Genomic DNA, 72,089 nt, shown 5'->3' on the forward strand with positions numbered 1-72,089 from the left:
TAACTTTCTATGATTTGAACCTCTCCTGTGAGTCCAGATTTAATTTCCGATACTTCACTTCAGGTTTACTGTATCCCGTGGACCTTCTTATTGACGATGAAACTCAGAAATTGAATTGAATTTAATACAAAAGGCACAACGACGACTTAAGTACAAGAGGACTGACACTCTAACTTTCTATGATTTGAACCTCTCCTGTGAGTCCAGTTTTAGATTCCGAAGCTTCACTACTGGTTTACTGTATCCCTTGGACCTTCTTATTGACGATGAAACACAGAAATTGAATCTAATTTAATACAAAAGGCACAATGACGACTTAAGTACAAGAGGACTGACACTCTAACTTTCTATGATTTGAACCTCTCCTGTGAGTCCAGTTTTAGATTCCGATGCTTCACGTCAGGTTTACTGTATCCCTTGGACCTTCTTATTGACGATGAAACGCAGAAATTGCAGCCAAATTCAATACAAAATTCACAATGCCGACTTAAGCACAAGAGGACTGACACTCTAACTTTCAATGATTTGAACCTCTCCTGTGAGTCCAGTTTTAGATTCCGATGCTTGACTTCAGGTTTACTGTTTTCGTTGGACCTTCTTATTGACAATGAAACACTGACATTGCATCCGAATTTAATACAAAAGGCACAATGCCGACTTAAGTACCTGAGGATTGACACTCTAACTTTCTATGAATTGAACCTCTCCTGTGAGTCCAGTTTTAGATTCCGATGCTTCACTTCAGGTTTACTGTATCGCTTGGACCTTCTTATTGACGATGAAACACAGAAATTGCATCCGAATTTAATACAAAAGGCACAATGCCGACTTAAGTACAAGAGGACTGACACCCTAACTTTCTATGGTTTGAACCTCTCCTGTGAGTCCAGTTTTAGATTCCGATACTTCACTTCAGGTTTACTGTCTCCCTTGGACCTTCTTATTGTCGATGAAACACAGAAATTGCATCCGAATTTAATAGAAAAGGCACAATACCGACTTAGGTACAAGCGGACTGACACTCTAACTTTCTATGATTTGAACCTCTCCAGTGAGTCCAGTTTTAGATTCCGATGCTTCACTTCAGGTTTACTGTATACCTTCGACCTTCTAATCGACGATGAATCACAGAAATCGGTTCCGAATTTAATACAAAATGCACAATGCCGACTTAAGTACAAGAGGACTGACACTGTAACTTTCTATGATTTGAACCTCTCCTGTGAGTCCTGTTTTAGATTCCGATGCTTCACTTCTGGTTTACTGTATCCCTTGGACCTTCTTATTGTCGATGAAACACAGAAATTGCATCCGAATTTAATTAAAAAGGCTCAATGCCGACTTAAGTACAAGTGGACTGACACTCTAACTTTCTATGCTTTGAACCTCTCCTGTTAGTCCAGTTTTAGATTTCGATGCTCCACGTCATGTTTACTGTATCCCTTGGACCCTCTTATTGACGATGAAACACAGAAATTGCATCCGAATTTAGTACAAAATGCACAATGCCGACTTAAGTACAAGAGGACTGACACTCTAAGGTTCTATGATTTGAACCTCTCCTGTGAGTCCAGTTTTAGATTCCGATGCCTCACTTCAGGTTTACTGTATCCCTTGGAGCTTCTTATTGACGATGAAACACAGAAATTGCATCCTAATTTAATACAAAAGGCACATTTCCGACTTACGTACAATAGGACTGACTCTCCAACTTCCTATGATTTGAAAATCTCCTGTGAGTCCAGTTTTAGATTCCGATGCTTCACTTCAGGTTTACTGTATCCCTTGGACCTTCTTATTGACGATGAAACACTGAAATTGCATCCGAATTAAATACAAGAGGCCCAATGCCGACTTAAGTACAAGAGGACTGACACTCTAACTTTCTATGATTTGAACCTCTCCTGTGAGTCCAGTTTTAGATTCCGATGCTTCACTACTGGTTTACTGTATCCCTTGGACCTTCTTATTGACGATGAAACACAGAAATTGCATCCGAATTTAATACAAAAGGCACAATGCCGACTTAAGTACAAGAGGACTGACACCCTAACTTTCTATGGTTTGAACCTCTCCTGTGAGTCCAGTTTTAGATTCCGAAACTGCACTTCAGGTTTACTGTCTCCCTTGGACCTTCCTATTGACGATGAAACACAGAAATTGCATCCGAAATTAATCGAAAAGGCACAATGCCGACTTAAGTACAAGAGCACTGACACTCTAAGTTTCTATAATTTTAACCTCTCCTGTGAGTCCAGTTTTAGATTCCGATGCTTCACTTCAGGTTTACTGTATCCCTTGGAGCTTCTTATTAACGATGAATCAAAGAAATTGCATCCTAATTTTATACAAAAGGCACATTACCGACCTAAGTACCAGGGGACTGACACTCCAACATTCTATGATTTGAAAATCTCCTGTGAGTCCAGTTTTAGATTCCGATGCTTCACTTCAGTTTTACTGTATCCCTTGGACCTTCTTATTGACGATGAAACACAGAAATTGCATCGAATTTAATTCAAAAGGCACAATGCCGACTAACGTACAAGAGGACTGACACTTTCTATGATTTGAAATTCTCCTGTGAGTCCAGTTTTAGATTCCGATGCTTCACTTCAGATTTACTGTATCCCTTTGACCTTCTTATTGACGATGAAACACAGAGATTGAATCCGAATTTAATACAAAAGGCACAATGCCGACTTCAGTAAAAGAGGACTGACATTCTAAATTTCTATGATTTGTGAATCTCCAGTGAGTCCAGTTTTACCTTCCGATGCTTCACTTCAGGTTTACTGTATCCCTTGGACCTTCTTATTGACGATGAAACACAGAAATTGCATCCAAATTTAATACAAAAGGCCCAATGCCGACTTAAGTACAAGAGGACTGACACTCAAATTTTCTATGATTATAACCTCTCCTGTGAGTCCAGATTTAGATTCCCATGCTTCACTACAGGTTTACTGTATCCCTTGGACCTTCTTATTAACGATGAAGCACAGAAATTGCATCCGAATTTAATACAAAGGGCACAATGCCGACTTAAGTACAAGAGGTCTGACACTCTAACTTTCTATGATTTGAACCTCTCCTGTGAGTCCAGTTTTAGATTCCGATGCTTCACTTCAGGTTTACTGTATCCCTTGGACCGTCTTATTGACGATGAAACAAAGAAATTGCATCCGAATTTAATAAAATTGGCACAATGCTGACTTAAGTACAAGAGGACTGACACTGTAACTTTCTATGATTTGAACCTGTCCTGTGAGTCCAGTTTTAGATTCCGATGCTTCACTTCAGGTTTACTGTTTCCCTTGGACCTTCTTATTGACAATGAAACACAGACATTGCATTCGAATTTAATACAAAAGGCACCATGCCGACTTAAGTACAAGAGGATTGACACTCTAACTTTCTATGTTTTGAACCTCTCCTGTGAGTCCAGTTTTAGATTCCCATGCTTCACTTCAGGTTTACTGTCTCCCTTGGACCTTCTTATTGACGATGAAACACAGAAATTGCATCCGAATTTAACAGAAAAGGCACAATGCCGACTTAAGTACAAGAGGACTGACACTCTAACTTTCTATGATTTGAACATCTCCTGTTAGTCCAGTTTTAGATTCCGATGCTCCACGTCAGGTTTCCTGTATCCCTTGGACCCTCTTATTGACGATGAAACACAGATATTGCATCCGAATTTAATACAATAGGCACAATGCCGACTTCAGTACAAGAGGACTGACATTCTAAATTTCTATGATCTGTGAATCTCCAGTGAGTCCAGTTTTAGCTTCCGATACTTCATTTCAGGTTTACTGTCTCCCTTGGACCTTCTTATTGACGATGATACACAGAAATTGCAACCGAATTTAATAGAAAAGGCACAATGCCGACTTAAGTACAAGAGGACTGACACTCTAAGTTTCTATGATTTTAACAACTCCTGTGAGTCCAGTTTTAGTTTCCGATGCCTCACTTCAGGTTCACTGTATGCCTTGGAGCTTCTTATTGACGATGAAACACAGAAATTGCATCCTAATGTAATACAAAAGGCACATTGCCGACTTAAGTACAAGAGGACTGACACTCCAACTTTCTATGATTTGAAAATCTCCCGTGAGTCCAGTTTTAGATTCCGATGCTTCACTTCAGGTTTACTGTATCGCTTGGACCTTCTTATTGACGATGAAACACAGAAATTGCATCCGAATTTAATACATAAGGCACAATGCCGACTTAAGTACAAGAATACTGACACTCTAACTCTCTATGATTTGAACCTCTCCTGTGAGTCCAGTTTAAGATTCCGATGCTTCACTTCAGGTTTACTGTTTCCCTTGGACCTTCTTATTGACGCTGAAACACAAAATTTGCATCCGAATGAAATACAAAAGGCACAATGCCGACTTAAGTACAAGAGGATTGACACTCTAACTTTCTATGATTTGAACCTCTCATGTGAGTCCAGTTTTAGATTCCGATGCTTTTCTTCAGGTTTACTGTATCCCTTGGACCTTCTTATTGACGATGAAACACAGAAATAGCATCCGAATTCAATACAAAAGGCACAATGCCAAATTAAGTACAAGAGGACTGACACACTAACTTTCTATGATTTGAACCTCTCCTGTGAGTCCAGTTTTAGATTCCGATGCTTCACTTCAGGTTTACTGTATCCCTTATACCTTCTTAATGACGATGAAACACAGACATTGCATCCGAATTTAATACAAAAGACAGAATGCCGACTTCAGTACAAGAGGACTGACACTCTAACTTTCTATGATTTGAACCTCTCCTGTTAGTCCAGTTTTAGATTCCGATGCTCCACTTCAGGTTTACTGTATCCCTTAGACCCTCTTATTGACGTTGAAACACAGAAATTGCATCCGAATTTAATACAAAAGGCACAATGCCGACTTAAGTACAAGAGGACTGACAGTCTAAGTTTCTATGATTTTAACCTCTCCTGTGAGTCCAGTTTTAGATTCCGATGCTTCACTTCAGGTTTGCTGTATCCCTTTGACCTTCTTATATACGATGAAACACAGAGATGGAATCCGAATTTAATACAAAAGGCACAATGCCGACTTCAGTACATGAGGACTGACACTCCAAATTTCTATGATTTGTAAATCTCCTGTGAGTCCAGTTTTTGCTTCCGATGCTTCACTTCAGGTTTACTGTATCCCTAGGACTTTCTTATTGACGATGAAACACAGAAATTGCATCCGAATTTAATACAAAAGGCCCAATGCCGACTTAAGTACAAGAGGACTGTCACTCTAACTTTCTATGCTTTGAACCTCTCCTGTGAGTCCAGATTTAGATTCCGATGCTTCACTATAGGTTTACTGTATCCCTTGGACCTTCTTATTAACGATGAAGCACAGAAATTGCATCCGAATTTAATACAAAGGGCACAATGCCGACTTAAGTACAGGAGGACTGACACTCTAACTTTCTATGATTTTAACCTCTCCTGTGAGTCCAGTTTTAGATTCCGATGCTTCACTTCAGGTTTACTGTATCCCTTGGACCGTCGTATTGACGACGAAACCCAGAAATTGCATCCGAATTTAATAAAGTTGGCACAATGCCAACTTAAGTACAAGAGGACTGACACTCTAACTTTCTATGATTTGAACCTCTCCTGTGAGTCCAGATTTAATTTCCGATACTTCACTTCAGGTTTACTGTATCCCGTGGACCTTCTTATTGACGATGAAACACAGAAATTGAATTGAATTTAATACAAAAGGCACAACGACGACTTAAGTACAAGAGGACTGACACTCTTACTTTCTATGATTTGAACCTCTCCTGTGAGTCCAGTTTTAGATTCCGAAGCTTCACTACTGGTTTACTGTATCCCTTGGACCTTCTTATTGACGATGAAACACAGAAATTGAATCTAATTTAATACAAAAGGCACAATGACGACTTAAGTACAAGAGGACTGACACTCTAACTTTCTATGATTTGAACCTCTCCTGTAGTCCAGTTTTAGATTCCGATGCTTCACGTCAGGTTTACTGTATCCCTTGGACCTTCTTATTGACGATGAAACGCAGAAATTGCACCCAAATTCAATACAAAAGGCACAATGCCGTCTTAAGCACAAGAGGACTGACACTCTAACTTTCAATGATTTGAACCTCTCCTGTGAGTCCAGTTTTAGATTCCGATGCTTGACTTCAGGTTTACTGTTTTCGTTGGACCTTCTTATTGACAATGAAACACTGACATTGCATCCGAATTTAATACAAAAGGCACAATGCCGACTTAAGTACCTGAGGATTGACACTCTAACTTTCTATGAATTGAACCTCTCCTGTGAGTCCAGTTTTAGATTCCGATGCTTCACTTCAGGTTTACTGTATCGCTTGGACCTTCTTATTGACGATGAAACTCAGAAATTGCATCCGAATTTAATACAAAAGGCACAATGCCGACTTAAGTCCAAGAGGACTGACACCCTAACTTTCTATGGTTTGAACCTCTCCTGTGAGTCCAGTTTTAGATTCCGATACTTCACTTCAGGTTTACTGTCTCCCTTGGACCTTCTTATTGTCTATGAAACACAGAAATTGCATCCGAATTTAATAGAAAAGGCACAATACCGACTTAAGTACAAGCGGACTGACACTCTAACTTTCTATGATTTGAACCTCTCCAGTGAGTCCAGTTTTAGATTCCGATGCTTCACTTCAGGTTTACTGTATACCTTCGACCTTCTAATCGACGATGAATCACAGAAATCGGTTCCGAATTTAATACAAAAGGCACAATGCCGACTTAAGTACAAGAGGACTGACACTGTAACTTTCTATGATTTGAACCTCTCCTGTGAGTCCTGTTTTAGATTCCGATGCTTCACTTCTGGTTTACTGTATCCCTTGGACCTTCTTATTGTCGATGAAACACAGAAATTGCATCCGAATTTAATTAAAAACTCTCAATGCCGACTTAAGTACAAGTGGACTGACACTCTAACTTTCTATGCTTTGAACCTCTCCTGTTAGTCCAGTTTTGGATTCCGATGCTCCACGTCAGGTTTACTGTATCCCTTGGACCCTCTTGTTGACGATGAAACTCAGAAATTGCATCCGAATTTAGTACAAAAGGCACAATGCCGACTTAAGTACAAGAGGACTGACACTGTAACTTTCTATGATTTGAAACTCTCCTGTGAGTCCTGTTTTAGATTCCGATGCTTCACTTCAGGTTTACTGTATCCCTTGGACCTTCTTATTGACGATGAAACACTGAAATTGCATCCGAATTTAATACAAGAGGCCCAATGCCGACTTAAGTACAAGAGGACTGACACTCTAACTTTCTATGATTTGAACCTCTCCTGTGAGTCCAGTTTTAGATTCCGATGCTTCACTACTGGTTTACTGTATCCCTTGGACCTTCTTATTGACGATGAAACACAGAAATTGCATCCGAATTTAATACAAAAGGCACAATGCCGACTTAAGTACAAGAGGACTGACACCCTAACTATCTATGGTTTGAACCTCTCCTGTGAGTCCAGTTTTAGATTCCGAAACTGCACTTCAGGTTTACTGTCTCCCTTGGACCTTCCTATTGACGATGAAACACAGAAATTGCATCCGAATTTAATCGAAAAGGCACAATGCCGACTTAAGTACAAGAGCACTGACACTCTAAGTTTCTATAATTTTAACCTCTCCTGTGAGTCCAGTTTTAGATTCCGATGCTTCACTTCAGGTTTACTGTATCCCTTGGAGCTTCTTATTAACGATGAATCAAAGAAATTGCATCCTAATTTTATACAAAAGGCACATTACCGACCTAAGTACCAGGGGACTGACACTCCAACATTCTATGATTTGAAAATCTCCTGTGAGTCCACTTTTAGATTCCGATGCTTCACTTCAGTTTTACTGTATCCCTTGGACCTTCTTATTGACGATGAAACACAGAAATTGCATCGAATTTAATTCAAAAGGCACAATGCCGACTAACGTACAAGAGGACTGACAATTTCTATGATTTGAACCTCTCCTGTGAGTCCAGTATTAGATTCCGATGCTTCACTTCAGATTTACTGTATCCCTTTGACCTTCTTATTGACGATGAAACACAGAGATTGAATCCGAATTTAATACAAAAGGCACAATGCCGACTTCAGTAAAAGAGGACTGACATTCTAAATTTCTATGATTTGTGAATCTCCAGTGAGTCCAGTTTTACCTTCCGATGCTTCACTTCAGGTTTACTGTATCCCTTGGACCTTCTTATTGACGATGAAACACAGAAATTGCATCCAAATTTAATACAAAAGGCCCAATGCCGACTTAAGTACAAGAGGACTGACACTCAAATTTTCTATGATTATAACCTCTCCTGTGAGTCCAGATTTAGATTCCCATGCTTCACTACAGGTTTACTGTATCCCTTGGACCTTCTTATTAACGATGAAGCACAGAAATTGCATCCGAATTTAATACAAAGGGCACAATGCCGACTTAAGTACAAGAGGTCTGACACTCTAACTTTCTATGATTTGAACCTCTCCTGTGAGTCCAGTTTTAGATTCCGATGCTTCACTTCAGGTTTACTGTCTCCCTTGGACCTTCTTATTGACGATGAAACACAGAAATTGCATCCGAATTTAACAGAAAAGGCACAATGCCGACTTAAGTACAAGAGGACTGACACTCTAACTTTCTATGATTTGAACATCTCCTGTTAGTCCAGTTTTAGATTCCGATGCTCCACGTCAGGTTTCCTGTATCCCTTGGACCCTCTTATTGACGATGAAACACAGATATTGCATCCGAATTTAATACAATAGGCACAATGCCGACTTCAGTACAAGAGGACTGACATTCTAAATTTCTATGATCTGTGAATCTCCAGTGAGTCCAGTTTTAGCTTCCGATACTTCACTTCAGGTTTACTGTCTCCCTTGGACCTTCTTATTGACGATGATACACAGAAATTGCAACCGAATTTAATAGAAAAGGCACAATGCCGACTTAAGTACAAGAGGACTGACACTCTAAGTTTCTATGATTTTAACAACTCCTGTGAGTCCAGTTTTAGTTTCCGATGCCTCACTTCAGGTTCACTGTATCCCTTGGAGCTTCTTATTGACGATGAAACACAGAAATTGCATCCTAATGTAATACAAAAGGCACATTGCCGACTTAAGTACAAGAGGACTGACACTCCAACTTTCTATGATTTGAAAATCTCCTGTGAGTCCAGTTTTAGATTCCGATGCTTCACTTCAGGTTTACTGTATCGCTTGGACCTTCTTATTGACGATGAAACACAGAAATTGCATCCGAATTTAATACATAAGGCACAATGCCGACTTAAGTACAAGAATACTGACACTCTAACTCTCTATGATTTGAACCTCTCCTGTGAGTCCAGTTTAAGATTCCGATGCTTCACTTCAGGTTTACTGTTTCCCTTGGACCTTCTTATTGACGCTGAAACACAAAATTTGCATCCGAATGAAATACAAAAGGCACAATGCCGACTTAAGTACAAGAGGATTGACACTCTAACTTTCTATGATTTGAACCTCTCCTGTGAGTCCAGTTTTAGATTCCGATGCTTTTCTTCAGGTTTACTGTATCCCTTGGACCTTCTTATTGACGATGAAACACAGAAATAGCATCCGAATTCAATACAAAAGGCACAATGCCAAATTAAGTACAAGAGGACTGACACACTAACTTTCTATGATTTGAACCTCTCCTGTGAGTCCAGTTTTAGATTCCGATGCTTCACTTCAGGTTTACTGTATCCCTTATACCTTCTTAATGACGATGAAACACAGACATTGCATCCGAATTTAATACAAAAGACAGAATGCCGACTTCAGTACAAGAGGACTGACACTCCAACTTTCTATGATTTGAACATCTCCTGTGAGTTCAGTTTTAGATTCCGATGCTTCACTTCAGGTTTACTGTATCCCTTGGACCATCTTAATGACGATGAAACACAGAAATTGCATCTGAATTTAATACAAAATGCCCAATGCCGACTTAAGTACAAGAGGAACGACACTCCAACTTTCTATGATTTGAACCTCTCCTGTAAGTCCAGTTTTAGATTCCGATGCTGCACTTCAGGTTTACTGTTTACCTTGGACCTTCTTATTGACGATGGAACACAGAAATTACATCCGAATTTAATACAAAAGGCACAATGCCGACTTAGGTACAAGAGGACTGACACTCTAACTTTCTATGATTTGAACCTCTCCTGTGAGTCCAGTTTTAGATTCCGATACTTCACTTCAGGTTTACTGTCTCCCTTGGACCTTCTTATTGTCGATGAAACACAGAAATTGCATCCGAATTTAATAGAAAAGGCACAATACCGACTTAAGTACAAGCGGACTGACACTCTAACTTTCTATGATTTGAACCTCTCCAGTGAGTCCAGTTTTAGATTCCGATGCTTCACTTCAGGTTTACTGTATACCTTCGACCTTCTAATCGACGATGAATCACAGAAATCGGTTCCGAATTTAATACAAAAGGCACAATGCCGACTTAAGTACAAGAGGACTGACACTGTAACTTTCTATGATTTGAACCTCTCCTGTGAGTCCTGTTTTAGATTCCGATGCTTCACTTCTGGTTTACTGTATCCCTTGGACCTTCTTATTGTCGATGAAACACAGAAATTGCATCCGAATTTAATTAAAAAGGCTCAATGCCGACTTAAGTACAAGTGGACTGACACTCTAACTTTCTATGATTTGAACCTCTCCTGTGAGTCCAGTTTTAGATTCCGATGCCTCACTTCAGGTTTACTGTATCCCTTGGAGCTTCTTATTAACGATGAATCAAAGAAATTGCATCCTAATTTTATACAAAAGGCACATTACCGACCTAAGTACCAGGGGACTGACACTCCAACATTCTATGATTTGAAAATCTCCTGTGAGTCCACTTTTAGATTCCGATGCTTCACTTCAGTTTTACTGTATCCCTTGGACCTTCTTATTGACGATGAAACACAGAAATTGCATCGAATTTAATTCAAAAGGCACAATGCCGACTAACGTACAAGAGGACTGACAATTTCTATGATTTGAACCTCTCCTGTGAGTCCAGTATTAGATTCCGATGCTTCACTTCAGATTTACTGTATCCCTTTGACCTTCTTATTGACGATGAAACACAGAGATTGAATCCGAATTTAATACAAAAGGCACAATGCCGACTTCAGTAAAAGAGGACTGACATTCTAAATTTCTATGATTTGTGAATCTCCAGTGAGTCCAGTTTCACCTTCCGATGCTTCACTTCAGGTTTACTGTATCCCTTGGACCTTCTTATTGACGATGAAACACAGAAATTGCATCCAAATTTAATACAAAAGGCCCAATGCCGACTTAAGTACAAGAGGACTGACACTCAAATTTTCTATGATTATAACCTCTCCTGTGAGTCCAGATTTAGATTCCCATGCTTCACTACAGGTTTACTGTATCCCTTGGACCTTCTTATTAACGATGAAGCACAGAAATTGCATCCGAATTTAATACAAAGGGCACAATGCCGACTTAAGTACAAGAGGTCTGACACTCTAACTTTCTATGATTTGAACCTCTCCTGTGAGTCCAGTTTTAGATTCCGATGCTTCACTTCAGGTTTACTGTCTCCCTTGGACCTTCTTATTGACGATGAAACACAGAAATTGCATCCGAATTTAACAGAAAAGGCACAATGCCGACTTAAGTACAAGAGGACTGACACTCTAACTTTCTATGATTTGAACATCTCCTGTTAGTCCAGTTTTAGATTCCGATGCTCCACGTCAGGTTTCCTGTATCCCTTGGACCCTCTTATTGACGATGAAACACAGATATTGCATCCGAATTTAATACAATAGGCACAATGCCGACTTCAGTACAAGAGGACTGACATTCTAAATTTCTATGATCTGTGAATCTCCAGTGAGTCCAGTTTTAGCTTCCGATACTTCACTTCAGGTTTACTGTCTCCCTTGGACCTTCTTATTGACGATGATACACAGAAATTGCAACCGAATTTAATAGAAAAGGCACAATGCCGACTTAAGTACAAGAGGACTGACACTCTAAGTGTCTATGATTTTAACAACTCCTGTGAGTCCAGTTTTAGTTTCCGATGCCTCACTTCAGGTTCACTGTATCCCTTGGAGCTTCTTATTGACGATGAAACACAGAAATTGCATCCTAATGTAATACAAAAGGCACATTGCCGACTTAAGTACAAGAGGACTGACACTCCAACTTTCTATGATTTGAAAATCTCCTGTGAGTCCAGTTTTAGATTCCGATGCTTCACTTCAGGTTTACTGTATCGCTTGGACCTTCTTATTGACGATGAAACACAGAAATTGCATCCGAATTTAATACATAAGGCACAATGCCGACTTAAGTACAAGAATACTGACACTCTAACTCTCTATGATTTGAACCTCTCCTGTGAGTCCAGTTTAAGATTCCGATGCTTCACTTCAGGTTTACTGTTTCCCTTGGACCTTCTTATTGACGCTGAAACACAAAATTTGCATCCGAATGAAATACAAAAGGCACAATGCCGACTTAAGTACAAGAGGATTGACACTCTAACTTTCTATGATTTGAACCTCTCCTGTGAGTCCAGTTTTAGATTCCGATGCTTTTCTTCAGGTTTACTGTATCCCTTGGACCTTCTTATTGACGATGAAACACAGAAATAGCATCCGAATTCAATACAAAAGGCACAATGCCAAATTAAGTACAAGAGGACTGACACACTAACTTTCTATGATTTGAACCTCTCCTGTGAGTCCAGTTTTAGATTCCTATGCTTCACTTCAGGTTTACTGTATCCCTTATACCTTCTTAATGACGATGAAACACAGACATTGCATCCGAATTTAATACAAAAGACAGAATGCCGACTTCAGTACAAGAGGACTGACACTCCAACTTTCTATGATTTGAAAATCTCCTGTGAGTTCAGTTTTAGATTCCGATGCTTCACTTCAGGTTTACTGTATCCCTTGGACCATCTTAATGACGATGAAACACAGAAATTGCATCTGAATTTAATACAAAATGCCCAATGCCGACTTAAGTACAAGAGGAACGACACTCCAACTTTCTATGATTTGAACCTCTCCTGTAAGTCCAGTTTTAGATTCCGATGCTGCACTTCAGGTTTACTGTTTACCTTGGACCTTCTTATTGACGATGGAACACAGAAATTACATCCGAATTTAATACAAAAGGCACAATGCCGACTTAGGTACAAGAGGACTGACACTCTAACTTTCTATGATTTGAACCTCTCCTGTGAGTCCAGTTTTAGATTCCGATACTTCACTTCAGGTTTACTGTCTCCCTTGGACCTTCTTATTGTCGATGAAACACAGAAATTGCATCCGAATTTAATAGAAAAGGCACAATACCGACTTAAGTACAAGCGGACTGACACTCTAACTTTCTATGATTTGAACCTCTCCAGTGAGTCCAGTTTTAGATTCCGATGCTTCACTTCAGGTTTACTGTATACCTTCGACCTTCTAATCGACGATGAATCACAGAAATCGGTTCCGAATTTAATACAAAAGGCACAATGCCGACTTAAGTACAAGAGGACTGACACTGTAACTTTCTATGATTTGAACCTCTCCTGTGAGTCCTGTTTTAGATTCCGATGCTTCACTTCTGGTTTACTGTATCCCTTGGACCTTCTTATTGTCGATGAAACACAGAAATTGCATCCGAATTTAATTAAAAAGGCTCAATGCCGACTTAAGTACAAGTGGACTGACACTCTAACTTTCTATGCTTTGAACCTCTCCTGTTAGTCCAGTTTTAGATTCCGATGCTCCACGTCATGTTTACTGTATCCCTTGGACCCTCTTATTGACGATGAAACACAGAAATTGCATCCGAATTTAGTACAAAATGCACAATGCCGACTTAAGTACAAGAGGACTGACACTCTAAGGTTCTATGATTTGAACCTCTCCTGTGAGTCCAGTTTTAGATTCCGATGCCTCACTTCAGGTTTACTGTATCCCTTGGAGCTTCTTATTGACGATGAAACACAGAAATTGCATCCTAATTTAATACAAAAGGCACATTTCCGACTTACGTACAATAGGACTGACTCTCCAACTTCCTATGATTTGAAAATCTCCTGTGAGTCCAGTTTTAGATTCCGATGCTTCACTTCAGGTTTACTGTATCCCTTGGACCTTCTTATTGACGATGAAACACTGAAATTGCATCCGAATTTAATACAAGAGGCCCAATGCCGACTTAAGTACAAGAGGACTGACACTCTAACTTTCTATGATTTGAACCTCTCCTGTGAGTCCAGTTTTAGATTCCGATGCTTCACTACTGGTTTACTGTATCCCTTGGACCTTCTTATTGACGATGAAACACAGAAATTGCATCCGAATTTAATACAAAAGGCACAATGCCGACTTAAGTACAAGAGGACTGACACCCTAACTTTCTATGGTTTGAACCTCTCCTGTGAGTCCAGTTTTAGATTCCGAAACTGCACTTCAGGTTTACTGTCTCCCTTGGACCTTCCTATTGACGATGAAACACAGAAATTGCATCCGAATTTAATCGAAAAGGCACAATGCCGACTTAAGTACAAGAGCACTGACACTCTAAGTTTCTATAATTTTAACCTCTCCTGTGAGTCCAGTTTTAGATTCCGATGCTTCACTTCAGGTTTACTGTATCCCTTGGAGCTTCTTATTAACGATGAATCAAAGAAATTGCATCCTAATTTTATACGAAAGGCACATTACCGACCTAAGTACCAGGGGACTGACACTCCAACATTCTATGATTTGAAAATCTCCTGTGAGTCCAGTTTTAGATTCCGATGCTTCACTTCAGTTTTACTGAATCCTTTGGACCTTCTTATTGACGATGAAACACAGAAATTGCATCGAATTTAATTCAAAAGGCACAATGCCGACTAACGTACAAGAGGACTGACACTTTCTATGATTTGAACCTCTCCTGTGAGTCCAGTTTTAGATTCCGATGCTTCACTTCAGATTTACTGTATCCCTTTGACCTTCTTATTGACGACGAAACACAGAGATTGAATCCGAATTTAATACAAAAGGCACAATGCCGACTTCAGTAAAAGAGGACTGACATTCTAAATTTCTATGATTTGTGAATCTCCAGTGAGTCCAGTTTTACCTTCCGATGCTTCACTTCAGGTTTACTGTATCCCTTGGACCTTCTTATTGACGATGAAACACAGAAATTGCATCCAAATGTAATACAAAAGGCCCAATGCCGACTTAAGTACAAGAGGACTGACACTCAAATTTTCTATGATTATAACCTCTCCTGTGAGTCCAGATTTAGATTCCCATGCTTCACTACAGGTTTACTGTATCCCTTGGACCTTCTTATTAACGATGAAGCACAGAAATTGCATCCGAATTTAATACAAAGGGCACAATGCCGACTTAAGTACAAGAGGTCTGACACTCTAACTTTCTATGATTTGAACCTCTCCTGTGAGTCCAGTTTTAGATTCCGATGCTTCACTTCAGGTTTACTGTATCCCTTGGACCGTCTTATTGACGATGAAACAAAGAAATTGCATCCGAATTTAATAAAATTGGCACAATGCTGACTTAAGTACAAGAGGACTGACACTGTAACTTTCTATGATTTGAACCTGTCCTGTGAGTCCAGTTTTAGATTCCGATGCTTCACTTCAGGTTTACTGTTTCCCTTGGACCTTCTTATTGACAATGAAACACAGACATTGCATTCGAATTTAATACAAAAGGCACCATGCCGACTTAAGTACAAGAGGATTGACACTCTAACTTTCTATGATTTGAACCTCTCCTGTGAGTCCAGTTTTAGATTCCCATGCTTCACTTCAGGTTTACTGTCTCCCTTGGACCTTCTTATTGACGATGATACACAGAAATTGCAACCGAATTTAATACAATAGGCACAATGCCGACTTCAGTACAAGAGGACTGACATTCTAAATTTCTATGATCTGTGAATCTCCAGTGAGTCCAGTTTTAGCTTCCGATACTTCACTTCAGGTTTACTGTCTCCCTTGGACCTTCTTATTGACGATGATACACAGAAATTGCAACCGAATTTAATAGAAAAGGCACAATGCCGACTGAAGTACAAGAGGACTGACACTCTAAGTTTCTATGATTTTAACAACTCCTGTGAGTCCAGTTTTAGTTTACGATGCCTCACTTCAGGTTCACTGTATCCCTTGGAGCTTCTTATTGACGATGAAACACAGAAATTGCATCCTAATGTAATACAAAAGGCACATTGCCGACTTAAGTACAAGAGGACTGACACTCCAACTTTCTATGATTTGAAAATCTCCTGTGAGTCCAGTTTTAGATTCCGATGCTTCACTTCAGGTTTACTGTATCGCTTGGACCTTCTTATTGACGATGAAACACAGAAATTGCATCCGAATTTAATACATAAGGCACAATGCCGACTTAAGTACAAGAATACTGACACTCTAACTCTCTATGATTTGAACCTCTCCTGTGAGTCCAGTTTAAGATTCCGATGCTTCACTTCAGGTTTACTGCTTCCCTTGGACCTTCTTATTGACGCTGAAACACAAAATTTGCATCCGAATGAAATACAAAAGGCACAATGCCGACTTAAGTACAAGAGGATTGACACTCTAACTTTCTATGATTTGAACCTCTCCTGTGAGTCCAGTTTTAGATTCCGATGCTTTTCTTCAGGTTTACTGTATCCCTTGGACCTTCTTATTGACGATGAAACACAGAAATAGCATCCGAATTCAATACGAAAGGCACAATGCCAAAATAAGTACAAGAGGACTGACACACTAACTTTCTATGATTTGAACCTCTCCTGTGAGTCCAGTTTTAGATTCCGATGCTTCACTTCAGGTTTACTGTATCCCTTATACCTTCTTAATGACGATGAAACACAGACATTGCATCCGAATTTAATACAAAAGACAGAATGCCGACTTCAGTACAAGAGGACTGACACTCCAACTTTCTATGATTTGAAAATCTCCTGTGAGTTCAGTTTTAGATTCCGATGCTTCACTTCAGGTATACTGTATCCCTTGGACCATCTTAATGACGATGAAACACAGAAATTGCATCTGAATTTAATACAAAATGCCCAATGCCGACTTAAGTACAAGAGGAACGACACTCTAACTTTCTATGATTTGAACCTCTCCTGTAAGTCCAGTTTTAGATTCCGATGCTGCACTTCAGGTTTACTGTTTACCTTGGAACTTCTTATTGACGATGGAACACAGAAATTACATCCGAATTTAATACAAAAGGCACAATGCCGACTTAGGTACAAGAGGACTGACACTCTAACTTTCTATGATTTGAACCTCTCCTGTGAGTCCAGTTTTAGATTCCGATGCTTCACTTCTGGTTTACTGTATCCCTTGGACCTTCTTTTTGTCGATGAAACACAGAAATTGCATCCGAATTTAATTAAAAAGTCACAATGCCGACTTAAGTACAAGTGGACTGACACTCTAACTTTCTATGCTTTGAACCTCTCCTGTTAGTCCAGTTTTAGATTCCGATGCTCCTCGTCATGTTTACTGTATCCCTTGGACCCTCTTATTGACGATGAAACACAGAAATTGCATCCGAATTTAGTACAAAATGCACAATGCCGACTTAAGTACAAGAGGACTGACACTCTAAGGTTCTATCATTTGAACCTCTCCTGTGAGTCCAGTTTTAGATTCCGATGCCTCACTTCAGGTTTACTGTATCCCTTGGAGCTTCTTATTGACGATGAAACACAGAAATTGCATCCTAATTTAATACAAAAGGCACATTTCCGACTTACGTACAATAGGACTGACTCTCCAACTTCCTATGATTTGAAAATCTCCTGTGAGTCCAGTTTTAGATTCCGATGCTTCACTTCAGAATTACTGTATCCCTTGGACCTTCTTATTGACGATGAAACACAGAAATTGCATCCGAATTTAATACAAGAGGCCCAATGCCGACTTAAGTACAAGAGGACTGACACTCTAAATTTCTATGATTTGAACCTCTCCTGTGAGTCCAGTTTTAGATTCCGATGCTTCAGTACTGGTTTACTGTATCCCTTGGAGCTTCTTATTGACGATGAAACACAGAAATTGCATCCGAATTTAATACAAAAGGCACAATGCCGACTTAAGTACAAGAGGACTGACACCCTAACTTTCTATGGTTTGAACCTCTCCTGTGAGTCCAGTTTTAGATTCCGAAACTGCACTTCAGGTTTACTGTCTCCCTTGGACCTTCCTATTGACGATGAAACACAGAAATTGCATCCGAATTTAATTGAAAAGGCACAATGCCGACTTAAGTACAAGAGGACTGACACTCTAAGTTTCTATAATTTTAACCTCTCCTGTGAGTCTAGATTCCGATGCTTCACTTCAGGTTTACTGTATCCCTTGGAGCTTCTTATTGACGATGAATCAAAGAAATTGCATCCTAATTTAATACAAAAGGCACATTACCGACTTAAGTACCAGGGGACTGACACTCCAACATTCTATGATTTGAAAATCTCCTGTGAGTCCAGTTTTAGATTCCGATGCTTCACTTCAGGTTTACTTAATCCCTTGGACCTTCTTATTGACGATGAAACACAGAAATTGCATCGAATTTAATTCAAAAGGCACAATGCCGACTAACGTACAAGAGGACTGACACTTTCTATGATTTGAACCTCTCCTGTGAGTCCAGTTTTAGATTCCGATGCTTCACTTCAGATTTACTGTATCCCTTTGACCTTCTTATTGACGATGAAACACAGAGATTGAATCCGAATTTAATACAAAAGGCACAATGCCGACTTCAGTACAAGAGGACTGACATTCTAAATTTCTATGATTTGTGAATCTCCAGTGAGTCCAGTTTTAGCTTCCGATGCTTCACTTCAGGTTTACTGTATCCCTTGGACCTTCTTATTGACGATGAAACACAGAAATTGCATCCAAATTTAATACAAAAGGCCCAATGCCGACTTAAGTACAAGAGGACTGACACTCTAATTTTCTATGATTATAACCTCTCCTGTGAGTCCAGATTTGGATTCCCATGCTTCACTACAGGTTTACTGTATCCCTTGGACCTTCTTATTAACGATGAAGCACAGAAATTGCATCCGAATTTAATACAAAGGGCACAATGCCGACTTAAGTACAAGAGGACTGACACTCTAACTTTCTATGATTTGAACCTCTCCTGTGAGTCCAGTTTATATTCCGATGCTTCACTTCAGGTTTACTGTATCCCTTGGACCGTCTTATTGACGATGAAACAAAGAAATTGCATCCGAATTTAATAAAATTGGCACAATGCTGACTTAAGTACAAGAGGATTGACACTCTAACTTTCTATGATTTGAACCTCTCCTGTGAGTCCAGTTTTAGATTCCCATGCTTCCCTTCAAATTTACTGTATCCCTTGGACCTTCTTAATGACGATGAAACACAGAAATTGCATCTGAATTTAATACAAAATGCCCAATGCCGACTTAAGTACAAGAGGAATGACACTCTAACTTTCTATGATTTGAACCTCTCCTGTAAGTCCAGTTTTAGATTCCGATGCTGCACTTCAGGTTTACTGTTTACCTTGGACCTTCTTATTGACGATGGAACACAGAAATTACATCCGAATTTAATACAAAAGGCACAATGCCGACTTAAGAACAAGAGGACTGACACTCTAACTTTCTATGATTTGAACCTCTCCTGTGAGTCCAGTTTTAGATTCCGATGCTTCACTTCAGGTTTACTGTATCCCTTGGACCTTCTTATTGACGATGAAACACAGAAATTGCATCCGAATTTAATACAAAGGCACAATGCCGACTTAAGTACAAGAGGATTGACACTCTAATTTTCTATGATTTTAACCTCTCCTGTGAGTCCAGTTTTATATTCCGATGCTTCACTTCATGTTTACTGTATCCCTTGGACCTTCATATTGACGATGAAACACAGAAATTGCATCCGAATATAATACAAATGGCACAATGACGACTTAAGTGCAAGAGGACAGACACTTTAAATTTCTATGATTTGAACATCTCCTGTGAGTCCAGTTTTAGATTCCGAAGCTTCACTACTGGATTACTGTATCCCATGGACCTTCTTATTGACGATGTAACACAGAAATTGCATCCGAATTTAGTACAAAAGGCACAATGCCGTCTTCAGTACAAGAGGACTGACATCCTAACTATCTATGCTTTGGACCTCTCCTGTGAGTCCAGTTTTAGATTCCGATGCTTCACTTCAGGTTTACTGTATCCCTTGGACCTTCTTATTGACGATGAAACACAGAAATTGCATCCGAATTTAATTGAAAAGGCACAATGCCGACTTAAGTACAAGAAGACTGACACTCAAACTTTCTATGATTTGAATATCTCCTGTGAGTCCAGTTTTGGATTCCGATGCTTCACTTCAGGTTTACTGTATCCCTTGGACCTTCTTATTGACGATGATACAGAGAAATAGCATTCGAATTTAATACATAAGGCACAATGCCGACTTAAGTACAAAAGGACTGACACTGTAACTTTCTATGATTTGAACCCCTCCTGTGAGTCCTGTTTTAGATTCCGATGCTTCACTTCAGGTTTAATGTATCCCTTGGACCTTCTTATTGTCGATAAAACACAGAAACTGCATCCTAATTTAACACAAAAGGCACAATGTTGACTTAAGTACAAGTGGACTGACACTCTAACTTTCTATGACTCGAACCTCTGCTGTTAGTCCAGTTTTACATTCCGATGCTCCACTTCAGGTTTACTGTATTCCTTGGACCCTCTTATTGACGATGAAACACAGAAATTGCATCCGAATTTAATACAAAAGGCACAATGCCGACTTAAGTACAAGAGGACTGACACTCTAAGTTTCTATGATTTTAACCTCTCCTGTGAGTCCAGTATCAGATTCCGATGCCTCACTTCAGGTTTACTGTATCCCTTGGAGCTTCTTATTGACGATGAAACACAGAAATTGCATCCGAATTTAATACAAAAGGCACAATGCCGACTTAAGTACAAGAGGACTGACACTCCAACTTTCTATGATTTGAAATTCTCCTGTGAGTCCAGTATCAGATTCCGATGCCTCACTTCAGGTTTACTGTATCCCTTGGACTTTCTTATTAACGATGGAGCACAGAAATTGCATCCGAATTTAATACAAAGGGCACAATGCCGACTTAAGTTCAAGAGGACTGATACTCTAACTTTCTATGATTTGAACCTCTCCTGCGAGTCCAGTTTTAGATTCCGATGCTTCACTTCAGGTTTACTGTATCCCTTGTATCTTATTATTGACGATAAAACACAGAAATTGCATCCGAATTTAATACAAAAGGCCGAATGACGACTTAAGTACAAGAGGACTGATACTCATTCTATGATTTGAACCTCTCCTGTGAGTCCAGTTTTAGATTCTGATGCTTCACTTCAGGTTTACTGTATCCCTTGGACCTTCGTATTGACGATGAAACACAGAAATTGCATCCGAATTTAATACAAAAGAAACAATGCCGACTTTAGTACAAGAGGACTGCACTCTAACTTTCTATCCTTTGAACTTCTCCTGTGAGTCCAGTTATAGATTCCGATGCTTCACTTCAGTTTTACTGTATCCCTTGGATCTTCGTATTGACTATGAAACACAGAAATTGCATCCGAATTTAATACATAAGGCACAATGTCGACTTAAGTACAAGAGGACTGACACTCCAACTTTCTATGATTTGAAAATCTCCTGTGAGTTCAGTTTTAGATTCCGATGCTTCACTTCAGGTTTACTGTATCCCTTGGACCTTCTTATTGACGATGAAACACAGAAATTGCATCTGAATTTAATACAAAAGGCACAATGCCGACTTAAGTACAAGAGGATTGACACTCTAACTTTCTATGATTTGAACCTCTCCTGTGAGTCCAGTTTTAGATTCCGATGCTTTTCTTCAGGTTTACTGTATCCCTTGGACCTTCTTATTGACGATGAAACACAGAAATTGCATCCGAATTCAATACAAAAGGCCCAATGCCAAATTAAGTACAAGAGGCCTGACACTCTAACTTTCTATGATTTGAACCTCTCCTGCGAGTCCAGTTTTAGATTCCGATGCTTCACTTCAGGTTTACTGTATCCCTTATACCTTCTTAATGACGATGAAACACAGACATTGCATCCGAATTTAATGCAAAAGGCACAATGCCGACTTCAGTACAAGAGGACTGACATTCCAAGTTTCTATGATTTGAATATCTCCTGTGAGTTCATTTTTAGATTCCGATTCTTCACTTCAGGTTTACTGTATCCCTTGGACCTTCTTAATGACGATGAAACACAGAAATTGCATCTGAATTTAATACAAAATGCCCAATGCCGACTTAAGTACAAGAGGAATGACACTCTAACTTTCTATGATTTGAACCTCTCCTGTAAGTCCAGTTTTAGATTCCGATGCTGCACTTCAGGTTTACTGTATCCCTTGGACCTTCTTAATGACGATGAAACACAGAAATTGCATCTGAATTTTATACAAAATGCCCAATGCCGACTTAAGTACAAGAGGAATGACACTCTAACTTTCTATGATTTGAACCTCTCCTGTAAGTCCAGTTTTAGATTCCGATGCTGCACTTCAGGTTTACTGTTTACCTTGGACCTTCTTATTGACGATGGAACACAGAAATTACATCCGAATTTAATACAAAAGGCACAGAGCCGACTTAAGTACAAGAGGACTGACACTCTAACTTTCTATGATTTGAACCTCTCCTGTGAGTCCAGTTTTAGATTCCGATGCTTCACTTCAGGTTTACTGTATCCCTTGGACCTTCTTATTGACGATGAAACACAGAAATTGCATCCGAATTTAATACAAAGGCACAATGCCGACTTAAGTACAAGAGGATTGACACTCTAATTTTCTATGATTTTAACCTCTCCTGTGAGTCCAGTTTTATATTCCGATGCTTCACTTCATGTTTACTGTATCCCTTGGACCTTCATATTGACGATGAAACACAGAAATTGCATCCGAATATAATACAAATGGCACAATGACGACTTAAGTGCAAGAGGACAGACACTTTAAATTTCTATGATTTGAACATCTCCTGTGAGTCCAGTTTTAGATTCCGAAGCTTCACTACTGGTTTACTGTATCCCATGGACTTCTTATTGACGATGTAACACAGAAATTGCATCCGAATTTAGTACAAAAGGCACAATGCCGACTTCAGTACAAGAGGACTGACATTCTAACTTTCTATGCTTTGGACCTCTCCTGTGAGTCCAGTTTTAGATTCCGATACTTCACTTCACGTTTACTGTCTCCCTTGGACCTTCTTATTGACGATGAAACACAGAAATTGCATCCGAATTTAATTGAAAAGGCACAATGCCGACTTAAGTACAAGAAGACTGACACTCAAACTTTCTATGATTTGAATATCTCCTGTGAGTCCAGTTTTGGATTCCGATGCTTCACTTCAGGTTTACTGTATCCCTTGGACCTTCTTATTGACGATGATACAGAGAAATTGCATTCGAATTTAATACATAAGGCACAATGCCGACCTAAGTACAAGAGGACTGACACTGTAACTTTCTATGATTTGAACCCCTCCTGTGAGTCCTGTTTTAGATTCCGATGCTTCACTTCAGGTTTAATGTATCCCTTGGACCTTCTTATTGTCGATAAAACACAGAAACTGCATCCTAATTTAACACAAAAGGCACAATGTCGACTTAAGTACAAGTGGACTGACACTCTAACTTTCTATGACTTGAACCTCTGCTGTTAGTCCAGTTTTACATTCCGATGCTCCACTTCAGGTTAACTGTATTCCTTGGACCCTCTTATTGACGATGAAACACAGAAATTGCATCGGAATTTAATACAAAAGGCACAATGCCGACTTAAGTACAAGAGGACTGACACTCTAAGTTTCTATGATTTTAACCTCTCCTGTGAGTCCAGTATCAGATTCCGATGCCTCACTTCAGGTTTACTGTATCCCTTGGAGCTTCTTATTGACGATGAAACACAGAAATTGCATCGACTTTAATACAAAAGGCACAATGCCGACATAAGTACAAGAGGACTGACACTCCAACTTTCTATGATTTGAAATTCTCCTGTGAGTTAAGTTTCAGGTTCCGATGCTTCACTTCAGGTTTACTGTATCCCTTGGACCTTCTTATTGACGATGAAACACAGAAATTGCATCTGAATTTAATACAAAAGCCCAATGCCGACTTAAGTACAAGAGGACTGACACTCTAACTTTCTGTGATTTGAACCTCTCCTGTGAGTCCAGTTTTAGATTCCGATGCTTCACTACAGGTTTATTGTATCCCTTGGACTTTCTTATTAACGATGAAGCACAGAAATTGCATCCGAATTTAATACAAAGGGCACAATGCCGACTTAAGTACAAGAGGACTGATACTCTAACTTTCTATGATTTGAACCACTCCTGCGAGTCCAGTTTTAGATTCCGATGCTTCACTTCAGGTTTACTGTATCCCTTGGACCTTATTATTGACGATAAAACACAGAAATTGCATCCGAATTTAATACAAAAGGCCGAATGACGACGTAAGTACAAGAGGACTGATACTCTTTCTATGATTTGAACCTCTCCTGTGAGTCCAGTTTTAGATTCTGATGCTTCACTTCAGGTTTACTGTATCCCTTGGACCTTCGTATTGACGATGAAACACAGAAATTGCATCCGAATTTAATACAAAAGAAACAATGCCGACTTTAGTACAAGAGGACTGCACTCTAACTTTCTATCTTTTGAACTTCTCCTGTGAGTTCAGTTTTAGATTCCGATGCTTCACTTCAGGTTTACTGTATCCCTTGGACCTTCTTATTGACGATGAAACACAGAAATTGCATCCGAATTCAATACAAAAGGCACAATGCCATATTAAGTACAAGAGGACTGACACTCTAACTTTCTATGATTTGAACCTCTCCTGTGAGTCCAGTTTTAGATTCCGATGCTTCACTTCAGGTTTACTGTATCCCTTATACCTTCTTAATGACGATGAAACACAGACATTGCATCCGAATTTAATACAAAAGGCACAATGCCGACTTCAGTACAAGAGGACTGACATTCCAACTTTCTATGATTTGAAAATCTCCTGTGAGTTCAGTTTTAGATTCCGATGCTTCACTTCAGGTTTACTGTATCCCTTGGACCTTCTTAATGACGATGAAACACAGAAATTGCATCTGAATTTAATACAAAATGCCCAATGCCGACTTAAGTACAAGAGGAATGACACTCTAACTTTCAATGATTTGAACCTCTCCTGTGAGTCCAGTATCAGATTCCGATGCCTCACTTCAGGTTTACTGTATCCCTTGGAGCTTCTTATTGACGATGAAACACAGAAATTGCATCCGAATTTAATACAAAAGGCACAATGCCGACTTAAGTACAAGAGGACTGACACTCCAACTTTCTATGATTTGAAATTCTCCTGTGAGTTAAGTTTTAGGTTCCGATGCTTCACTTCAGGTTTACTGTATCCCTTGGACCTTCTTATTGACGATGAAACACAGAAATTGCATCTGAATTTAATACAAAAGGCCCAATGCCGACTTAAGTACAAGAGGACTGACACTCTAACTTTCTGTGACTTGAACCTCTCCTGTGAGTCCAGTTTTAGATTCCGATGCTTCACTACAGGTTTACTGTATCCCTTGGACTTTCTTATTAACGATGGAGCACAGAAATTGCATCCGAATTTAATACAAAGGGCACAATGCCGACTTAAGTACAAGAGGACTGATACTCTAACTTTCTATGATTTGAACCTCTCCTGCGAGTCCAGTTTTAGATTCCGATGCTTCACTTCAGGTTTACTGTATCCCTTGTATCTTATTATTGACGATAAAACACAGAAATTGCATCCGAATTTAATACAAAAGGCCGAATGACGACTTAAGTACAAGAGGACTGATACTCTTTCTATGATTTGAACCTCTCCTGTGAGTCCAGTTTTAGATTCTGATGCTTCACTTCAGGTTTACTGTATCCCTTGGACCTTCGTATTGACGATGAAACACAGAAATTGCATCCGAATTTAATACAAAAGAAACAATGCCGACTTTAGTACAAGAGGACTGCACTCTAACTTTCTATCCTTTGAACTTCTCCTGTGAGTCCAGTTATAGATTCCGATGCTTCACTTCAGTTTCACTGTATCCCTTGGATCTTCTTATTGACTATGAAACACAGAAATTGCATCCGAATTTAATACATAAGGCACAATGTCGACTTAAGTACAAGAGGACTGACACTCCAACTTTCTATGATTTGAAAATCTCCTGTGAGTTCAGTTTTAGATTCCGATGCTTCACTTCAGGTTTACTGTATCCCTTGGACCTTCTTATTGACGATGAAACACAGAAATTGCATCTGAATTTAATACAAAAGGCACAATGCCGACTTAAGTACAAGAGGATTGACACTCTAACTTTCTATGATTTGAACCTCTCCTGTGAGTCCAGTTTTAGATTCCGAAGCTTTTCTTCAGGTTTACTGTATCCCTTGGACCTTCTTATTGACGATGAAACACAGAAATTGCATCCGAATTCAATACAAAAGGCCCAATGCCAAATTAAGTACAAGAGGCCTGACACTCTAACTTTCTATGATTTGAACCTCTCCTGCGAGTCCAGTTTTAGATTCCGATGCTTCACTTCAGGTTTACTGTATCCCTTATACCTTCTTAATGACGATGAAACACAGACATTGCATCCGAATTTAATGCAAAAGGCACAATGCCGACTTCAGTACAAGAGGAATGACACTCTAACTTTCAATGATTTGAACCTCTCCTGTGAGTCCAGTATCAGATTCCGATGCCTCACTTCAGGTTTACTGTATCCCTTGGAGCTTCTTATTGACGATGAAACACAGAAATTGCATCCGAATTTAATACAAAAGGCACAATGCCGACTTAAGTACAAGAGGACTGACACTCCAACTTTCTATGATTTGAAATTCTCCTGTGAGTTAAGTTTTAGGTTCCGATGCTTCACTTCAGGTTTACTGTATCCCTTGGACCTTCTTATTGACGATGAAACACAGAAATTGCATCTGAATTTAATACAAAAGGCCCAATGCCGACTTAAGTACAAGAGGACTGACACTCTAACTTTCTGTGACTTGAACCTCTCCTGTGAGTCCAGTTTTAGATTCCGATGCTTCACTACAGGTTTACTGTATCCCTTGGACTTTCTTATTAACGATGGAGCACAGAAATTGCATCCGAATTTAATACAAAGGGCACAATGCCGACTTAAGTACAAGAGGACTGATACTCTAACTTTCTATGATTTGAACCTCTCCTGCGAGTCCAGTTTTAGATTCCGATGCTTCACTTCAGGTTTACTGTATCCCTTGTATCTTATTATTGACGATAAAACACAGAAATTGCATCCGAATTTAATACAAAAGGCCGAATGACGACTTAAGTACAAGAGGACTGATACTCTTTCTATGATTTGAACCTCTCCTGTGAGTCCAGTTTTAGATTCTGATGCTTCACTTCAGGTTTACTGTATCCCTTGGACCTTCGTATTGACGATGAAACACAGAAATTGCATCCGAATTTAATACAAAAGAAACAATGCCGACTTTAGTACAAGAGGACTGCACTCTAACTTTCTATCCTTTGAACTTCTCCTGTGAGTCCAGTTATAGATTCCGATGCTTCACTTCAGTTTCACTGTATCCCTTGGATCTTCTTATTGACTATGAAACACAGAAATTGCATCCGAATTTAATACATAAGGCACAATGTCGACTTAAGTACAAGAGGACTGACACTCCAACTTTCTATGATTTGAAAATCTCCTGTGAGTTCAGTTTTAGATTCCGATGCTTCACTTCAGGTTTACTGTATCCCTTGGACCTTCTTATTGACGATGAAACACAGAAATTGCATCCGAATTCAATACAAAAGGCACAATGCCATATTAAGTACAAGAGGACTGACACTCTAACTTTCTATGATTTGAACCTCTCCTGTGAGTCCAGTTTTAGATTCCGATGCTTCACTTCAGGTTTACTGTATCCCTTATACCTTCTTAATGACGATGAAACACAGACATTGCATCCGAATTTAATACAAAAGGCACAATGCCGACTTCAGTACAAGAGGACTGACATTCCAACTTTCTATGATTTGAAAATCTCCTGTGAGTTCAGTTTTAGATTCCGATGCTTCACTTCAGGTTTACTGTATCCCTTGGACCTTCTTAATGACGATGAAACACAGAAATTGCATCTGAATTTAATACAAAATGCCCAATGCCGACTTAAGTACAAGAGGAATGACACTCTAACTTTCAATGATTTGAACCTCTCCTGTGAGTCCAGTATCAGATTCCGATGCCTCACTTCAGGTTTACTGTATCCCTTGGAGCTTCTTATTGACGATGAAACACAGAAATTGCATCCGAATTTAATACAAAAGGCACAATGCCGACTTAAGTACAAGAGGACTGACACTCCAACTTTCTATGATTTGAAATTCTCCTGTGAGTTAAGTTTTAGGTTCCGATGCTTCACTTCAGGTTTACTGTATCCCTTGGACCTTCTTATTGACGATGAAACACAGAAATTGCATCTGAATTTAATACAAAAGGCCCAATGCCGACTTAAGTACAAGAGGACTGACACTCTAACTTTCTGTGACTTGAACCTCTCCTGTGAGTCCAGTTTTAGATTCCGATGCTTCACTACAGGTTTACTGTATCCCTTGGACTTTCTTATTAACGATGGAGCACAGAAATTGCATCCGAATTTAATACAAAGGGCACAATGCCGACTTAAGTACAAGAGGACTGATACTCTAACTTTCTATGATTTGAACCTCTCCTGCGAGTCCAGTTTTAGATTCCGATGCTTCACTTCAGGTTTACTGTATCCCTTGTATCTTATTATTGACGATAAAACACAGAAATTGCATCCGAATTTAATACAAAAGGCCGAATGACGACTTAAGTACAAGAGGACTGATACTCTTTCTATGATTTGAACCTCTCCTGTGAGTCCAGTTTTAGATTCTGATGCTTCACTTCAGGTTTACTGTATCCCTTGGACCTTCGTATTGACGATGAAACACAGAAATTGCATCCGAATTTAATACAAAAGAAACAATGCCGACTTTAGTACAAGAGGACTGCACTCTAACTTTCTATCCTTTGAACTTCTCCTGTGAGTCCAGTTATAGATTCCGATGCTTCACTTCAGTTTCACTGTATCCCTTGGATCTTCTTATTGACTGTGAAACACAGAAATTGCATCCGAATTTAATACATAAGGCACAATGTCGACTTAAGTACAAGAGGACTGACACTCCAACTTTCTATGATTTGAAAATCTCCTGTGAGTTCAGTTTTAGATTCCGATGCTTCACTTCAGGTTTACTGTATCCCTTGGACCTTCTTATTGACGATGAAACACAGAAATTGCATCTGAATTTAATACAAAAGGCACAATGCCGACTTAAGTACAAGAGGATTGACACTCTAACTTTCTATGATTTGAACCTCTCCTGTGAGTCCAGTTTTAGATTCCGAAGCTTTTCTTCAGGTTTACTGTATCCCTTGGACCTTCTTATTGACGATGAAACACAGAAATTGCATCCGAATTCAATACAAAAGGCCCAATGCCAAATTAAGTACAAGAGGCCTGACACTCTAACTTTCTATGATTTGAACCTCTCCTGCGAGTCCAGTTTTAGATTCCGATGCTTCACTTCAGGTTTACTGTATCCCTTATACCTTCTTAATGACGATGAAACACAGACATTGCATCCGAATTTAATGCAAAAGGCACAATGCCGACTTCAGTACAAGAGGACTGACATTCCAAGTTTCTATGATTTGAAAATCTCCTGTGAGTTCATTTTTAGATTCCGATTCTTCACTTCAGGTTTACTGTATCCCTTGGACCTTCTTAATGACGATGAAACACAGAAATTGCATCTGAATTTAATACAAAATGCCCAATGCCGACTTAAGTACAAGAGGAATGACACTCTAACTTTCTATGATTTGAACCTCTCCTGTAAGTCCAGTTTTAGATTCCGATGCTGCACTTCAGGTTTACTGTATCCCTTGGACCTTCTTAATGACGATGAAACACAGAAATTGCATCTGAATTTTATACAAAATGCCCAATGCCGACTTAAGTACAAGAGGAATGACACTCTAACTTTCTATGATTTGAACCTCTCCTGTAAGTCCAGTTTTAGATTCCGATGCTGCACTTCAGGTTTACTGTTTACCTTGGACCTTCTTATTGACAATGGAACACAGAAAATACATCCGAATTTAATACAAAAGGCACAGTGCCGACTTAAGTACAAGAGGACTGACACTCTAACTTTCTATGATTTGAACCTCTCCTGTGAGTCCAGTTTTAGATTCCGATGCTTCACTTCAGGTTTACTGTATCCCTTGGACCTTCTTATTGACGATGAAACACAGAAATTGCATCCGAATTTAATACAAAGGCACAATGCCGACTTAAGTACAAAAGGATTTACACTCTAATTTTCTATGATTTTAACCTCTCCTGTGAGTCCAGTTTTATATTCCGATGCTTCACTTCATGTTTACTGTATCCCTTGGACCTTCATATTGACGATGAAACACAGAAATTGCATCCGAATATAATACAAATGGCACAATGACGACTTAAGTGCAAGAGGACAGACACTTTAAATTTCTATGATTTGAACATCTCCTGTGAGTCCAGTTTTAGATTCCGAAGCTTCACTACTGGTTTACTGTATCCCATGGACTTCTTATTGACGATGTAACACAGAAATTGCATCCGAATTTAGTACAAAAGGCACAATGCCGACTTCAGTACAAGAGGACTGACATCCTAACTTTCTATGCTTTGGACCTCTCCTGTGAGTCCAGTTTTAGATTCCGATACTTCACTTCACGTTTACTGTCTCCCTTGGACCTTCTTATTGACGATGAAACACAGAAATTGCATCCGAATTTAATTGAAAAGGCACAATGCCGACTTAAGTACAAGAAGACTGACACTCAAACTTTCTATGATTTGAATATCTCCTGTGAGTCCAGTTTTGGATTCCGATGCTTCACTTCAGGTTTACTGTATCCCTTGGACCTTCTTATTGACGATGATACAGAGAAATTGCATTCGAATTTAATACATAAGGCACAATGCCGACCTAAGTACAAGAGGACTGACACTGTAACTTTCTATGATTTGAACCCCTCCTGTGAGTCCTGTTTTAGATTCCGATGCTTCACTTCAGGTTTAATGTATCCCTTGGACCTTCTTATTGTCGATAAAACACAGAAACTGCATCCTAATTTAACACAAAAGGCACAATGTCGACTTAAGTACAAGTGGACTGACACTCTAACTTTCTATGACTTGAACCTCTGCTGTTAGTCCAGTTTTACATTCCGATGCTCCACTTCAGGTTAACTGTATTCCTTGGGCCCTCTTATTGACGATGAAACACAGAAATTGCATCCGAATTTAATACAAAAGGCACAATGCCGACTTAAGTACAAGAGGACTGACACTCTAAGTTTCTATGATTTTAACCTCTCCTGTGAGTCCAGTATCAGATTCCGATGCCTCACTTCAGGTTTACTGTATCCCTTGGAGCTTCTTATTGACGATGAAACACAGAAATTGCATCGACTTTAATACAAAAGGCACAATGCCGACATAAGTACAAGAGGACTGACACTCCAACTTTCTATGATTTGAAATTCTCCTGTGAGTTAAGTTTCAGGTTCCGATGCTTCACTTCAGGTTTACTGTATCCCTTGGACCTTCTTATTGACGATGAAACACAGAAATTGCATCTGAATTTAATACAAAAGCCCAATGCCGACTTAAGTACAAGAGGACTGACACTCTAACTTTCTGTGATTTGAACCTCTCCTGTGAGTCCAGTTTTAGATTCCGATGCTTCACTACAGGTTTATTGTATCCCTTGGACTTTCTTATTAACGATGAAGCACAGAAATTGCATCCGAATTTAATACAAAGGACACAATGCCGACTTAAGTACAAGAGGACTGATACTCTAACTTTCTATGATTTGAACCTCTCCTGCGAGTCCAGTTTTAGATTCCGATGCTTCACTTCAGGTTTACTGTATCCCTTGGACCTTATTATTGACGATAAAACACAGAAATTGCATCCGAATTTAATACAAAAGGCCGAATGACGACGTAAGTACAAGAGGACTGATACTCTTTCTATGATTTGAACCTCTCCTGTGAGTCCAGTTTTAGATTCTGATGCTTCACTTCAGGTTTACTGTATCCCTTGGACCTTCATATTGACGATGAAACACAGAAATTGCATCCGAATATAATACAAATGGCACAATGACGACTTAAGTGCAAGAGGACAGACACTTTAAATTTCTATGATTTGAACATCTCCTGTGAGTCCAGTTTTAGATTCCGAAGCTTCACTACTGGTTTACTGTATCCCATGGACTTCTTATTGACGATGTAACACAGAAATTGCATCCGAATTTAGTACAAAAGGCACAATGCCGACTTCAGTACAAGAGGACTGACATCCTAACTTTCTATGCTTTGGACCTCTCCTGTGAGTCCAGTTTTAGATTCCGATACTTCACTTCACGTTTACTGTCTCCCTTGGACCTTCTTATTGACGATGAAACACAGAAATTGCATCCGAATTTAATTGAAAAGGCACAATGCCGACTTAAGTACAAGAAGACTGACACTCAAACTTTCTATGATTTGAATATCTCCTGTGAGTCCAGTTTTGGATTCCGATGCTTCACTTCAGGTTTACTGTATCCCTTGGACCTTCTTATTGACGATGATACAGAGAAATTGCATTCGAATTTAATACATAAGGCACAATGCCGACCTAAGTACAAGAGGACTGACACTGTAACTTTCTATGATTTGAACCCCTCCTGTGAGTCCTGTTTTAGATTCCGATGCTTCACTTCAGGTTTAATGTATCCCTTGGACCTTCTTATTGTCGATAAAACACAGAAACTGCATCCTAATTTAACACAAAAGGCACAATGTCGACTTAAGTACAAGTGGACTGACACTCTAACTTTCTATGACTTGAACCTCTGCTGTTAGTCCAGTTTTACATTCCGATGCTCCACTTCAGGTTAACTGTATTCCTTGGGCCCTCTTATTGACGATGAAACACAGAAATTGCATCCGAATTTAATACAAAAGGCACAATGCCGACTTAAGTACAAGAGGACTGACACTCTAAGTTTCTATGATTTTAACCTCTCCTGTGAGTCCAGTATCAGATTCCGATGCCTCACTTCAGGTTTACTGTATCCCTTGGAGCTTCTTATTGACGATGAAACACAGAAATTGCATCGACTTTAATACAAAAGGCACAATGCCGACATAAGTACAAGAGGACTGACACTCCAACTTTCTATGATTTGAAATTCTCCTGTGAGTTAAGTTTCAGGTTCCGATGCTTCACTTCAGGTTTACTGTATCCCTTGGACCTTCTTATTGACGATGAAACACAGAAATTGCATCTGAATTTAATACAAAAGCCCAATGCCGACTTAAGTACAAGAGGACTGACACTCTAACTTTCTGTGATTTGAACCTCTCCTGTGAGTCCAGTTTTAGATTCCGATGCTTCACTACAGGTTTATTGTATCCCTTGGACTTTCTTATTAACGATGAAGCACAGAAATTGCATCCGAATTTAATACAAAGGACACAATGCCGACTTAAGTACAAGAGGACTGATACTCTAACTTTCTATGATTTGAACCTCTCCTGCGAGTCCAGTTTTAGATTCCGATGCTTCACTTCAGGTTTACTGTATCCCTTGGACCTTATTATTGACGATAAAACACAGAAATTGCATCCGAATTTAATACAAAAGGCCGAATGACGACGTAAGTACAAGAGGACTGATACTCTTTCTATGATTTGAACCTCTCCTGTGAGTCCAGTTTTAGATTCTGATGCTTCACTTCAGGTTTACTGTATCCCTTGGACCTTCGTATTGACGATGAAACACAGAAATTGCATCCGAATTTAATACAAAAGAAACAATGCCGACTTTAGTACAAGAGGACTGCACTCTAACTTTCTATCTTTTGAACTTCTCCTGTGAGTTCAGTTTTAGATTCCGATGCTTCACTTCAGGTTTACTGTATCCCTTGGACCTTCTTATTGACGATGAAACACAGAAATTGCATCCGAATTCAATACAAAAGGCACAATGCCATATTAAGTACAAGAGGACTGACACTCTAACTTTCTATGATTTGAACCTCTCCTGTGAGTCCAGTTTTAGATTCCGATGCTTCACTTCAGGTTTACTGTATCCCTTATACCTTCTTAATGACGATGAAACACAGACATTGCATCCGAATTTAATACAAAAGGCACAATGCCGACTTCAGTACAAGAGGACTGACATTCCAACTTTCTATGATTTGAAAATCTCCTGTGAGTTCAGTTTTAGATTCCGATGCTTCACTTCAGGTTTACTGTATCCCTTGGACCTTCTTAATGACGATGAAACACAGAAATTGCATCTGAATTTAATACAAAATGCCCAATGCCGACTTAAGTACAAGAGGAATGACACTCTAACTTTCAATGATTTGAACCTCTCCTGTAAGTCCAGTTTTAGATTCCGATGCTGCACGTCAGGTTTACTGTTTACCTTGGACCTTCTTATTGACGATGGAACACAGAAATTACATCCGAATTTAATACAAAAGGCACAATGCCGACTTAAGTTCAAGAGGACTGACACTCTAACTTTCTATGATTTGAACCTCTCCTGTGAGTCCAGTTTTAGATTCCGATGCTTCACTACAGGTTTACTGTATCCCTTGGACCTTCTTATTGACGATGAAACACAGAAATTGCATCCGTATTTAATACAAACGCACAATGCCGACTTAAGTACAAGAGGATTGACACTCTAATTTTCTATGATTTTAACCTCTCCTATGAGTCCAGTTTTATATTCCGATGCTTCACTTCATGTTTACTGTATCCCTTGGACCTTATTATTGACGATAAAACACAGAAATTGCATCCGAATTTAATACAAAAGGCCGAATGACGACGTAAGTACAAGAGGACTGATACTCTTTCTATGATTTGAACCTCTCCTGTGAGTCCAGTTTTAGATTCTGATGCTTCACTTCAGGTTTACTGTATCCCTTGGACCTTCGTATTGACGATGAAACACAGAAATTGCATCCGAATTTAATACAAAAGAAACAATGCCGACTTTAGTACAAGAGGACTGCACTCTAACTTTCTATCTTTTGAACTTCTCCTGTGAGTTCAGTTTTAGATTCCGATGCTTCACTTCAGGTTTACTGTATCCCTTGGACCTTCTTATTGACGATGAAACACAGAAATTGCATCCGAATTCAATACAAAAGGCACAATGCCATATTAAGTACAAGAGGACTGACACTCTAACTTTCTATGATTTGAACCTCTCCTGTGAGTCCAGTCTTAGATTCCGATACTTCACTTCAGGTTTACTGTCTCCCTTGGACCTTCTTATTGACGATGAAACACAGAAATTGCATCCGAATTTATGTGAAAAGGCACAATGCCGACTTAAGTACAAGAAGACTGACACTCAAACTTTCTATGATTTGAATATCTCCTGTGAGTCCAGTTTTGGATTCCGATGCTTCACTTCAGGTTTACTGTATCCCTTGGACCTTCTTATTGACGATGATACAGAGAAATTGCATTCGAATTTAATACATAAGGCACAATGCCGACTTAAGTACAAGAGGACTGACACTGTAACTTTCTATGATTTGAACCCCTCCTGTGAGTCCTGTTTTAGATTCCGATGCTTCACTTCAAGTTTAATGTACCCCTTGGACCTTCTTATTGTCGATAAAACACAGAAACTGCATCCTAATTTAACACAAAAGGCACAATGCCGACTTAAGTACAAGTGGAATGACACTCTAACTTTCTATGACTTGAACCTCTCCTGTTAGTCCAGTTTTAGATTCCGATGCTTCACTTCAGGTTTACTGTATCCCTTATACCTTCTAATTGACGATGAAACACAGACATTGCATCCGAATTTAATACAAAAGGCACAATGCCGACTTCAGTACAAGAGGACTGACACTCCAACTTTCTATGATTTGAAAATCTCCTGTGAGTTCAGTTTTAGATTCCGATGCTTCACTTCAGGTTTACTGTATCCCTTGGACCTTCTTATTGACGATGAAACACAGAAATTGCATCTGAATTTAATACATAAAACACAATGCCGACTTAAGTACAAGAGGACTGACACTCCAACTTTCTATGATTTGAAAATCTCCTGTGAGTTCAGTTTTAGATTCCGAGGCTTCACTTCAGGTTTACTGTATCCCTTGGACCTTCTTATTGACGATGAAACACAGAAATTGCATCTGAATTTAATACAAAAGGCACAATGCCGACTTAAGTACAAGAGGATTGACACTCTAACTTTCTATGATTTGAACCTCTCCTGCGAGTCTAGTTTTAGATTCCGATGCTTCACTTCAGGTTTACTGTATCCCTTGGACCTTCGTATTGACGATGAAACACAGAAATTGCATCCGAATTTAATACAAAAGAAACAATGCCGACTTTAGTACAAGAGGACTTCACTCTAACTTTCTATCTTTTGAACTTCTCCTGGGAGTCCAGTTATAGATTCCGATGCTTCACTTCAGTTTTACTGTATCCCTTGGATCTTCTTATTGACTATGAAACACAGAAATTGCATCCGAATTTAATACATAAGGCACAATGCCGACTTAAGTACAAGAGGACTGACACTCCAACTTTCTATGATTTGAAAATCTCCTGTGAGTTCAGTTTTAGATTCCGATGCTTCACTTCAGGTTTACTGTATCCCTTGGACCTTCTTATTGACGATGAAACACAGAAATTGCATCCGAATTCAATACAAAAGGCACAATGCCAAATTAAGTACAAGAGGACTGACACTCTAACTTTCTATGATTTGAACCTCTCCTGTGAGTCCAGTTTTAGATTCCGATGCTTCACTTCAGGTTTACTGTATCCCTTATACCTTCTTAATGACGATGAAACACAGACATTGCATCCGAATTTAATACAAAAGGCACAATGCCGACTTCAGTACAAGAGGACTGACACTCCAACTTTCTATGATTTGAAAATCTCCTTTGAGTTCAGTTTTAGATTCCGATGCTTCACTTCAATTTTACTGTATCTTTTGGACCTTCTTATTGACGATGAAACACAGAAATTGCATCGAATTTAATTCAAAAGGCACAGTGCCGACTTACGTACATGAGGACTGACACTCTAACTTTCTATGCTTTGAACCTCTCCTGTGAGTCCAGTTTTAGATTCCGATGCTTCACTACAGGTTTACTGTATCCCTTGGACCTTCCTATTAACGATGAAGCACAGAAATGGCATCCCACTTTAAAACAAAGGGCAAAATGCCGACTTCAGTACAAGAGGACTGACGCTCTAACTTTCTATGATTTGAACCTCTCCTGTGAGTCCAGCTTTAGATTCCGATGCCTCACTTCAGGTTTACTGTATCCCTTGGACCGTCTTATTGACGATGAAACCCAGAAATTGCATCCGAATTTAATTAAAATGGTACAATGCCGACTTAAGTACAAGAGGACTGACACTCTAACTTTCTATGATTTGAACCTCTCCTGTGAGTCCAGTTTTAGATTCCGATGCTTTGCTCCATGTTTACTGTATCCCTTAGACCTTCATATTGACGATGAAACACAGAAATTGCATCCGAATTTAATACGAATGGCACAATGACGACTTAAGTGCAAAAGGAAAGACACTATAAAGTTCTATGATTTGAAGATCTCCTGTGAGTCCAGTTTTAGATTCTGATGCTTCACTTCCGGTTTACCGTATCCCTTGGACCTGCTTGTTGACGATGAAACACAGACATTGCATCGAATTTAATTCAAAAGGCACAAAGCCGACTTACGTACATGAGGACTAAAACTCTAACTTTCTATGATTTGAACCTCACCTGTGAGTCTTGTTTTAGATTCCGATGCTTCAATTCAGGTTTACTGTATTCCTTTGACCTTCTTATTGACGATGAAACACAGAAGTTGCATCCGAATTTAATACAAAAGGCACAATGCCGACGTAAGTACAAGAGGACTGACACTCCAAATTTCTATGATTTGTAAATCTCCTGTGAGTCCAGTTTTAGATTCTGAAGCTTCACTTCAGGTTTACTGTATCCCTTTGACCTTCTTATTGACGATGAAACACAGAAATTGCATCCGAATTTATACAAAAGGCACAATGCCGACGTAAGTAGAAGAGGAATGACACTCTAACTTTCTATGATTTGAACCTCTCCTGTAAGTCCAGTTTTAGATTCCGATGCTGCACTTCAGGTTTACTGTATCCCTTGGACCTTCTTAATGACGATGAAACACAGAAATTGCATCTGAATTTAATACAAAATGCCCAATGCCGACTTAAGTACAAGAGGAATGACACTCTAACTTTCTATGATTTGAACCTCTCCTGTAAGTCCAGTTTTAGATTCCGATGCTGCACTTCAGGTTTACTGTTTACCTTGGACCTTCTTATTGACGATGGAACACAGAAATTACATCCGAATTTAATACAAAAGGCACAATGCCGACTTAAGTTCAAGAGGACTGACACTCTAACTTTCTATGATTTGAACCTCTCCTGTGAGTCCAGTTTTAGATTCCGATGCTTCACTTCAGGTTTACTGTATCCCTTGGACCTTCTTATTGACGATGAAACACAGAAATTGCATCCGAATTTAATACAAAGGCACAATGCCGACTTAAGTACAAGAGGATTGACACTCTAATTTTCTATGATTTTAACCTCTCCTATGAGTCCAGTTTTATATTCCGATGCTTCACTTCATGTTTACTGTATCCCTTGGACCTTCATATTGACGATGAAACACAGAAATTGCATCCGAATATAATACAAAGGGCACAATGACGACTTAAGTACAAGAGGACTGACACTCTAACTTTCTATGATTTGAACATCTTCTGTGAGTCCAGTTTTAGATTCCGATGCTTCGCTTCAGGTTTACTGTAACCCTTGGACCTTCTTATTCACGATGAAACACAGAAATTGCATCGAATTGAATACAAAAGGCACAATGCCGACTTAAGTACAAGAGGACTGACACTCTAACTTTCTATGATTTGAACCTCTCCTGTGTGTCCCGTTTTAAATTCCGATGCTTCACTTCAGGTTTTCTGTATCCCTTGGACCTTCTTATTGACGATGAAACACAGAAATTGCATCTGAATTTAATACAAAAGGCACATTGCCGAACTAAGTACAAGAGGACTGACACTCTAAATTTCTATAATTTGAACCTCTCCTGTGAGTCCAGTTTTAGATTCCGATGCTTCACTTCAGGTTTACTGTATCCCTTGGACCGTCTTATTGACGTTGAAACCCAGAAATTGCATCTGAATTTAAAGAAAATGCCACAATGCTTACTTAAGTACAAGAGGGCTGACACTCTAACTTTCTATGACTTGAACCTCTTCTGTGAGTCCAGTTTTAGATTCCGATGCTTCGCTTCAGGTTTACTGTAACCCTTGGACCTTCTTATTCACGATGAAAGACAGAAATTGCATCGAATTTAATACAAAAGGCACAATGCCGACTTAAGTACAAGAGGACTGACACTCTAACTTTCTATGATTTGAACCTCTCCTGTGAGTCCCGTTTTAAATTCCGATGCTTCACTTCAGGTCTACTGTGTAGCTTGGACGTTCTTATTGACGATGAAACACAGATATAGCATCCGAATTTAATACAAAAGGCACAATGCCGTCTTAAGTACAAGAGGACTGACACTCTAAATTTCAAGGATTTGAACCTCTCCTGTGAGTCCAGTTTTAGATTCCGATGCTTCACTTCAGGGTTACTGTATCCCTTGGACCTTCTTATTGACGATGAAACACAGAAATTGCATCCGAATTTAATACAAAAGGCACATAGTCGACTTAAGTACAAGAGGACTGACATTATAACTTTCTATGATTTGAACCTCTCCTGTGAGTCCAGTTTTAGATTCCGATGCTTCACATTAGGTTTACTGTATCCCTTGGACCTTCTTATTGACGATGAAACACAGAAATTGTATCGAATTTAATACAAAAGGCACAATGCCGACTTAAGTACAAGAGGACTGACACTCTAATTTTCTATGATTTGAACCTCTCCTGTGAGTCCAGTTTTAGATTCCGATACTTCACTTCAGGTTTACTGTATCCCCTGGACTTTCTTATTGACGATGAAACACAGATATTGCATCCGAATATAGTACAAAAGGAACAATGCCGACTTAAGTACAAGAGGACTGACACACTAACTTTCTATGATTTGAACCTCTACTGTGAGTCCAGTTTTAGATTCCGATGCTTCACTTCAGGTTTAGTGTATCCCTTGGACTTTCTTATTGACGATGAAACACAGAAATTGCATCGAATTTAATACAAAAGGCACAATGAAGACTTAAGTACAAGGGAACTCACACTCAAACTTTCTATGATTTGAACCTCTCCTGTGACTCCAGTTTTAGATTCCGATGCTTCACTTCAGGTTTAATGTATCCCTTGTACCTTCTTATTGACGATGAAACACAGAAATTGCATCGAATTTAATTCAAAAGGCACAATGCCGACTTACGTACAAGACTACTGACACTCTAACTTTCTATGATTTGAACCTCTCCTGTGAGTCCAGTTTTCGATTCCAATGCTTCACTTCAGGTTTACTGTATCCCTTGGGCCGTCTTATTGACGATGAAACCCAGAAATAGCATCCGAATTTAATGAAAATGGAACAATGCCGACTAAAGTACAAGAGGACTGACACTCTAACTTTCTATGAATTTTACCTCTCCTGTGAGTCCAGTTTTAGATTCCGATGCTTCACTTGAGGTTTACTGTATCCCTTGGGCCTTCTTATTGACGATAAATCACAGAAATTGCATCGAATTTAATACAAAAGGCACAATGAAGACTTAAGTACAAGGGAACTCACACTCAAACTTTCTATGATTTGAACCTCTCCTGTGAGTCCAGCTTTAGATTCCGATGCTTCACTTCAGGTTTACTGTATCACTTGGCCCTTCTTATTATCGATGAAACATATAAATTGCATCGGAATTTAATACAAAAGGCACAATGCTGACTTAAATGCAAGAGGACTGACACTCTAACTTTCTATGATTTGAACCTCTCCTGTGAGTCCAGTGTTAAATTCCGATGCTTCACTTCAGGTCTACTGTATAACTTGGACCTTCTTTCTGACGATGAAACACAGAAATTGCATCCAAATTTAATACAAAAGGCACAATGCCGACTTAAGTACAAGAGGACTGACACTCTAACTTTCTATGATATAAACCTCTCCTGGGAGTCCAGTTTTAGATTCCGATGCTTCACTTCTGGTTTACTGTATCCCTTGGACCTTCTTATTGACGATGAAACACAGAAATTGCAACGAATATAATACAAAAGGCACAATGAAGACTTAAGTACGAGAGGACTCACACTCAAATTTTCTTTGATTAGAACCTCTCCTGTGAGTCCAGCTTTAGATTCCGATGCTTCACTTCAGGTTTACTGTATCCCTTGGACCTTCTTATTAACGATGAGACACAGAAATTGCGTCGGAATTTAATACAAAAGGCACAATGCCGACTTAAGTACAAGAGGACTGACACTCTAACTTTCTATGATTTGAACCTCTCCTGTGAGTCCAGTTTTACATTCCGATGCTTCACTTCAGGTTTACTGTATTCCCTGGACCTTCTTATTGACGATGAAACACAGATATTGCATCCGAATATAGTTCAAAAGGAACAATGCCGACTTAAGTACAAGAGGACTGACACACAAACTTTCTATGATTTGAACCTCTCCTGTGAGTCCACTTTTAGATTCCGATGCTTCTCTTCAGGTTTACTGTATCCCTTGGACCTCCTTATTGACGATGAAACACAGAAATTGTATCGAATTTAATTCACAAGGCACAATGCAGACTTAAGTGCAAGAGGACTGACACTCCAAATTTCTATGATTTGTAAATCTCCTATGAGTCCAGTTTTAGATTCGGAAGCTTCACTTCAGGTTTACTGTATCCCTTGGATCTTCTTATTGACGATGAAACACAGAAATAGCATCCAAATTTAATGCAAAAGGCCCAATGCCGACTTAAGTACAAGAGGACTGACACTCTTTCTATGCTTTAAACCTCTCCTGTGAGTCCAGTTTTAGATTCCGATTCTTCACTTCAGGTTTCCTGTATACCTTTGACCTTCTTATTGACGATGAAACACAGAAATTGCATCCGAATTTAATACAAACGGCACAATGCCGACTTACGTACAAGAGGACTGACACTCTAACTTTCTGTGATTTGAACCTCTCCGATGAGTCCAGTTTTACATTCCGATGCTTCACTTCAGGTTTACTGTTAACTTGGACCTCCTTATTGACGAAGAAACACGGAAATTGCATCGAATTTAATTCAAAAGGCACAATGCCGACTTACGTACAAGAGGACTGACACTCTAACTTTCTGTGATTTGAACCTCTCCTGTGAGTCCAGTTTTAGATTCCGATGCTTCACTTCAGGTTTACTGTGTCCCTTTGACCTTCTTATTGACGATGAAACACAGAAATTGCATCCGACTTTAATACAAAGGGCAAAATGCCGACTTAAGTACAAGAGGACTGACATTCTAGCTTTCTATGATTTGCACCTCTCCTGTGAGTCCAGTTTTAGATTCCGATGCTTCACTTCAGGTTTACTGTATCCCTTGAACCGTGTTATTGACGATGAAACCCAGAAATTGCTTCCGAATTTAATAAAAATGGCACAATGCCGACTTAAGTACAAGAGGTCTGACACTCTAACTTTCTGTGATTTGAACCTCTCCTGTGAGTCCATTTTTAGATTCCGATGCTTCACTTCAGGTGTACTGTATCCCTTGGATCTTCTTATTGACGATGAAACACAGAAATTGCATCGAATTAAATACAAAAGGCACAGTGAAGACTTAAGTACAAGAGGACTGACACACTTCTATGATTTGAACCTCTCCTGTGAGTCCAGTTTAAGATTCCGATGCTTCACTTCAGGTTTACTGTATACCTTGGACCTTCTTATTAACGATGAAACACAGAAATTGCATCGGAATTTAATAAAAAAGGCGCAATGCCGACTTAAGTACAAGAGGACTGACACTCCAACTTTCTATGATTTGAACCTCTCCTGTGAGTCCAGTTTTAGATACCGATACTTCACATCAGGTTTACTGTATGCGTTGGTCCTTCCTATTGGCGGTGAAGCACAGAAATTGCATCGTATTTAATACAAAAGGCAAGATGCCGATTGAAGTACAAGAGGACTGACACACTAACTTCCTATGATTTGAACCTCTCTTGTGAGTCCAGTTTTAGATTCCGATGCTTCACTTCAGGTCTACTGTGTAGCTTGGACCTTCTTATTGACGATGAAACACAGATATAGCATCCGAATTAATTACAAAAGGCACAATGCCGACTTAAGTACAAGAGGACTGACACTCTAAATTTCAAGGATTTGAACCTCTCCTGTGAGTCCAGTTTTAGATTCCGATGCTTCACTTCAGGGTTACTGTATCAGTTGGACCTTCTTATTGACGATGAAACACAGAAATTGTATCGAATTTAATACAAAAGGCACAATGCCGACTTAAGTACAAGAGGACTGACACTCTAACTTTCTATGATTTGAACCTCTGCTGTGAGTCCAGTTTTAGATTCCGATGCTTCACTTCCGGTCTACTGTGTAGCTTGGTCCGTCTTATTGACGATGAAACACAGAAATTGCATCCGAATTTAATTCAAAAGGCACAATGCCGCCTTAAGTACAAGAGGACTGACACTCTTATTTTCTATGATTTGAACCTCTCCTGTGAGTCCGGTTTTAGATTCCGATGCTTCACTTCAGGTTTACTGTATCCCCTGGACTTTCTTATTGACGATGAAACACAGATATTGCATCCGAATATAGTACAAAAAGAACAATGCCGACTTAAGTACAAGAGGACTGACACTCTAACTTTCTATGATTTGAACCTCTCCTGTGAGTCCAGTTTTAGATTCCGATGCTTTACTTCAGGTTTACAGCATCCCTTGGACTTTCTTATTGACGATGAAACACAGAAATTGCATCGAATTTAATTCAAAAGGCACAATGCCGACTTACGTACAAGAGGACTGACACTTTAACCTTCTATGATTTGAACCTCTCCTGTGAGTCCAGTTTTATATTCCGATGCTTCACTTCAGGTTTACTGAATCCCTTGGATCGTCTTATTGACGATGAAACCCAGAAATTGCATCCGAATTTAATGAAAATGGCACAATGCCGACTTAAGTACAAGAGGACTGACACTCTAACTTTCTACGATTTGCACCGCTCCTGTGAGTCCAGTTTTAGATTCCGATGCTTCACTTCAGGTTTACTGTATCCCCTGGGCTTTCTTATTGACGATGAAACACAGATATTGCATCCGAATATAGTACAAAAAAAAAATGCCGACTTAAGTACAAGAGGACTGACACTCTAACTTTCTATGATTTGAACCTCTCCTGTGAGTCCAGTTTTAGATTCCGATGCTTCACTTCAGGTTTAGTGTATCCCTTGGACCTTCCTATTCACGATGAAACACAGAAATTGCATCGAATTTAATTCAAAAAGCACAATGCCGACTTACGTACAAGAGGACTGACACTCTAACTTTCTATGATTTGAACAACTCCTGTGAGTCCAGTTTTGGATTCCGATGCTTCACTTCAGGTTTACTGCATTCCTTGGGCCGTCTTATTGACGATGAAACCCAGAAATAGCATCCGAATGTAATGAAAATGGATCAATGCCGACTAAAGTACAAGAGGACTGACACTCTAACTTTCTATGATTTTTACCTCTCCTGAGAGTCCAGTTTTAGATTCCGATGCTTCACTTGAGGTTTACTGTATCCCTTGGACCTTCTTATTGACGATGAAACACAGAAATTGCATCGAATTTAATACAAAAGGCACAATGAAGACATAAGTACAAGGGAACTCACACTCAAACTTTCTATGATTTGAACCTCTCCTGTGAGTAAAGCTTTAGATTCCGATGCTTCACTTCAGGTTTACTGTATCACTTGGCCCTTCTTATAAACGATGAAACATATAAATTGCATCGGAATTTAATACAAAAGGCACAATGCTGACTTAAGTGCAAGAGGACTGACATTTTAACTTTCTATGATTTAACCACTCCTGTGAATCCAATTTTAGATTCCGATGCTTCACATCAGGTTTACTGTATACCTTGGACCTTCTTATTGACGATGAAACACAGAAACTGCATCCGAATTTAATACAAAAGGCACATTGCCGACTTAAGTACAAGAGGACTGACACTCTAACTTTCTATGATTTGAACCACTCCTGTGAGTCCAGTGTTAAATTCCGATGCTTCACTTCAGGTCTACTGTATAACTTGGACCTTCTTTCTGACGATGAAACACAGATATTGCATCCGAATTTAATACAAAAGGCACAGTGCCGACTTAAGTACAAGAGGACTGACACTCTAACTTTCTATGATATGAACCTCTCCTGGGAGTCCAGTTTTAGATTCCGATGCTTCTCTTCAGGTTTACTGTATCCCTTGGACCTTCTTATTGACGATGAAACACAGAAATTGCATCGAATTTAATACAAAAGGCACAATGAAGACTTAAGTACGAGAGGACTCACACTCAAAATTTCTTTGATTTGAACCTCTCCTGTGAGTCCAGCTTTAGATTCCGATGCTTCACTTCAGGTTTACTGTATCCCTTGGACCTTCTTATTAACGATGAAACACAGAAATTGCATCGGAATTTAATACAAAAGGCACAATGCCGACTTAAGTACAAGAGGACTGACACTCTAACTTTCTATGATTTGAACCTCTCCTGTGAGTCCAGTTTTACATTCCGATGCTTCACTTCAGGTTTACTGTATCCCTTGGACCTTCTTATTGACGATGAAACACAGATATTGCATCCGAATATAGTTCAAAAGGAACAATGCCGACTTAAGTACAAGAGGACTAACACACAAACTTTCTATGATTTGAACCTCTCCTGTGAGTCCAGTTTTAGATTCCGATGCTTCACTTCAGGTTTACAGTATCCCTTGGACCTCCTTATTGACGATGAAACACAGAAATTGTATCGAATTTAATTCAAAAGGCACAATGCAGACTTAAGTGCAAAAGGACTGACATTCCAATTTTCTATGATTTGTAAATCTCCTATGAGTCCAGTTTTAGATTCCGAAGCTTCACTTCAGGTTTACTGTATCCCTTGGATCTTCTTATTGACGATGAAACACAGAAATAGCATCCGAATTTAATGCAAAATGCCCAATGCCGACTTAAGTACAAGAGGACTGACACTGTTTCTATGCTTTAAACCTCTCCTGTGAGTCCAGTTTTAGATTCCGATTCTTCACTTCAGGTTTCCTGTATACCTTTGACCTTCTTATTGACGATGAGACACAGAAATTGCATCCGAATTTAAAACAAACGGCACAATGCCGACTTACGTACAAGAGGACTGACACTCTAACTTTCTGTGATTTGAACCTCTCCTGTGAGACCAGTTTTACATTCCGATGTTTCACTTCAGGTTTACTGTTCCCTTGGACCTCCTTATTGACGATGAAACACGGAAATCGCATCGAATTTAATTCAAAAGGCACAATGCCGACTTACGTACAAGAGGACTGACACTCTAACTTTCTGTGATTTGAACCTCTCCTGTGAGTCCAGTTTTAGATTCCGATGCTTCACTTCAGGTTTACTGTATCCCTTTGACCTTCTTATTGACGATGAAACACAGAAATTGCATTCGACTTTAATACAAAGGGCAAAATGCCGACTTAAGTACAAGAGGACTGACACTCTAACTTTCTATGATTTGAACCTCTCCTGTGAGTCCAGTTTTAGATTCCGATGCTTCACTTCAGGTTTACTGTATCCCTTGAACCGTCTTATTGACGATGAAACCCAGAAATTGCTTCCGAATTTAATAAAAATGGCACAATGCCGACTTAAGTACAAGAGGTCTGACACTCTAACTTTCTGTGATTTGAACCTCTCCTGTGAGTCCAGTTTTAGATTCCGATGCTTCACTTCAGGTTTACTGTATCCCTTGGACCTTCTTATTGACGATGAAACACAGAAATTGCATCGAATTAAATACAAAAGGCACAATGAAGACTTAAGTACAGGAGGACTGACACGCTAACTTTCTATGATTTGAACCTCTCCTATGAGTCCGGTTTAAGATTCCGATGCTTCACTTCAGGTTTACTGTATCCCTTGGACCTTCTTATTAACGATGAAACACAGAAATTGCATCGGAATATAATACAAAAGGCACAATGCCGACTTAAGTACAAGAGGTCTGACACTCTAACTTTCTGTGGTTTGAACCTCTCCTGTGAGTCCAGTTTTAGATTCCGATGCTTCACATCAGGTTTACTGTTATTGACGGTGAAACACCGAAATTGCATCGTATTTAATACAAAAGGCAAGATGCCGATTGAAGTACAAGAGGACTGACACTCTAACTTCCTATGATTTGAACCTCTCCTGTGAGTCCAGTTTTAGATTCCGATGCTTCACTTCAGGTCTACTGTATAGCTTGGACCTTCTTATTGACGATTAAACACAGAAATTGCATCCGAATGTAATACAAAAGGCACAATGCCGATTGAAGTACAAGAGGACTGACACTCTAACTTTCTATGATTTGAACTTCTCCTGTGAGTCAAGTTTAAGATTCTGATGCTTCACTTCAGGTTTACTGTATCCCTTGGACCTTCTAATTGACGATGAAACACAGATATTGCATCCGAATATAGTATGAAAGGAACAATGCCGACTTAAGTACAAGAGGACTGACACTCCAACTTTCTATGATTTGAATCTCTCCTGTGAGTCCAGTTTTAGATTCCGATGCTTCACTTTAGGTTTACTGTTTGCCTTGGACCTTCTTATTGACGATGAAACACAGAAATTGCATCGAATTTAATTCAAAAGGCACAATGCTGACTTACGTACAAGAGGACTGACACACTAACTTTCCATGATTTGAACCTCTCCTGTGAGTCCAGTTTTAGATTCCGATGCTTCACTTCAGGTTTCTGTATCCCTTTGACCTTCTTATTGATGATGAAACACAGAAATTTTATCCGAATTTAATACAAACGGCACAATGCCGACGTAAGTACAAGAGGACTGACACTCCAAATTTCTATGATTTTTAAATCTCCTGTGAGTCCAGTTTTAGATTCCGAAGCTTCACTTCAGGTTTCTGTATCCCTTTGACCTTCTTATTGATGATGAAACACAGATATTTTATCCGAATTTAATACAAACGGCACAATGCCGACGTAAGTACAAGAGGACTGACACTCCAAATTTCTATGATTTTTAAATCTCCTGTGAGTCCAGTTTTAGATTCCGAAGCTTCACTTCCGGTTTACTGTATCCCTTGGACCTTCTTATTGACGATGAAACCCAGAAATTGCATCCGAATTTAATACAAAACGCCCAATGCCGACTTAAGTACAAGAGGACTGACACTCTAACTTTCTATGATTTGAACCTCTCCTGTGAGTCCAGTTTTAGATTCCGATGCTTCACTACAGGTTCACTGTATCCCTTGGACCTTCTTATTAACGATGAGGCACAGAAATTGCATCCGACTTTAATACATAGGGCACAATGCCAACTTAAGTACATGAGGACTGACTATATAACTTTCCATGATTTGAACCTCTCCTGTGAGTCCAGTTTTACATTCCGATGCTTCACATCAGGTTTACTGTATCCCTTAAACCATCTCATTCACGATGAAACACAGAAATTGCATCGAATTTAATACAAAAGGCACAATGCCGACTTAAGTACAAGGGGACTGACACTCTAACTTTCTATGATTTGAACCTCTCCTGTGAGTCCAGTTTTAGATTCCGTTGCCTCACTTCAGGTCTATTGTATAGCTTGGACAATCTTATTGACGATTAAACACAGAAATTGCATCCGAATTTAATACAAAAGGCACAATGCCGACTAAAGTACAAGAGGACCGACACCTTAACATTCAATGATTTGAACCTCTCTTGTGAGTCCAGTTTTAGATTCCGATGCTTCACTTCAGGTTTCCTGTATACCTTGGACCGTCTTACTGACGATGAAACACAGAAATTGCATCCGAATTTAATGAAAAAGGCACAATGCCAACTTAAGTACAAGAGGACTACCACTATAACTTTCTATGATTTGAAAATCTCCTGTGAGTCCGGTTTTAGATTCCGATGCTTCACTTCAGGTTTACTGTATCCCTTGGACCTTCTTATTGACGATAAAGCACAGATATTACATCGGAATTAAATTCAAAAGGCACAATGCCGAATTAAGTACAAGAGGACTGACACTCCAAATTTCTATGATTTGTAAATCTCCTGTGAGTCCACTTTTAGATTCCGAAGATTTACTTCAGGTTTACTGTATCCCTTGGACCTTCTTATTGACGATGAAACACAGAAATAGCATCCGAATTTAATGCAAAAGGCCCAATGACGACTTAAGTACAAGAGGACTGACACTCTAACTTTCTACGCTTTAAACCTCTCCCGTGAGTCCACTTTTAGATTCCGATGCTTCACTACTGGTTTACTGTATCCCTTGGAATTTCTTATTAATGATGATGCACAGAAATTGCATCCGACTTTAAAACAAAGGGCAAAATGCCGACTTAAGTACCAGAGGACTGACACCCTAACTTTCTATGATTTGAACCTCTCCTGTGAGTCCAGTTTTAGATTCCAATGTTTCACTTCAATTTTACTGTATCCCTTGAACCGTCTTATTGACGATGAAACCCTGAAATTGCATCCGAATTTAATAAAAATGGCACAATGCCGACTTAAGTACAAGAGGACTGACACTCTAACTTTCTATGATTTGAACCTCTCCTGTGAGTCCAGTATTAAATTGCGATGCTTCACTTCACGTTTACTGTATCCCTTGGACCTTCTTATTGACGATGAAACTCAGAAATTGCATCGAATTTAATACAAAAGGCACAATGAAGACTTAAGTACAAGAGGACTGACACTCAAACTTTCTATGATTTGAACCTCTCCTTTGAGTCCAGTTTTAGATTCCGATGCTTCACTTCAGGTCTACTGTATAGCTTGGACCTTCGTATTGACGATTAAACACAGAAATTGCATCCGAATTTAATACAAAAGGCACAATGCCGATTTAAGTACAAGAGGACTGACACTCTAACTTTCTATGATTTGAACTTCTCCTGTGAGTCAAGTTTAAGATTCCGATGCTTCACTTCAGGTTTACTGTATCCCTTGGACCTTCTTATTGACGATGAAACACAGATATTGCATCCGAATATAGTATGAAAGGAACAATGCCGACTTAAGTACAAGAGGACTGACTCTCTAACTTTCTATGATTTGAATCTCTCCTGTGAGTCCAGTTTTAGATTCCGATGCTTCACTTTAGGTTTACTGTTTGCCTTGGACCTTCTTATTGACGATGAAACACAGAAATTGCATCGAATTTAATTCAAAAGGCACAATGCTGACTTATGTACAAGAGGACTGACACACTAACTTTCCATGATTTGAACCTCTCCTGTGAGTCCAGTTTTAGATTCCGATGCGTCACTTCAGGTTTCTGTATCCCTTTGACCTTCTTATTGATGATGAAACACAGAAATTTTATCCGAATTTAATACAAACGGCACAATGCCGACGTAAGTACAAGAGGACTGACACTCCAAATTTCAATGATTTTTAAATCTCCTGTGAGTCCAGTTTTAGATTCCGAAGCTTCACTTCAGGTTTACTGTATCCCTTGGACGTTCTTATTGACGATGAAACCCAGAAATTGCATCCGAATTTAATACAAAAGGCCCAATGCCGACTTCAGTACAAGAGGACTGACACTCTATCTTTCTATGATTTGAACCTCTCCTGTGAGTCCAGTTTTAGATTCCGATGCTTCACTACAGGTTCACTGTATCCCTTGGACCTTCTTATTAACGATGAGGCACAGAAATTGCATCCGACTTTAATACAAAGGGCACAATGCCGACTTAAGTACTAGAGGACTGACTATCTAAGTTTCCATGATTTGAACCTCTCCTGTGAGTCCAGTTTTACATTCCGATGCTTCACATCAGGTTTACTGTATCCCTTAAACCTTCTCATTGACGATGAAACACAGATATTGCATCGAATTTAATACAAAAGGCACAATGCCGACTTAAGTACAAGGGGACTGACACTCTAACTTTCTATGATTTGAACCTCTCCTGTGAGTCCAGTTTTAGATTCCGTTGCTTCACTTCAGGTCTATTGTATAGCTTGGACAATCTTATTGACGATTAAACACAGAAATTGCATCCGAATTTAATACAAATGGCACAATGCCGACTTACGTACAAGAGGACCGACACTCTAACAATCAATGATTTGAACCTCTCTTGTGAGTCCAGTTTTAGATTCCGATGCTTCACTTCAGGTTTCCTGTATATCTTGGACCGTCTTACTGACGATGAAACACAGAAATTGCAACCGAATTTAATGAAAAAGGCACAATGCCAACTTAAGTACAAGAGGACTACCACTACAACTTTCTATGATTTGAAAATCTCCTGTGAGTCCAGTTTTAGATTCCGATGCTTCACTTCAGGTTTACTGTATCGCTTGGACCTTCTTATTGACGATAAAGCACAGATATTACATCGGAATTAAATTCAAAAGGCACAATGCCGACATAAGTACAAGAGGACTGACACTCTAACTTTCTATGATTTGAACTTCTCCTGTGAGTCCAGTTTTAGATTCCGATGCTTCACTTCAGGTTTACTGTATCCCTTGGACCTTCTTATTGACGATGAAACACAGATATTGCATCGAATTTAATACAAAAGGCACAATGAAGACTTAAGTACAAGAGGACTGACACTCCAAATCTCTATGATTTGTAAATCTCCTGTGAGTCCAGTTTTAGATTCCGAAGATTTACTTCAGGTTTACTGTATCCCTTGGACCTTCTTATTGACGATGAAACACAGAAATAGCATCCGTATTTAATGCAAAAGGCCCAATGACGACTTAAGTACAAGAGGACTGACACTCTAACTTTCTACGCTTTAAACCTCTCCTGTGAGTCCAGTTTTAGATTCCGATGGTTCACTACAGGTTTACTGTATCCCTTGGAATTTCTTATTAATGATGATGCACAGAAATTGCATCCGACTTTAAAACAAAGGGCAAAATGCCGACTTATGTACAAGAGGACTGACACCCTAACTTTCTATGATTTGAACCTCTCCTGTGAGTCCAGTTTTAGATTCCGATGCTTCACTTCAATTTTACTGTATCCCTTGAACCGTCTTATTGACGATGAAACCCTGAAATTGCATCCGAATTTAATAAAAATGGCACAATGCCGACTTAAGTACAAGAGGACTGACACTCTAACTTTCTATGATTTGAACCTCTCCTGTGAGTCCAGTATTAAATTCCGATGCTTCACTGCACGTTTACTGTATCCCTTGGACCTTCTTATTGACGATGAAACTCAGAAATTGCATCGAATTTAATACAAAAGGCACAATGAAGTCTTAAGTACAAGAGGACTGACACTCTAACTTTCTATGATTTGAACCTCTCCTTTGAGTCCAGTTTTAGATTCCGATGCTTCACTTCAGGTCTACTGTATAGCTTGGACCTTCTTATTGACGATTAAACACAGAAATTGCATCCGAATTTAATACAAAAGGCACAATGCCGATTTAAGTACAAGAGGACTGACACTCTAACTTTCTATGATTTGAACTTCTCCTATGAGTCAAGTTTAAGATTCCGATGCTTCACTTCAGGTTTACTGTATCCCTTGGACCTTCTTATTGACGATGAAACACAGATATTGCATCCGAATATAGTATGAAAGGAACAATGCCGACTTAAGTACAAGAGGACTGACTCTCTAACTTTCTATGATTTGAATCTCTCCTGTGAGTCCAGTTTTAGATTCCGATGCTTCACTTTAGGTTTACTGTTTGCCTTGGACCTTCTTATTGACGATGAAACACAGAAATTGCATCGAATTTAATTCAAAATGCACAATGCTGACTTATGTACAAGAGGACTGACACACTAACTTTCCATGATTTGAAAATCTCCTGTGAGTCCAGTTTTAGATTCCGATGCGTCACTTCAGGTTTCTGTATCCCTTTGACCTTCTTATTGATGATGAAACACAGAAATTTTATCCGAATTTAATACAAACGGCACAATGCCGACGTAAGTACAAGAGGACTGACACTCCAAATTTCTATGATTTTTAAATCTCCTGTGAGTCCAGTTTTAGATTCCGAAGCTTCACTTCAGGTTTACTGTATCCCTTGGACCTTCTTATTGACCATGAAACCCAGAAATTGCATCCGAATTTAATACAAAAGGCCCAATGCCGACTTAAGTACAATAGGACTGACACTCTATCTTTCTATGATTTGAACCTCTCCTGTGAGTCCAGTTTTAGATTCCGATGCTTCACTACAGGTTCACTGTATCCCTTGGACCTTCTTATTAACGATGAGGCACAGAAATTGCATCCGACTTTAATACAAAGGGCACAATGCCGACTTAAGTACTAGAGGACTGACTATCTAAGTTTCCATGATATGAACCTCTCCTGTGAGTCCAGTTTTACATTCCGATGCTTCACTTCAGGTTTACTGTATCCCTTAAACCTTCTCATTGACGATGAAACACAGAAATTGCATCGAATTTAATACAAAAGGCACAATGCCGACTTAAGTACAAGAGGACTGACACTCTATCTTTCTATGATTTGAACCTCTCCTGTGAGTCCAGTTTTAGATTCCGATGCTTCACTACAGGTTCACTGTATCCCTTGGACCTTCTTATTAACGATGAGGCACAGAAATTGCATCCGACTTTAATACAAAGGGCACAATGCCGACTTAAGTACTAGAGGACTGACTATCTAAGTTTCCATGATATGAACCTCTCCTGTGAGTCCAGTTTTACATTCCGATGCTTCACATCAGGTTTACTGTATCCCTTAAACCTTCTCATTGACGATGAAACACAGAAATTGCATCGAATTTAATACAAAAGGCACAATGCCGACTTAAGTACAAGGGGACTGACACTCTAACTTTCTATGATTTGAACCTCTCCTGTGAGTCCAGTTTTAGATTCCGTTGCTTCACTTCAGGTCTATTGTATAGCTTGGACAATCTTATTGACGATTAAACACAGAAATTGCATCCGAATTTAATACAAAAGGCACAATGCCGACTTAAGTATAAGAGGACCGACACTCTAACAATCAATGATTTGAACCTCTCTTGTGAATCCAGTTTTAGATTCCGATGCTTCACTTCAGGTTTCCTGTATATCTTGGACCGTCTTACTGACGATGAAACACAGAAATTGCAAACGAATTTAATGAAAAAGGCACAATGCCAACTTAAGTACAAGAGGACTACCACTATAACTTTCTATGATTTGAAAATCTCCTGTGAGTCCAGTTTTAGATTCCGATGCTTCACTTCAGGTTTACTGTATCGCTTGGACCTTCTTATTGACGATAAAGCACAGATATTACATCGGAATTAAATTCAAAAGGCACAATGCCGACATAAGTACAAGAGGACTGACACTCTAACTTTCTATGATTTGAACTTCTCCTGTGAGTCCAGTTTTAGATTCCGATGCTTCACTTCAGGTTTACTGTATCCCTTGGACCTTCTTATTGACGATGAAACACAGATATTGCATCGAATTTAATACAAAAGGCACAATGAAGACTTAAGTACAAGAGGACTGACACTCCAAATTTCTATGATTTGTAAATCTCCTGTGATTCCAGTTTTAGATTCCGAAGATTTACTTCAGGTTTACTGTATCCCTTGGACCTTCTTATTGACGATGAAACACAGAAATAGCATCCGAATTTAATGCAAAAGGCCCAATGACGACTTAAGTACAAGAGGACTGACACTCTAACTTTCTACGCTTTAAACCTCTCCCGTGAGTCCAGTTTTAGATTCCGATGGTTCACTACAGGTTTACTGTATCCTTTGGAATTTCTTATTAATGATGATGCACAGAAATTGCATCCGACTTTAAAACAAAGGGCAAAATGCCGACTTAAGTACAAGAGGACTGACACCCTAACTTTCTATGATTTGAACCTCTCCTGTGAGTCCAGTTTTAGATTCCGATGCTGCACTTCAATTTTACTGTATCCCTTGAACCGTCTTATTGACGATGAAACCCTGAAATTGCATCCGAATTTAATAAAAATGGCACAATGCCGACTTAAGTACAAGAGGACTGACACTCTAATTTTCAATGATTTGAACCTTTCCTGTGAGTCCAGTTTTAAATTCCGATGCTTCACTTCAATTTTACTGTATCCCTTGGACCTTCTTATTGACGATGAAACACAGATATTGCATCGAATTTAATACAAAAGGCACAATGAAGACTTAAGTACAAGAGGACTGACACTATAACTTTCTATGATTTGAACCTCTCCTGTGAGTCCAGTTTAAGATTCCGATGCTTCACTTCAGGTTTACTGTATCCCTTGGACCTTCTTATTAACGATGAAACACAGAAATTACATCGGAATTTAATACAAATGCCCAATGCCGACTTAAGTACAAGAGGACTGACACTCTAACTTTCTATGATTTCAACCTCTCCTGTGAGTCCAGTTTTAGATTCCGATTCTTCACTTAAAGGTTCCTGTATCCCTTGGAACTTCTTATTGACGATGAAACACAGAAATTGCATCCGAATTTAATACAAAAGGCACATTGCCGACTTAAGTACAAAAGGACTGACACTCTAACTTTCTATGATTTGAACCTCTCCTGTGAGTCCAGTTTTAGATTCCGATGCTTCACATCAGGTTTACTGTATCCCTTGGACCTACTTATTGACGAAGAAACACAGAAATTGCATCGAATTAAATACAAAAGGCACAATGCCGACTTAAGTACAAAAGGACTGACACTCTAACTTTCTATGATTTGAACCACTCGTGTGAGTCCAGTTTTAGATCCCGATGCTTCACTTCAGGTCCACTGTATAGCTTGGACCATCTTATTGACGATGAAACACAGAAATTGCATCCGAATATAATACAAAAGGCACAATGCCGATTTAAGTACAAGAGGACTGACACTCTAACTTTCTATGATTTGAACCTCTCCTGTGAGTCCAGTTTTAGATTCCGATGCTTCACTTCAGGTTTACTGTATCCCTTGGACCTTCTTATTGACGATGAAACACAGATATTGCATCCGAATACAGTACAAAAGGAACAATGCCGACTTAAGTACAAGAGGAGTGACACTCTAATTTTCTATGATTTGATCTCTCCTGTGAGTCCAGTTTTAGATTCCAATGCTTCACTTCAGGTTTACTGTTTCCCTAGGGCCTTTTTTGATTGACGATGAAACACAGAAATTGCATCGAATTTAATTCAGAAAGCACAATGCCGACTTACGTACAAGAGGACTGACACACTAACTTTCCATGATTTGAACCTCTCCTGTGAGTCCAGTTTTAGATTCCGATGCTTCACTTCAGGTTTACTGTATCCCTTGGACCTTCTTATTGATGATGAAACACAGAAATTGCATCCGAATTTAATTAAAAAGGCACAATACCGACTTACGTACAAGAGGACTGACACTCTTACTTTCCATGATTTGAACCTCTCCTGTGAGTGCAGTTTTAGATTCCGATGCTTCACTACAGGTTCACTGTATCCCTTGGACCTTCTTATTAACGATGAAGCACAGAAATTGCATCCGACTTTAACACAAAGGGCACAATGCCGACTTAAGTACAAGAGGACAGATTAACTAACTTTCCATGATTTGAACCTCTCCTGTGAGTCCAGTTTTAGATTCCGATGCTTTACTACACGTTTACTGTATTCCTTGGAATTTCTTATTAACGATGAAGCACAGAAATTGCATCCGACTTTAAAACAAAGGGCAAAATGCCGACTTAAGTACAAGAGGACTGACTATCTAACTTTCCATGATTTGAACCTCTCCTGTGAGTCCAGGTTTAGATTCCGATGCTTCACTTGAGGTTTACTGTATCCCTTGGACCGTCTTATTGACGATGAAACCCAGAAATTGCATCCGAATTTAATAAAAACGGCACCATGCCGACTTAAGTACAAGAGGACTGACACTCTAACTATCTATGATTTGAACCTGTCCTGTGAGTCCAGTTTTAGATTCCGATGCTTCACTTCGGGTTTACTGGATTTCTTTGACCTTCTTATAGACGATGAAACACAGAAGTTGCATCCGAATTTAATACAAAAGGCACAATGCCGACGTAAGTACAAGAGGACTGACACTCCAAATTTCTATGATTTGTAAATCTCCTGTGAGTCCAGTTTTAGATTCCGAAGATTCACTTCAGGTTTACTGTATCCCTGGGACCTTCTTATTGACGATGAAACACAGAAATAGCAACCGAATTTAATGCAAAAGGCCCAATGACGACTTAAGTACAAGAGGACTGACACTCTAACTTTCTATGCTTTAAACCTCTCCCGTGAGTCCAGTTTTAGATTCCGATGCTTCACTACAGGTTTACTGTATCCCTTGGAATTTCGTATTAACGATGATGCACAGAAATTGCATCCGACTTTAAAACAAAGGGCAAAATGCCGACTTAAGTACAAGAGGACTGACACCCTAAATTTCTATGATTTGAACCTCTCCTGTGAGTCCAGTTTTAGATTCCGATGCTTCACTTCAAGTTTACTGTAACCCTTGAACCGTCTTATTGACGATGAAACCCTGAAATTGCATCCGAATTTAATAAAAATGCCACAATGCCGACTTAAGTACAAGAGGAGTGACACTCTAACTTTCTATGATTTGAACCTCTCCTGTGAGTCCAGTTTTAAATTCCGATGCTTCACTTCAGGTTTACTGTATCCCTTGGACCTTCTTATTGACGATGAAACACAGAAATTGCATCGAATTTAATACAAAAGGCACAATGAAGACTTAAGTACAAGAGGACTGACACTCTAACTTTCTATGATTTGAACCTCTCCTGTGAGTCCAGTTTAAATTCCGATGCTTCACTTCAGGTTTACTGTATCCCTTGGATCTTCTTATTAACGATGAAACACAGAAATTACGTCGGAATTCAATACAAAAGGCCCAATGCCGACTTAAGTACAAGAGGACTGACACTCTAACTTTCTATGATTTGAACCTCTCCTGTGAGTCTAGTTTTAGATTCCGATTCTTCACTTCAGGTTTCCTGTATCCCTTGGAACTTCGTATTGACGATGAAACACAGAAATTGCATCCGAATTTAATACAAAAGGCACATTGCCGACTTAAGTACAAGAGGACTAACACTCTAACTTTCTATGATTTGAACCTCTCCTGTAAGTCCAGTTTTGGATTCCGATGCTTCACATCAGGTTTACTGTATCCCTTGGACCTACTTATTGACGAAGAAACACAGAAATTGCATCGAATTTAATACAAAGGGCACAATGCCGACTTAAGTAGAACAGGACTGACACTCTAACTTTCTATGATTTGAACCTCTCCTGTGAGTCCAGTTTTGGATTCCGATGCTTCACTTCAGGTTTACTGTATCCCTTGCACCTTCTTATTTACGATGAAACACAGAAATTGCATCCGAACTTAATTCAAAATCACAGTGCCGACTTAAGTACGAGAGGACTGACACTATAAATTTTTTTATGATCTGAACTTCTACTGTGAGTCCAGTTTTAGATTCCGATGCTTCACTTCAGGTTTACTGCATACCTTGGACCTTCTTATTGACGATGAAACACAGAAATTGCATTCAAATTTAATACAAAAGGCACAATGCCGGCTTAAGTACATGAGGACAGACACTCTAACTTTCTATGATTTAAACCTCTCCTGCCAGTCTAGTTTCAGATTCCGATGCTTCACTTAAGGGTTTACTGTATACCTTGGACCTTCTTATTGACGATGAAACACAGTAATTGCATCCGAATTTAATACAAAAGGCACAATGCCGACTTAAGTAAAACAGGACTGACACTCTAACTTTCTATGATTTGAACCTCTCCTGTGAGTCCAGGTTTAGATTCCGATGCTTCACTTCAGGTTTTCTGTATACCTTGGACCTTCTTATTGACGATGAAGCACAGCAATTGCATCGGAGTTAGATTCCAAAGGCACAATGCCGACTTAAGTAAAAGAGGACTGACACTCCAACTTTCTATGATTTGAACTTCTTCTGTTAGTCCAGTTTTAGATTCCGATGCCTCACTTCAGGTTTACTGTATCCCTTGGACCTTCTTATTGACAATGAAACACAGAAATAGCATCCGAATTTAATACAAGAGGCACAATGCCGACTTAAGTACAAGAGGACTGACATTCTAACTTTCTATGATTTGAACCTCTCCTGTGAGTCCAGTTTTAGATTCGGATGCTTCACTTCAGGTTTACTGTATACCTTGGACCTTCTTATTGACGATGTTACACAGAAATTGCGTCGGAATTAAATTCAAAAGGCACAATGACGACTTAAGTACAAGAGGACTGACACTCTTACTTTCTATGATCTGAACCTCTCCTTTGAGCTCAATTTTAGATTCCGATGCATCACTTCAGGTTTACTGTATCCCTTGGACTTTCTTATTGACGATGAAACACAGTAATTGCATCCGAATTTAATACAAAATTCATAATGCCGACTTAATTACAAGAGGACTGACACTCTTACTTTCTATGATTTGAATCTCTCCAAACAGTCCAGTTTTAGATTCCGATGCTTCACTTCAAGTTTACTGTATACCTTGGACCTACTTATTGACGATGAAACACAGAAATTGCATCGGAATTAAATACAAAAGGCACAATGCCGACTTTAGTACAAGAGGTCTGACACTCTAACTTTCTATGATTTGAACGTCTCCTGTGAGTCCAGTTTTAGATTCCGATGCTTCACTTCAGGTTTACTGTATACCTTGGACCTTCTTGTTGACGATGAAGCACAGAAATTACATCGGAACTAAATTCAAAGGGCACAATATCTACTTAAGTACAAGAGGACTGACACTCTAACTTTCTATGATTTGATCCACTCCTGTGAGTCCAGTTTTAGATGCCGATGCTTCACTTCAGGTTTACTGTATCCCTTGGACCTTCTTATTGACGATGAAACACAGATATTGCATCCGAATACAGTACAAAAGGAACAATGCCGACTTAAGTACAAGAGGAGTGACACTCTAATTTTCTATGATTTGATCTCTCCTGTGAGTCCAGTTTTAGATTCCAATGCTTCACTTCAGGTTTACTGTTTCCCTAGGGCCTTTTTTGATTGACGATGAAACACAGAAATTGCATCGAATTTAATTCAGAAAGCACAATGCCGACTTACGTACAAGAGGACTGACACACTAACTTTCCATGATTTGAACCTCTCCTGTGAGTCCAGTTTTAGATTCCGATGCTTCACTTCAGGTTTACTGTATCCCTTGGACCTTCTTATTGATGATGAAACACAGAAATTGCATCCGAATTTAATTAAAAAGGCACAATACCGACTTACGTACAAGAGGACTGACACTCTTACTTTCCATGATTTGAACCTCTCCTGTGAGTGCAGTTTTAGATTCCGATGCTTCACTACAGGTTCACTGTATCCCTTGGACCTTCTTATTAACGATGAAGCACAGAAATTGCATCCGACTTTAACACAAAGGGCACAATGCCGACTTAAGTACAAGAGGACAGATTAACTAACTTTCCATGATTTGAACCTCTCCTGTGAGTCCAGTTTTAGATTCCGATGCTTTACTACACGTTTACTGTATTCCTTGGAATTTCTTATTAACGATGAAGCACAGAAATTGCATCCGACTTTAAAACAAAGGGCAAAATGCCGACTTAAGTACAAGAGGACTGACTATCTAACTTTCCATGATTTGAACCTCTCCTGTGAGTCCAGGTTTAGATTCCGATGCTTCACTTGAGGTTTACTGTATCCCTTGGACCGTCTTATTGACGATGAAACCCAGAAATTGCATCCGAATTTAATAAAAACGGCACCATGCCGACTTAAGTACAAGAGGACTGACACTCTAACTATCTATGATTTGAACCTGTCCTGTGAGTCCAGTTTTAGATTCCGATGCTTCACTTCGGGTTTACTGGATTTCTTTGACCTTCTTATAGACGATGAAACACAGAAGTTGCATCCGAATTTAATACAAAAGGCACAATGCCGACGTAAGTACAAGAGGACTGACACTCCAAATTTCTATGATTTGTAAATCTCCTGTGAGTCCAGTTTTAGATTCCGAAGATTCACTTCAGGTTTACTGTATCCCTGGGACCTTCTTATTGACGATGAAACACAGAAATAGCAACCGAATTTAATGCAAAAGGCCCAATGACGACTTAAGTACAAGAGGACTGACACTCTAACTTTCTATGCTTTAAACCTCTCCCGTGAGTCCAGTTTTAGATTCCGATGCTTCACTACAGGTTTACTGTATCCCTTGGAATTTCGTATTAACGATGATGCACAGAAATTGCATCCGACTTTAAAACAAAGGGCAAAATGCCGACTTAAGTACAAGAGGACTGACACCCTAAATTTCTATGATTTGAACCTCTCCTGTGAGTCCAGTTTTAGATTCCGATGCTTCACTTCAAGTTTACTGTAACCCTTGAACCGTCTTATTGACGATGAAACCCTGAAATTGCATCCGAATTTAATAAAAATGCCACAATGCCGACTTAAGTACAAGAGGAGTGACACTCTAACTTTCTATGATTTGAACCTTTTTCTGTGAGTCCAGTTTTAAATTCCGATGCTTCACTTCAGGTTTACTGTATCCCTTGGACCTTCTTATTGACGATGAAACACAGAAATTGCATCGAATTTAATACAAAAGGCACAATGAAGACTTAAGTACAAGAGGACTGACACTCTAACTTTCTATGATTTGAACCTCTCCTGTGAGTCCAGTTTAAATTCCGATGCTTCACTTCAGGTTTACTGTATCCCTTGGATCTTCTTATTAACGATGAAACACAGAAATTACATCGGAATTCAATACAAAAGGCCCAATGCCGACTTAAGTACAAGAGGACTGACACTCTAACTTTCTATGATTTGAACCTCTCCTGTGAGTCTAGTTTTAGATTCCGATTCTTCACTTCAGGTTTCCTGTATCCCTTGGAACTTCGTATTGACGATGAAACACAGAAATTGCATCCGAATTTAATACAAAAGGCACATTGCCGACTTAAGTACAAGAGGACTAACACTCTAACTTTCTATGATTTGAACCTCTCCTGTAAGTCCAGTTTTGGATTCCGATGCTTCACATCAGGTTTACTGTATCCCTTGGACCTACTTATTGACGAAGAAACACAGAAATTGCATCGAATTTAATACAAAGGGCACAATGCCGACTTAAGTAGAACAGGACTGACACTCTAACTTTCTATGATTTGAACCTCTCCTGTGAGTCCAGTTTTGGATTCCGATGCTTCACTTCAGGTTTACTGTATCCCTTGCACCTTCTTATTTACGATGAAACACAGAAATTGCATCCGAACTTAATTCAAAATCACAGTGCCGACTTAAGTACGAGAGGACTGACACTCTAAATTTTTTTATGATCTGAACTTCTACTGTGAGTCCAGTTTTAGATTCCGATGCTTCACTTCAGGTTTACTGCATACCTTGGACCTTCTTATTGACGATGAAACACAGAAATTGCATTCAAATTTAATACAAAAGGCACAATGCCGGCTTAAGTACATGAGGACAGACACTCTAACTTTCTATGATTTAAACCTCTCCTGCCAGTCTAGTTTCAGATTCCGATGCTTCACTTAAGGGTTTACTGTATACCTTGGACCTTCTTATTGACGATGAAACACAGTAATTGCATCCGAATTTAATACAAAAGGCACAATGCCGACTTAAGTAAAACAGGACTGACACTCTAACTTTCTATGATTTGAACCTCTCCTGTGAGTCCAGGTTTAGATTCCGATGCTTCACTTCAGGTTTTCTGTATACCTTGGACCTTCTTATTGACGATGAAGCACAGCAATTGCATCGGAGTTAGATTCCAAAGGCACAATGCCGACTTAAGTAAAAGAGGACTGACACTCCAACTTTCTATGATTTGAACTTCTTCTGTTAGTCCAGTTTTAGATTCCGATGCCTCACTTCAGGTTTACTGTATCCCTTGGACCTTCTTATTGACAATGAAACACAGAAATAGCATCCGAATTTAATACAAGAGGCACAATGCCGACTTAAGTACAAGAGGACTGACATTCTAACTTTCTATGATTTGAACCTCTCCTGTGAGTCCAGTTTTAGATTCGGATGCTTCACTTCAGGTTTACTGTATACCTTGGACCTTCTTATTGACGATGTTACACAGAAATTGCGTCGGAATTAAATTCAAAAGGCACAATGACGACTTAAGTACAAGAGGACTGACACTCTTACTTTCTATGATCTGAACCTCTCCTTTGAGCTCAATTTTAGATTCCGATGCATCACTTCAGGTTTACTGTATCCCTTGGACTTTCTTATTGACGATGAAACACAGTAATTGCATCCGAATTTAATACAAAATTCATAATGCCGACTTAAGTACAAGAGGACTGACACTCTTACTTTCTATGATTTGAATCTCTCCAAACAGTCCAGTTTTAGATTCCGATGCTTCACTTCAAGTTTACTGTATACCTTGGACCTACTTATTGACGATGAAACACAGAAATTGCATCGGAATTAAATACAAAAGGCACAATGCCGACTTTAGTACAAGAGGTCTGACACTCTAACTTTCTATGATTTGAACGTCTCCTGTGAGTCCAGTTTTAGATTCCGATGCTTCACTTCAGGTTTACTGTATACCTTGGACCTTCTTGTTGACGATGAAGCACAGAAATTACATCGGAACTAAATTCAAAGGGCACAATATCTACTTAAGTACAAGAGGACTGACACTCTAACTTTCTATGATTTGATCCACTCCTGTGAGTCCAGTTTTAGATGCCGATGCTTCACTTCAGGTTTACTGTATCCCTTGGACCCTTCTTATTGACGATGAAACACAGAAATTGCATCCGAACTTAATTCAAAATGACAATGCCGACTTAAGTACTAGAGGACTGACACTCTAAATTTTTCTATGATTTGAACTTCTCCTGTGAGTCCAGTTTTAGATTCGTATGCTTCACTTCAGGTGTACTGTATACCGTGGACATTCTTATTGACGATGAAGCACAGAAATTGCGTCGGAATTAAATTCAAAAGGCACAATGCCGACTTATGTACAATAGGACTGACACTCTAACTTTATATGATTTGAACCTATCCTGTGAGTCCAGTTTTCGATTCCGATGCTTCACTTCAGTTTTACTGTATCCCATGGACCTTCTTATTGACGATGAAAGATAGAAATTGCATCCGAATTTAATAGAAAACGCACAATGCCGACTTAAGTAAAAGAGGACTGACACTCCAACTTTCTATGATTTTAACTTCTTCTCTTAGTCCAGTTTTAGATTCCGATGCCTCACTTCAGGTTTACTGTATCCCTTGGACCTTCTTATTGACAATGAAACACAGAAATTGCATCCGAATTTAATACAAAAGGCACAATGCCGACTTAAGTAAAACAGGACTGACACTCTAACTTTCTATGATTTGAACCACCCCTGTGAGTCCAGTTTTAGATTCCGATGCTTCACTTCAGGTTTACTGTATACCTTGGACCTTCTTATTGACGATGAAGCACAAAAATTGCATCGGAATTAGATTCTAAAGGCACAATGCCGACTTAAGAAAAACAGGAATGACACTCCAAATTTCTATGATTTGAACATCTCCTGTGAGTCCAGTTTTAGATTCCGATGCTTCACTTCAGGTTTACTGTATCCCTTGGACCTTCTTATTGACAATGAAACACAGAAATTGCATCCGAATATAATACAAAGGGCACAATGCCGACTTTAGTACAAGAGGACTGACATTCTAACTTTCTATGATCTGAACCTCTCCTGTGAGTCCAGTTTTAGATTCCGATGCTTGACTTCAGGTTTACTGTATACCTTGGACCTTCTTATTGACGATGAAGCACAAAAATTGCATCGGAATTAGATTCTAAAGGCACAATGCCGACTTAAGTAAAACAGGACTGACACTCCAAATTTCTATGATTTGAACCTCTCCTGTGAGTTCAGTTTTACATTCTGATGCTTCACTTCAGGTTTACTGTATCCCTTGGACCTTCTTATTGACGATGAAGCACTGAAATTGCATTAGAATTAAATTCAATAGGCACAATGCCGACTTAAGTACAAGAGGACTGCCACTCTAACTTTCTATGATCTGAACCTCTCCTGTGAGTCCAGTTTTAGATTCCGATGCTTGACTTCAGGTTTACTGTATCCCTTGGACCTTGTTATTGACGATGAAACACAGTAATTGCATCCGAATTGAATACAAAATTCACAATGCTGACTTAAGTACAAGAGGACAGACAATCTAACTTTCAATGATTTGAACCTCTCCTGTAAGTCCAGTTTTAGGTTCCGTGCTTCACTTCAGGTTTACTGTATCCCTTGGACCTTCTTATTGACGTTGAAACACAGAAATTGCATCCGAATTTAATACAAAAGGCACAATGCCGACTTAAGTACAAGAGGACTGACCTCTAACTTTCTATGATTTGAACCTTTCCTGTGAGTCCACTTTTAGATTCCGATGCTTCACTTCAGGTTCACTGTATACCTTGGACCTTCTAATTGACGACGAAACACAGAAATTCCATCGGAAATAAATTCAAAAGGCACAACGCCGACTTAAGTACAAGAGGACTGACGCTCTAACGTTCTATGATTTGAACCTTTCCTGTGAGTCCACTTTTAGATTCCAATGCTTCACTTCAGGTTTACTGTATCCCTTGGACCTTCTTATTGACGATGAAACACAGAAATTGCATCCGAATTTAATACAAAAATCACAATGCCGACTTAAGTACAAGAGGACTGACACTCTCTCATTCTATGATATGAACCTCCCCTGTGAGTCCAGATTGAGATTCCGATGCTTTACTTCAGGTTTACCGTATACCTTGCACTGTCTTATTGACGATGCAACACAGAAATTGCATCGGAATTAAATTCAAAAGGCACAATGCCGACTTTAGTACAAGAGGATTGACACTCTAACTTTCAATGATTTGAACCTCTCATTTGATTCCAGTTTTAGATTCCGATGCTTCACTTCAGGTTTACTGTATTCCTCGGACCTTTCTATTGACGATGAAGCACATTAATTGCATCGGAATTAAATTCACAAGGCACAATGCCGACATAAGTACAAGAGGACTGACACTCTAACTTTCTATGATTTGAACCACTCCTGGAGTCCAGTTTTAGATTCCGATGCTTCACTTCAGGTGTACTGTATATCTTGGACTTTCTTATTGACGATGAAGCACAGAAACTGCGTCGGAATTAAATTCAAAAGGCGCAATGCCGACTTAAGTACGAGAGGACTGACACTCTAACTTACTGTGATTTCCTCCTCTCCTGTGAGTCCAGTATTGGATTCCAATGCTTCACTTCAGGTTTACTGTATACCTTGGACCTTCTTACTGGCGATGAAACACAGATATTGCATCGAATTAAATTCAAAAGGCACAATGCCGACTTTACTACAAGAGGACAGTCACTCTAATGTTCTATGATTTGAACATCTCCTGTGAGTCCAGTATTAGATTCCTATGCATCACTTCAGGTGTACTGTATACCTTGGACATTCTTATTGACATGGAAGCACAGAAATTGCGTCGGAATTAAATACAAAAGGCACAATGCTTACTTAAGTACAAGAGGACTGACACTCTAACATTCTATGATTTGAACCACTCCTGTGAGTCCAGTTTTAGATTCCGACTCTTCCTTTCAGGTTTACTGTATTCCTTGGACCTTTCTATTGACGATGAAGCACATTAATTGCATCGGAATGAAATTCACAAGGCACAATGCCGACATAAGTACAAGATTACTGACACTCTAACTTTCTATGATTTGAACCACTCCTGTGAGTCCAGTTTTAGATTCCGATGCTTCACTTCAGGTTTAATGTATCCCTTGGACCTTCTTATTGACGATGAAACGCAGAAATTGCATCCGAATTTAATACAAAAGGCACAATGCCGACATAAGTACAAGAGGACTGACACTCTAACTTTCTATGACTTGAACCACTCCTGTGAGTCCAGATTTAGATTCCGATTCTTCACTTCAGGTTTACTGTATACCTTGGACCTTCTTATTGACGATGAAGCACAGAAATTGCATCGGATTAAAATTCAAAAGGCACAATGCCGATTCAAGTACAAGAGGACTGACACACTAACTTTCTATGATTTGAACCTCTCCCGTGAGACCAGTTTTAGATTCCGATGGTTCACTTCAGGATTACTGTATACCTTGGATCTTCTTATTGACGATGAAGCACAGAAACTGCATCGGAATTAAATTCATAAGGCACAATGCCGACTTAAGTACAAGAGGACTGACACTCAAATTTTCTATGATCTGAACCTCTCCTGTGTGTCCAGTTTTAGATTCCAATGCTCCACTTCAGGGTTACTGTATCGCTTGGACCTTCTTATTGACGATGAAACACAGAAATTGCATCCGAATTTAATACAAAAGGCACAATACCGACTTAAGTACAAGAGGACTGAACCTCTAACTTTCTATGAATTGAACCTCTCCTGTGAGTCCAGTTTTAAATTCCGATGCTTCACTTCAGGTTTACTGTACACCTTGGACCTTCTTATTGACGTTGAAACACAGAAATTGCATCGGAATTAAATTCAAAAGGCACAATGCCGACTTAAGTACAAGAGGACTGACACTCTTACTTTCTATGATTTGAACCTCTCCTGTGAGTCCAGTTTTAGATTCCGATTCTTCGCTTCAGGTTTACTGTATACCTTGGACCTTCTAATTGACGACGAAACACAGAAATTGCATCGGAAATAAATTCAAAAGGCACAACGCCGACTTAAGTACAAAAGGACTGATGCTCTAACGTTCTATGATTTGAACCTTTCCTGTGACTCCACTTTTAGATTCCAATGCTTCACTTCAGGTTTACTGTATCCCTTGGACCTTCTTATTGACGATGAAACACCGAAATTGCATCGAATTAGATTCAAAAGGCACAATGCCGACTTAAGAACAAGAGTACTGACACTCTAACTTTCTATGATTCGAACCTCTCCTGTGAGTCCAGTTTTAGGTTCCGTGCTTCACTTCAGGTTTACTGTATACCTTGGACCTTCTTATTGACGATGAAACATAGTAATTGCATCCGAATTTAATAAAAAAGTCACAATTCCGAATTAAGTACAAGAGGACTGACCCTCTAACTTTCTATGATTTCAACCTCTCCTGTGAGTCCAGTTTTAGACTCCGATGCTTCACTTCAGGTGTACTGTATATCTTGGACTTTCTTATTGACGATGAAGCACAGAAACTGCGTCGGAATTAAATTCAAAAGGCACAATGCCGACTTAAGTACGAGAGGACTGACACTCTAACTTACTGTGATTTCATCCTCTCCTGTGAGTCCAGTATTGCATTCCAATGCTTCACTTCAGGTGTACTGTATACCTTGGACCTTCTTACTGTCGATGAAACACAGAAATTGAATCGAATTAAATTCAAAAGGCACAATGCCGACTTTACTACAAGAGGACAGTCACTCTAATGTTCTATGATTTGAACATCTCCTGTGAGTCCAGTATTAGATTCCTATGCATCACTTCAGGTGTACTGTATACCTTGGACATTCTTATTGACATTGAAGCACAGAAATTGCGTCGGAATTAAATACAAAAGGCACAATGCTTACTTAAGTACAAGAGGACTGACACTCTAACATTCTATGATTTGAACCACTCCTGTGAGTCCAGTTTTAGATTCCGATTCTTCACTTCAGGTTTACTGTATTCCTTGGTCCTTTCTATTGACGATGAAGCACATTAATTGCATCGGAATGAAATTCACAAGGCACAATGCCGACATAAGGACAAGATTACTGACACTCTAACTTTCTATGATTTGAACCACTCCTGTGAGTCCAGTTTTAGATTCCGATGCTTCACTTCAGGTTTAATGTATCCCTTGTATCTTCTTATTGCCGATGAAACACCGAAATTGCATCGAATTAGATTCAAAAGGCACAATGCCGACTTAAGAATAAGAGGACTGACACTCTAACTTTCTATGATTTGAACCTCTCCTGTGAGTCCAGTTTTAGGTTCCGTGCTTCACTTCAGGTTTACGGTATCCCTTGGACCTTCTTATTGACGATGAAACACAGAAATTGCATCCGAATTTAATACAAAAGGCACAATGCCGACATAAGTACAAGAGGACTGACACTCTAACTTTCTATGATTTGAACCTCTCCTGTGAGTCCAGTTTTAGGTTCCGTGCTTCACTTCAGGTTTACGGTATCCCTTCGACCTTCTTATTGACGATGAAACACAGAAATTGCATCCGAATTTAATACAAAAGGCACAATGCCGACATAAGTACAAGATTACTGACACTCTAACTTTCTATGACTTGAACCACTCCTGTGAGTCCAGTTTTAGATTCCGATTCTTCACTTCAGGTTTACTGTATACCTTGGAGCTTCTTATTGACGATGAAGCACAGAAATTGCATCGGAATTAAATTCAAAAGGCACAATGCCGATTCAAGTACAAGAGGACTGACACACTAACTTTCTATGATTTGAACCTCTCCCGTGAGACCAGTTTTAGATTCCGATGGTTCACTTCAGGATTACTGTATACCTTGGATCTTCTTATTGACGATGTAACATAGTAATTGCATCCGAATTTAATACAAAAGGCACAATGCCGGCTTAAATACATTAGGACTGACACTCTAACTTTCTATGATTTGAACCACTCCTGTGAGTCCAGTTTTAGATTCCGATTCTTCACTTCAGGTTTACTGTATTCCCTGGACCTTTCTATTGACGATGAATCACATTAATTGCATCGGAATGAAATTCACAAGGCACAATGCCGACATAAGTACAAGATTACTGACACTCTAACTTTCTATGATTTGAACCACTCCTGTGAGTCCAGTTTTAGATTCCGATGCTTCACTTCAGGTTTAATGTATCCCTTGTATCTTCTTATTGACGTTGAAACACAGAAATTGCATCGGAATTAAATTCAAAAGGCACAATGCCGACTTAAGTACAAGAGGACTGACACTCTTACTTTCTATGATTTGAACCTCTCCTGTGAGTCCAGTTTTAGATTCCGATTCTTCGCTTCAGGTTTACTGTATACCTTGGACCTTCTAATTGACGACGAAACACAGAAATTGCATCGGAAATAAATTCAAAAGGCACAACGCCGACTTAAGTACAAAAGGACTGACGCTCTAACGTTCTATGATTTGAACCTTTCCTGTGACTCCACTTTTAGATTCCAATGCTTCACTTCAGGTTTACTGTATCCCTTGGACCTTCTTATTGACGATGAAACACCGAAATTGCATCGAATTAGATTCAAAAGGCACAATGCCGACTTAAGAACAAGAGTACTGACACTCTAACTTTCTATGATTCGAACCTCTCCTGTGAGTCCAGTTTTAGGTTCCGTGCTTCACTTCAGGTTTACTGTATACCTTGGACCTTCTTATTGACGATGAAACATAGTAATTGCATCCGAATTTAATAAAAAAGTCACAATTCCGAATTAAGTACAAGAGGACTGACCCTCTAACTTTCTATGATTTCAACCTCTCCTGTGAGTCCAGTTTTAGACTCCGATGCTTCACTTCAGGTGTACTGTATATCTTGGACTTTCTTATTGACGATGAAGCACAGAAACTGCGTCGGAATTAAATTCAAAAGGCACAATGCCGACTTAAGTACGAGAGGACTGACACTCTAACTTACTGTGATTTCATCCTCTCCTGTGAGTCCAGTATTGCATTCCAATGCTTCACTTCAGGTGTACTGTATACCTTGGACCTTCTTACTGTCGATGAAACACAGAAATTGCATCGAATTAAATTCAAAAGGCACAATGCCGACTTTACTACAAGAGGACAGTCACTCTAATGTTCTATGATTTGAACATCTCCTGTGAGTCCAGTATTAGATTCCTATGCATCACTTCAGGTGTACTGTATACCTTGGACATTCTTATTGACATTGAAGCACAGAAATTGCGTCGGAATTAAATACAAAAGGCACAATGCTTACTTAAGTACAAGAGGACTGACACTCTAACATTCTATGATTTGAACCACTCCTGTGAGTCCAGTTTTAGATTCCGATTCTTCACTTCAGGTTTACTGTATTCCTTGGTCCTTTCTATTGACGATGAAGCACATTAATTGCATCGGAATGAAATTCACAAGGCACAATGCCGACATAAGGACAAGATTACTGACACTCTAACTTTCTATGATTTGAACCACTCCTGTGAGTCCAGTTTTAGATTCCGATGCTTCACTTCAGGTTTAATGTATCCCTTGTATCTTCTTATTGCCGATGAAACACCGAAATTGC

The sequence above is a fragment of the Schistocerca serialis genome, unplaced genomic scaffold (assembly GCF_023864345.2).
Source record: "Schistocerca serialis cubense isolate TAMUIC-IGC-003099 unplaced genomic scaffold, iqSchSeri2.2 HiC_scaffold_1417, whole genome shotgun sequence".
Classification (NCBI taxonomy): domain Eukaryota; kingdom Metazoa; phylum Arthropoda; class Insecta; order Orthoptera; family Acrididae; genus Schistocerca; species Schistocerca serialis.